This window comes from Anomaloglossus baeobatrachus, chromosome 5 (assembly GCF_048569485.1).
Source record: "Anomaloglossus baeobatrachus isolate aAnoBae1 chromosome 5, aAnoBae1.hap1, whole genome shotgun sequence".
In the NCBI taxonomy this organism is placed as follows: domain Eukaryota; kingdom Metazoa; phylum Chordata; class Amphibia; order Anura; family Aromobatidae; genus Anomaloglossus; species Anomaloglossus baeobatrachus.
Genome location: NC_134357.1, coordinates 450,292,921 through 450,364,195, shown reverse-complemented (window position 1 = coordinate 450,364,195; position 71,275 = coordinate 450,292,921). Strand labels below are relative to the sequence as shown.

Genomic DNA, 71,275 nt, shown 5'->3' with positions numbered 1-71,275 from the left:
TACGCCTAAGCAACGGTAGTCCGCTCCCCGGCTGCCTGATTGTCGGAAGAGCCCTGTTTGCCCGCAGACGATGGCCCTTTGGGTCTCTATGCCTTGGCGGTGGATTTACCCTGTATGGTTGGGCTGTTGTCTTCTAACGGGTCTTTTGTGGGATAGGTCCTTAAGTCCAGTCCTCAATCAGTTGATTTGACTCGGCCCTGTCGGTTCGGGGCTTTGTACTGGGTCTGAGTACCCCTCCTGGTGCTCCGGTTTCCAATCGGTTCTCCAGTTCGGTACTGGCGAGCCACCGTCCGATCCCGGTCCCTACGGTTCCTCCGGCTGTAATCCCAGCTCTTGCAGGCGGCCACCACCGCCTGCCTCCTTGCCAGGAGTGACTGGGCTCCGACCCAGCCACTTAAGTAGACTATTGGCAGGCCTGGTCACAGGTCTGCTCTTGAACTCAACCTCTCTCCTTCACTGTCAAGACTCATCTCCTTGTGTACTAGAACTAGAACTTGTGTCTTTCCCGCCTCAAGGCCTGTGAACTCCTCGGTGAGCAGAGCCAACCGCCGGCTCCGCCCCCCTGGTGTAGACATCAAACCTGGAGGGTTTTGACAAGGGTTTCTTGGTTGGCTGCTGTCACCTTTCCAGGGAGGGGGTGTGTGTGCATGGGACTACCTGGGACGACCTGACTAGTCCAGAGCGTCACAGATCCGCATTGTGACATGGCAGTGTTGCATCTACTGACACTGACTGCCCAATTAATTTATTTTTTTTTTTGGGGGGGGGTTAGATTTTTTTCCCTAATCTTTTTTCACCGGCATCCCAAAACCCCAAACCTCAAACAGCCAGCTAGACAACCAGTGACCTAGCTAGCAAGCCAGCCAGGTAACTAGCTAGCCAGCCATACACCTAGCTAGCCAGCCAGCCAGCTAGGTAGCTAGCCATACAGTTAGCCAGCCAGGTAGGTAGCCTGCCAAACAGCTAGCCATTCAACCAGCTAGCCAGCTAGCTAGCCAGCCAGTCAGCCAGCTAGTTAGCCAGCCAACCAGCTAGTTAGCCAGCCTGCTGGAATGCCAGGCAGATAGCTAGCCACTCAGCTAGACAACTGGCACAGCTACTGCCAGGCAGGCAGATTTATAGGCAGAGGTCACATTGTGAGGTCAGCGGGGTTTGTGAGGTCAGCGGATGATGACTCACTAGTGTTCTGTGATGCCAGGTGGATCCACATTGTGACATACCTGTGTTCCATACAAGAGATGGCCGCATTGGTGACACGCTAGTGTTCCATGATGCCAACTGGATCCACATTGTGACATGGCAGTATTCCGTCTACTGACACTGACTGACCAATGAAAATAATAATTACTTTTTTTGGGGGGGAGGGCAGTGGGAGAGTTTCTTTCACCAAATTTTTTTTTTCATCTGTATCCCAACCCCCCACCCTCCCTCTTTTCCTCCCACGCCCCCTCGCAAACTCACTGCTTCCCAACCCCATCTATTTGCCCCACCATTCCTCCCTCCCTCTGTTCCATTCCTCTTCTCTCCCACCCTTTCCCCCCCCTCTCTCCTTCCGTACCTCCTTCTCTCACACCCACCCTCCCCCCTGCCAGCCAGCTAACTAAACAACTAACCAGCCAGTCAGCTTTGCAGTCAACTAGCCAACTAGCTAGTCAGAGAGCTAGCCAGACAGTCAACTAGCCAGCCAGCTAATTAGACAGGTAGCTTGCCAGCCTACAAACCTGTCAAATACCTAGCTGGCCAGCCAGGTAGCTAGCCATGCAGTCAGCCAGCCAGCTAGCTAGACAGCCTGCTAGCGAACCAGCCAGCTAACTGGCACAGCTACTGCCAGGCAGGCATTTTTATAGGTTAAGGTCATATTGTGACACATAAGTCTCCCTTGCAAGGCATAGTGGCATGATGAAATCCCGGTGTTCTGTGATGCCAGGTGGATACGCATTGTGACATACTAGTGTTCCGTGCAAGACATGGCCACATTGGTGACACGCTGGTGTTCTATGATGCCAGCTGGATCCGCATTGTGACACGGCAGTGTTCTGTCTACAGACACTGACTGCCCAATGTAAATAATAATTTATTTTTTTGGGGGGGGGGGAATTAGGAGATTTTCTTCATCCAAATCTTTTTTGCACCAACATCCCAACCGCCCGCCCCCATTTTTTCCTCCCACACCCCCTCACAAACCCACTCCTTCCCACTCTCCATTTCTCTCTCTATTTCTATTTTCCCCACCATTCCTCCCTACCTCCTTCCCATTCCTCCTCTCTCCCACCCTTCCTCCCCCCTCTCTCCTTCCCTACCTCCTTCTCTCACAAACACTCCCTCCCCTGCCAGCCAACCAAACAACTAGCTAGCTAGCCAGCCAACCTGATAGCTAACCATCCAGACAGCTAGCCAGCCAGCTGGCCAATCAGAAATTTGGTCAGCCATCTAGCTTGCCAGCCAGCTAGCCACCTAGTCACCTAGATAGCTAGCCAGCCAGCTAGCTACCAGCCAGCCATGTAGCTAGCCATCCAGCTAGGTAGAACCAGCCAGCCAACTGGCACAGCTACTGATAGGCAGGCAAACTTATAGGCAGAGGTTACATTGTGAGGTCAGCGGGCATTGTGACATAACAGTGTCCCTTGCAAGGCGAGGCAGCTTGATGTCATGCGGGTGTTCTGTGATGCCAGCTGGATCCGTATTGTGACATGTAGCGCCCTTGAGACCCTCACTACAAGGAACTGCATCCTCTAGGGGATGCAGGACCTACCCCCTGGGACCTGGAGTACCAGTGCCGATACCACCAAAGCACAACTAAAATCCTAGTTCTCCACTCCACACCGTGCATAGAGGGTTAATCATGTAAAGGGATGGTCGCCATGGAAAGGAACGAGTCCCTGGGATTAGCCAACCTAGTGGGAGGGGCAGCAGTCAGTAGAGAGTAGAGAGAAGTGTGGCACACAGGAGAGGTGTGCGGAGCTGTGTCCGTGCAGCGGTGACCCGGGGGCACAGAAGAGAGGTCGCCAGGTCGGATACCGGAGATACCGCTGGGACCGGAGCACGCACGCACGAGACACAGGGCCCTAGATCAAGCGCCAGTTCTACACGGCTTGATAAATTTTGTAAACAAGGAGGACAAAGAAATGAAAAGGCACAAGATTGTATGCAAGAAATATTATGAATTTTATTAAATAATAAATATACAATATATCAAAAAAGTTAATATCAATATCAGGGAAATATTTCAAGAAGGTGAAAAATTTAGGTCACATTGATATAGATGGACTAGAAGGTAAAATTGGGACATAGTATAACATAACAATACTCATGCCACCACTGTACAGTACATAGAAATATATATGACATGGATCAGAATGATAATTTTATGTTCTGTATGTTTTTATATTTTTATAATATCAAAGAAAAGATCAATGAAGTAATAAAATGTATGAATGACACAATTTATAGACAAGGTGCCCAAAAATGTTATTTCCCCACATTAGTGGTAAAGCTTCAATATCATAATTTAACACCAGGTTTGAGTAAGATACATCAAATCAATGAAGCTAAAGAAACAGGTTAATAAAAATATCAATTTTTATTCAACAAAATTTATATATAAAAAAATGTATAAAAAATTCATTTTAGGTAATACCACATTATAACAACCAGGAATGTAGACTGAATATAATTAAATGTAAATATAAAGCATGGTGGTTTAAGAAAATAGTGATCCACAATATGGCAAGATAATGAATTATAACTGTATAAAAAATATATATTTAAGACTATGGATAGTTGCTCAATGCAAATAGCAATAAGTAGCAACATACATATACATATACATATATATATACATATATACATATATATATACACGTTGTAAAGTGCACCGTACCAACAGCCCAAAATAATCGGTAATAAAGTGAGTAGTGCTTTAAATATTAGCAGTGTGCTTTAAATAACAGCAATGTGCATTTATTAAATTGCTAGGGCATAAAAAAGTGCTATGTGCCATGTATAGATCACTGGAAATCAAACCACCCTGTTTTTACTAGCAAGGTATGCCGATAATCATGTTCAACCCTGCTCAGGGTAAGGCTAGATTCGCACACTGCGTCTTTTTGACGCTGCGTTTTTGTGCGTTTTTGGCCGCTAAAAACGCACAAAAACGCACCTGCGTCGAAAAAACGCATAAAAAAACGCATGCGTTTTTGCCGCGATTTGGTGCGTTTTTGGCTGCGTTTTGCTGCGTTTTTGATTTCTGCGTTTTGCTGCGTTTTTCAAATGCATTGCATGGGCGGAAAACGCAGAAAAACGCAGGAAAGAACTGACATGTCCATTTTTTTTTAACTCAAAAACGCAGGTAAAAAAAACAGACGTGTGCGGACAGCAAAAATGAAAACTCATAGACTTTGCTGGGGAAGCAAAGTCCTGCAGTTTTGAGGCCAAAAACGCACCCGAAAAACGCGCAAAAACGCACTGTGCGCACATAGCCTAAAACAACCACAGTGCTAAATGATCAAATAGCATAGGAGATGCAAAGTAAGGCAAATACCTGTTCAGAGTTTAAGTGCAGTCCACGTCCCATCACCCCAACATGTTTCGCCACTGCTTCTTCGGGAGGCGTGTCAGGGTGAGAGGCTGTGATGCTTTTATAGTGTGTTTTACTGATGCCTGGATTGCCGACACCAGTATCTGCTGGCACATAGTACGAGTCGCGAGGCTGCTCATAAAGGTGATCTCCGCACAGTGAAAGTGAACCATACGTTGCAATACATTAGTCACAGACAATGGAAGGTCCGTGGTGTCACTGAATATCACTGGTTGGAGATCGCAGCGTCGCGATCACAGATATGCGCGCTATTCAGAGAGGGCAATACAGGCATACACCCAAAAACATTAAATTATGTGAAAAAATCGTATGAACACCAAACCCTCATGGATTATAGTGTACATGGAATAGTTAGGCTATGTGCGCACTAGGCGTTTTTGCCGCGTTTTTAGCGGCGTTTTTTACCGCGTTTTTGTGCTGAAAACGCAGTGACATTGCTTCCCCAGCAATGTCAATGGGTTTTCAGAAGTGCTGTCCTCACACAGCGTTTTTTTTTAGCTGCGTTTTTGTGGTGACCACAAAAACGCAGCATGTCAATTATTTCTGCGTTTTCCACTGCGTTTTTCACTCATTGAATTCAATGAGATGTTAAAAACGCAATGAATAACGCATATAGCCGCGTTTCTATGACTAAAAACGCAGCTATAAACGCAAGGGGTGGGCACTACAGTGACGTGTACAGGAAGAGGATTCCTTCTGTTGGTAAACACAGAAGCATGAATCCTCCCGGTACCGTCACCGCTGCGTCCACCTCCCGTCCTGTGCATGTCAGCTCCGTGCGGCGCCATGTCTGGGCGGGAGGTGGAGGCAGCGGCGAAAACCAAAGTGAACAGTAGAAAAAAAAAAATGTCATATACTCACCTGTCCGCAGGGTCCCGGTGCCATGCCCGCTCCCATCTCCTCCCGGTCCCGCCGCTCTGGCTGTGTGCAGTCTCCCCGGCCGGCAGGACCTTGCTTGCAGGACCTGGCGCTGATCACCTGATGCAGTCACCTGACGCATCAGCTGATCGCGGTGTCGCCGGCTTTTTCGCGCCCGGCCGGCTATCAGCTGATCCTGCCGTCAGGGGACTTCATCAGGTGATTACCGGCAGCTCCGGCAGCGATCGTATAGGATCAGACTCCTGTCCAATCGATCGCTCCAGGAGCTGCCGGTAATCACCACAGCACATAAGTGAGTATTATTTTTTTTTTTTTTTTCTACTGATGCATCAGCTGATTGTATAATCGGCTTTTATACAATCAGCTGATGTGTGATGCGATTCAGGCACTTGATCCTGACACATCATTTGATCGCTTTGCCTTCCAGCAAACCGATCAGATGATATTGGATCCGGATTGGACGGCGCGGGACCCTGACCCAGGATTACTGCGGAGGGGGGTTTATTTCAATAAAGATGGAGTCACTAATTGTGTTGTGTTTTATTTCTAATAAAAATATTTTTCTGTGTGTTGTGTTTTTTTTTTATCATTACTAGAAATTCATGGTGGCCATGTCTAATACTGGCGTGACACCATGAATTTCGGGCTTAGGGCTAGCTGATAATATACAGCTAGCCCTAACTCCATTATTACCTGGCTAGCCACCCGGCTTCAGGGCAGCTGGAAGAGTTGGATACAGCGCCAGAAGATGGCGCTTCTATGAAAGCGCCATTTTCTGGGGTGGCTGCGGACTGCAATTCGCAGTGGGGGTGCCCAGAAAGCATGGGCACCCTGCACTGTGGATTCCAATCCCCAGCTGCCTAGTTGTACCCGGCTGGACTCAAAAATTAGGCGAAGCTCACGTCATTTTTTTTTTTTAATTATTTCATGAAATAATTAAAAAAAAGGGCTTCTCTATATTTTTGGCTCCCAGCCGGGTACAAATAGGCAGCTGGGGGTTGGGGGCAGCCCGTACCTGCCTGCTGTACCCGGCTAGCATACAAAAATATGGCGAAGCCCATGTCATTTTTTTTTTCTTTTTGGGCAAAAAACTGCATACAGTCCTGGATGGAGGATGCTGAGCCTTGTAGTTCTGCAGCTGCTGCCTGCTCTCCTGCATACACTAGTGAATGGAGGATGCTGAGACTTGTAGTTCTGCAGCTGCTGTCTGCTCTCCTGCATACACTAGTGAATGGAGGATGCTGAGACTTGTAGTTCTGCAGCTGCTGTCTGCTCTCCTGCATACACTAGTGAATGGAGGATGCTGAGACTTGTAGTTCTGCAGCTGCTGTCTGCTCTCCTGCATACACTAGTGAATGGAGGATGCTGAGACTTGTAGTTCTGCAGCTGCTGTCTGCTCTCCTGCATACACTAGTGAATGGAGGATGCTGAGACTTGTAGTTCTGCAGCTGCTGTCTGCTCTCCTGCATACACTAGTGAATGGAGGATGCTGAGCCTTGTAGTTCTGCAGCTGCTGTCTGCTCTCCTGCATACACTACTGAATGGAGGATGCTGAGACTTGTAGTTCTGCAGCTGCTGTCTGCTCTCCTGCATACACTAGTGAATGGAGGATGCTGAGACTTGTAGTTCTGCAGCTGCTGTCTGCTCTCCTGCATACACTAGTGAATGGAGGATGCTGAGACTTGTAGTTCTGCAGCTGCTGTCTGCTCTCCTGCATACACTAGTGAATGGAGGATGCTGAGACTTGTAGTTCTGCAGCTGCTGTCTGCTCTCCTGCATACACTAGTGAATGGAGGATGCTGAGACTTGTAGTTCTGCAGCTGCTGTCTGCTCTCCTGCATACACTAGTGAATGGAGGATGCTGAGACTTGTAGTTCTGCAGCTGCTGTCTGCTCTCCTGCATACACTAGTGAATGGAGGATGCTGAGCCTTGTAGTTCTGCAGCTGCTGTCTGCTCTCCTGCATACACTACTGAATGGAGGATGCTGAGACTTGTAGTTCTGCAGCTGCTGTCTGCTCTCCTGCATACACTAGTGAATGGAGGATGCTGAGACTTGTAGTTCTGCAGCTGCTGTCTGCTCTCCTGCATACACTAGTGAATGGAGGATGCTGAGACTTGTAGTTCTGCAGCTGCTGTCTGCTCTCCTGCATACACTAGTGAATGGAGGATGCTGAGACTTGTAGTTCTGCAGCTGCTGTCTGCTCTCCTGCATACACTAGTGAATGGAGGATGCTGAGACTTGTAGTTCTGCAGCTGCTGTCTGCTCTCCTGCATACACTAGTGAATGGAGGATGCTGAGACTTGTAGTTCTGCAGCTGCTGTCTGCTCTCCTGCATACACTAGTGAATGGAGGATGCTGAGACTTGTAGTTCTGCAGCTGCTGTCTGCTCTCCTGCATACACTAGTGAATGGAGGATGCTGAGACTTGTAGTTCTGCAGCTGCTGCCTGCTCTCCTGCATACACTACTGAATGGAGGATGCTGAGACTTGTAGTTCTGCAGCTGCTGTCTGCTCTCCTCCATACACTAGTGAATGGAGGATGCTGAGACTTGTAGTTCTGCAGCTGCTGTCTGCTCTCCTGCATACACTAGTGAATGGAGGATGCTGAGACTTGTAGTTCTGCAGCTGCTGTCTGCTCTCCTGCTTACACTAGTGAATGGAGGATGCTGAGACTTGTAGTTCTGCAGCTGCTGTCTGCTCTCCTGCATACTCTAGTTCTGCAGCTGTCTGCTCTCCTGCATACAATGAACATTTTGAAGAAGGAAATGACATCAGACCTTTTTTTTTTTTTTTTTTCATCAACAATCTTTAATGGCATTGTGCACTGATTAAAAACGCAGTGAGTAAAAACGCAGCAAAAAACGCACCAAATCGCGGCAAAAACGCATGCGTTTTTGCCGCGTTTTTTTAGCCGCGGGTGCGTTTTTTAGACAAAAACGCACATAAAAACGCAGCGTGAAAAAAACGCCTAGTGCGCACATAGCCTTATTGCTATTTGTTAATACATGTTGCTACTTATTGCTATTTGCATTGAGCAACTATCCATAGTCTTAAGCCCACTATACACGCTTCAATATATCTCACAATCCGTCGTTGGGGTCAATTTGTAAGTGACGCACATCCGGCATCGTTTGTGAGGTATCTGCGTGTGACAGCTACGTGCGATCAGGATTGAACGCAAAACCGTTGATCGCAAACACATCGTATCTTTGTCTAGAATTGAGCGTTTTGTTGCACGAACCTAGTCAATTTTAACGTGTGACATCCCTCATACGATTTTGATGTCTGAGGCTATGTGCGCAGGTGTGCGCTCTGCACCGCAGCTTAAAAAAGGTCCGTTTCAGAGCGCAGCTGAAAAGCTGCGTTCTGAAGCGCCTCACAATGTCTGTCATTTAGTAATCTCTGTCAGTCGGTCACTATCTCTGTCCCTCACTCTCTGTCCATGTCAGTCTATCCTCCTCTCTCATATACTCACCGATCCCCGATCTCCGGCGCAGCGCTGCACGGCATTCACACTGCTCCGGCGGCTTTTACTGTTTTGAAAAAGCCGGCCGCCCATTAATCAATCTCGTATTCCCTGCTTTCCCCGCCCACCAGCGCCTATGATTGGTTACAGTGAGACACGCCCCCACGCTGAGTGACTGGTGTCATACTGCACCCAATCACAGCAGCCGGTGGGCGTGTCTATACTGTGCAGTGAAATAAATAATTAAATAATTAAAAAAAACGGCGTGCGGTCCCCCCCAATTTTAAAACCAGCCAGATAAAGCCATACGGCTGAAGGCTGGTATTCTCAGGATGGGGAGCTCCACGTTATGGGGAGCCCCCCAGCCTAACAATATCAGCCAACAGCCGCCCAGACTTGCCGCATACATTAGATGCGACAGTTCTGGGACTGTACCCGGCTCTTCCCGATTTGCCCTGGTGCGTTGGCAAATCGGGGTAATAAGGAGTTAATGGCAGCCCATAGCTGCCAATAAGTCCTAGATTAATCATGTCAGGCGTCTATGAGACACCCTCCATGATTAATCTGTAAATTACAGTAAATAAACACACACACCCGAAAAATCCTTTATTAGAAATAAAAAACACAAACATATACCCTGGTTAACCACTTTAATCAGCCCAAAAAAGCCCTCCATGTCCGCCGGAATCCAGGATGATCCAGCGTCGCTTCCAGCGCTGCTGCATGGAGATGACCGGAGCTGCAGCAGACACCGCCGAGCCTGTCACCTCCACACAGCAAATGAAGACAGCCGCGCGATCGGCTGAGCTGTCACTGAGGTTACCCGCTGTCACTGGATACAGCGGTGGCCGCGAGTAACCTCAATGACAGCTCAGCTGATCGCGCGGCTCTCTTCAGTAGCTGCGTGGAGGTGACAGGAGCGGCGGTGTGTGCTGCAGCTCCGGTCACCTCCATGCAGCAGCGCTGGAAGCGACACTGGATCATCCTGGATTCCGGCGGACATGGAGGGCTTTTTTGGGCTGATTAAAGTGGTGAACCAGGGTATATGTTTGTGTTTTTTATTTCTAATAAAGGATTTTTCGTGTGTGTGTGTTTTTTTACTGTAATTTACAGATTAATCATGGAAGGTATCTCGGGGAGACGCCTGACATGATTAATCTAGGATTTATTGGCAGCTATGGGCTGCCAATAACTCCTTATTATCCCGATTTGCCAACGCACCAGGGCAAATCGGGAAGAGCCGGGTACAGTCCTAGAACTGTCGCATATAATGTATGCGGCAATTCTGGGCGGCTGTTGGCTGATATTGTTAGGCTGGGGGGCTCCCCATAACGTGGAGCTCCCCATCCTGAGAATACCAGCCTTCAGCAGTATGGCTTTATCTGGCTGGTTTTAAAATTGGGGGGGGACCGCACGCCGTTTTTTTTAATTAATTATTTATTTCACTGCACAGTATAGACACGCCCACCGGCTGCTGTGATTGGGTGCAGTGTGACACCTGTCACACAGCGTGGGGGCGTGTCTCACTGTAACCAATCATAGGCGCCGGTGGGTGGGGAAAGCAGGGAATACGAGATTGTTTATTGGGCGGCCGGCATTTTCAAAATAGTAAAAGCCGCCGGAGCAGTGTGAATGCCGTGCAGTGCCGCGCCGGAGATCGGGGATCGGTGAGTATATGAGAGAGGGCTGCTAACTTCAGTCACTCAGGAGTTTAGCGGTCACCGGTGAGCCCTTCACTGGTGACCGCTAATCAGGGCGCGACACAGACAGAGCCGCAGCATGACAATGAAGTCGGGTGAAGTTCAGCCGAGTTCATTCTGACAGTGTGGCTCTTTCTGTGTCTGCTGTCATCTGCCATTCAGCTCTGCTACATGGCTGTCTTTGTCTGCTGTCAGCGGCCATGTAGCAGAGCTGAATGGCAGATGACATAGTAAAAACGCATCCCTACACATTACACACGCTTGGCAAGTCAAGAAATAAAAAAAAAAAAAAGTGTGCCCAATGCATACGTCACAGAACACATGATCTAAAGGAGCGCACACAAAATTGATCAATTTAACATAGACTACTAACGCACGTGTGACAGCAAATGAACGACCTATGTGCAATCTCATAAGATCCCGTATGCAACCTGGGCGTGTCACATCGCAAATGCGATTGTACAACTAATTGCAACGTGTAAAGCAGGCTTTAGATATATATTTTTTATACAGTTATAATTCATTATCTTGCCATATTGTGGATCACTGTTTTCTTAAACCACCATGCTTTATATTTACATTTAATTATATTCAGTCTACGTTCCTGGTTGTTATAATGTGGTATTACCTAAAATGTATTTTTTATACATTTTTTTATATATAAATTTTGTTGAATTAAAAATTGATATTTTTATTGATATAGAAGGGTTAATAGTTTCTCTATTTCTTCATTAAAGATTTATTGTTATTAGTAAGTATATCTGATGGTAGTTCATAGTCATTATGGAGCCTACGGAATAAGAGACAGACTCAAGGATTATTATGGTTTCTAAATGTTCTTCTTATCTCATATGCATGACTCTACATTTTTGTTTTGCTAAAACTTAAAGGTCATATGAACAATTAGTAAAGTTCAGCTCGAAGTTTTTTTCTTTTTCTTTTGCAATATCACATTGATCTGTAAATGGTATAAATAAACTGTACTTTGATGAAATAAACAGAAGAAATTGATCATGCCCACATGGATGCTGGTCTTTTCTCTCCGAGCGCTCGATCTTGATTAGGTCTGAAGAGGCCTAACTCAAGAGAACCTCACTGGTGATCCCATAAGCTGACTTGTGACAAAACAGAACAGCTACAACAGTTTGGTGCCCAACGTGGAGCCGTGGCCAACCGGCCTATTCGGAAGAAGTTTTGGGGACTCTTGAGACAGTGAAATTTCAGCTGCAGCAAGGTGAGAAGCTTTATTCTTACACTTCATTTCACTCTCTCTGATTTCCCGAATATTCTGGGTAAGGCTGTACACACGGTTCAAGAACTCTGGCATCACCAGTGAGTATTGTTTTTTTCATGCATGTCTGAATGAGAGTTGAAATATAGAGTAATAAGATAATCTGTTGTCCGTCCATTAACTGATTGCATAGAGTGCATAGCACGGAATTTGGGACAGTCTCTGTATAATTGCATTTGCTGTGTTGCTGTGTTTTGTGTTTTTGTGGCAATACTCTGGTCTAGGGATATGTGTTCATAAGTGGTTTCATATTAATGCCTAGATAAAGTAGGGAGGCAATAGGTTGTTGTATATTGATGAGAAGCCTCTGAATAACAAAGTGACAAGTAATTGTGATAAGAGACTTGGTGAAATAATATGTATGTATAAGTCTAATGGTTATATGTCATACTGTGGACTGTGAAAAGATGTTCCGGTTGTGAAATGTCACAGGGCATAGCCATATAGAGTATTTGAGTGGATACCAGACATATGTATTTTTTCCCATCAGTATCAAGAGCGGTTTAGATAATTTTATTTGCATGTGAGGTTAACTGATCCTTGGAAGGTGTATTGTTACCTATGCTTCTGGAATCAATGAATGAGTAAGACAAGTGGTCCTGGGATCTGTCCTTATAGTGAGATATTGTGTGTTTCTTCCCCTCAAAATGGGGATGAAGGTTTTATAGTAAAGTAGAATATTAGTGCTGTGAAGGTATATAAGTGGTCTCAATTTTCTGCAGGGATTGTGTATTATACCAGTGGGTATTAGGATTGTGTTTTGGAAGCTGAATCTGAACGAGATAAGACTCTTGCTAAACAAACTGTGCGCTGGCTGACATTCTTTTGGGAGGGGGTCAAGTGAACAGCTGCGCGATTTTCTGCCCTCTGTGAGAAGTCAGCTCTGTTAATTGTTTTGGTTTAACTCTTACGTTTGTTGCTGAAATACTTTGTAAAGGACCAGCATGGAGTAGCCAAACTGCACACATCAGGTCAGGTGGGTTAGAGAGCCGTGTGGCCTTCCCACTTACATGGAGGTGGTCTAGCAGGTGAGAGGACTATCACACCTGGTCCTTCCTGCTTTAGTCATCTGGTCTATTGGGTGAGAGGTGTTTTTTAACCCTTCCCAATACGCCCTACAGGTGTAGCAGGTGAGAGTGAATGCTGATTGAGCCTTCTTGCTACCACTTGAGAGCCCATTCTGACTTGCCAGGAGACGTGTGGCCTGTTAACAAGGTTCAGGGACACTGAGAGGGCATTTGCAGAAAGGTGGGCTGTGTGGGAATAAGTTGAAGCCATGGGCAACTTGTTCAGTGTGCAGCGTGGGGCTCCAGCAGGATCCAAAACAGCCAAACAGATAGTGCAAGAAAGAGAAGGCAAAGAAGCAGTGAAAAATGTCAGACCGATACTCAAAAAGGCAGACATGCCAGAGTACGGATGTTTGGATGTTGAGAAATGGCACAGATTCAGGGAAGAAAAGAGAGGTTGGATAAAAGACAAGAGGGTAGAGCAACAAGTAAATAAATGGTGTCGTGTGGCTGAAGAGGTGCAGCATTGTGGATATAAAGAGACCACAGCGGGAGATAAGGTGTATTATGAATGTTTTAATGCACCAAAAGCAGGAATTGTGACTGCTACCGCCCCCCCCTTCTCATAAGCAGAAACCCAGACCAGATGAATGGACTTGTAAACATTGTAGTCAGAAAAACCCAGACTGGAGAGGTACTTGTGCTACATGTAATGTTACTCGCCCTAAGCGGATTGCACTAAATCCTGTTCGAACCAGATCACATGTGATGACAGAGGACGCTGACACTGAGACAGAGGTAGTGAAGGAATTGAGTTTTGCGGAGGAAGCTGACGGTGAGGAAAGGAAAGAACGCGCTGGGACCAGTACAAAAAAATCAGATACATCCCGACCGAGGAAGGTCACAAGAATCAGACAGACACAGGAATATTACCCCTGGAGCCCCTCTGACCAGCTAGCTATGTTGAAACAGTTACCTGACCCTGAAAACCAACCTTTCCCATTTTACAGGCAAATACAGACAATACAGGTGACTTATAAATGCACTTGGGCAGACCTCGAGAGTTTGGTGACTGCAAAAGCAGGTGACGTGCTGGGACACATAATTAAGACGCAAACTGATATGATGAAGGAGCAATCATGGGTCATGGACGTTGAGTCTGAGAGGTCTGGAATGACGTACTGTGAGGCATTGAAAGGATGGGCTACAAAGAAACAAACAGAGCAGTCTGTACTGATGACTGACGTGACACAGCAAAAAGGGGAGAGTATAGAGACGTACTTTGGGAGGTTACAGCTGAAGTGGACAGACATGGGGTACAGTGCAAGAAACGACCTTGATATCAAAATATTGGTGAATGCATTCATTGACGGTATGAATAAGTTTTTACGAGAAGCAGTACAGACAGCCAGACCTGAGTGGAGAAACATGGACCCAACAGACCTTCTGCAAGTAGCTAAGGGGGTTGAACTGACAAAATGCAAGCGACCAGTTATGTATGCTAGAGCACAAGGAAGACAGTGGAAACAGAGGGGGGGGGGCACCAGGTGACCGAGCGACCGTACAGTGCTGGAATTGTGGACAGAATGGACATTATGCCAGACAGTGCAAAAACTCCAAAAAGGAGAGTGAGCAGACTGATTTCCCTCCTCCCTTGCCTCTGACCTAGGAAACTGGCAACCCAGTGACAAATGTGTACCCTGTTTTCGTTCCCTCAGGACCTGGTCCCACCTTACTTACGACCATAACCATGCCAGGGGGGAAAGAGGCAGAATTTTTAATTGACACTGGGGCAGCCGGCACTGTGGTACATAAAGACCTGATAAAGCCAGATATGATCACTGACGAGACTGTGGAGTGTGTTGGGGTGGAGGGATTGGTGTCTGAAACTCCCTTGACAAAACAGATGAAGCTGAGATTACAAGATAGCCAGGAAATTCTCACAAAGCTTATTGTTAGTGAAAACACTCCTATGAATTTGCTGGGGGCTGATGTGTTAAGTGCTATCCAGGCTACCATACAATACACCCCAGAAGGTATTACAGTCACAAGTCCCCTCTCTGACAAACACTTGTGCAAGATTGCAGCAATGGTGTACATGTCCAAATCTGCGAGAGTGTCCGATACCAGAACTAGTGAAGACATAGCAATGCAACAAGTTCCAGACATTGTATGGGCAAAGGGAAAAACTGATGTTGGTCGGCTTCCTATTCCCCCAGTCATGATAAAATTAAAAGAAGGCTCCACTCCTCCTTGTTTAAAACAGTATCCCTTAAGTCCAGCCAAATCAATGGCCCTGACCAGAGATATAAGAGAATATGTGGAAGCAGGGGCTCTAGTACAAAGGTCCTCCCCGTGTAACACTCCCTTGTATCCAATCAAGAAAAAAGGGCCCAAAGGTTCCCCTGACACGTACAGAATGGTGCATGATTTGAGAGCTGTCAATGCTGTCACTGAGAGTGTAACACCAATTGTTCCAAACCCACATACCTTACTGTCACAAATCCCAGGGACCTCCAAATGTTTTACAGTAATTGATTTGGCAAATGCCTTTTTCTCAGTGCCTCTACACCCTGACTGTCAGTATCTTTTTGCCTTCACACATGAGGGGAAACAGTACATGTGGACAGTCCTCCCGCAAGGAGGAATGAATTCACCTACCATTTATTCTACAGCTATGGCAGGAATTCTGGAGCAGTGGCAACCGCCTCATCCACAGGTTACGCTATTGCAGTACGTGGATGACCTTTTGCTCTGCTGTCCAGACCAGACGTCCTGCAAGGAAGCCACAATTTCTTTGTTGTGTTTTCTGGCAGAGAATGGTTGCAAAGTTTCACGTGAAAAATTACAGTACTGTAAGCAAAAGGTAACATTTTTGGGTCACTGTATCTCTGAAGGTACGAGACACCTGACTGAGGAGAGAAAACAAGCAGTCCAAAATCTCTCCTTACCCAGGTCCCACCGGCAACTGCGCACCTTTTTGGGCTTAGTGTCATACTGCAGGCCTTGGATAAGGTCTGCCTCGCAAATGATGCAACCCCTCTATGATTGTCTGGCATCTGACCCCTTTGACCTCACTCAGGAAGCTATTGACTCCTTTCATTCCCTTAAACTACTCATTGTATCTGCCCCGGCCCTGGGTATTCCAAATTACGATCAACCATTTTTCTTGTTTTGCACAGAACAGGGAGGGCATGCGACAGCCGTCCTCACACAGCAACATGGTGACAAACAAAGACCAATAGCTTACTACTCAGCGCGATTGGACCCAGTTGTCAGAGGGTCACCCACGTGTGTCCGTGCTGTAGCGGCTGCTGCAGTACTGCTAGGGAAAGCTTGCGAGATCACATTGACATTTCCCTTAACAATTTACTCCCCGCATGACATTCATGCTATACTTGTGCAAGTCCAACCAAAACACCTGTCTATGGCCAGACAGCTCAGACTTGAATGTGCCCTTCTGATTCCTGAGTATGTCACCCTCAAGAGGTGTAATGTTCTGAATCCAGCCACCCTTTTGCCAGTAGATTCAGAAAAGGGGGAATTGGTGACAATGGTAGCAAGTGAGGATGAATACTTTGACATGACGCACGAGCATGACTGCATAGAGCTGATGAGTCAGGAGACAGCAGGTTTTCCACATGTCTATGATACACCTATTACTAATGCAGATTTTGAGTTTTTTGTAGATGGCTCCAGATACCACCTGGATGGGAGATTCTACACTGGATATGCAGTAGTATCCTCGCATGAGGTAATCCGAGCTGAACCACTCCCGCCGCACATGTCCGCGCAGGAGGCGGAGCTAACAGCGCTCATTGAGGCGTGTAGAGCGGGGTCAGGTAGGAAAATTAATGTTTATTCAGACTCAAAGTATGGATTTGGGATCTGTCATGATTTTGGCCCTATCTGGAGAAGTAGAGCTTTTCTTACGTCAGCTGGTAAGCCTATTAAAAATGCAGAATTGGTAAAACAGTTAATGGAGGCACTAATGTTACCAGTCCAGGTTGGCATCATTAAGGTGAAAGCACACACAAAAGGTGACTCACTGGAGGTAGCGGGCAATAGAAGGGCGGATGCGGCTGCGAAAGCAGCAGCAAAGAGGCCTAGGGATCAGAGGATAGTGGCAGGGAGCCAGCAAGTCCCAGCCACAGTGAGTCTGGATGTCCTGAAATCCCTCCAGCATCAGGCTGCCCAAACAGAGAAGGAACACTGGGGGAAAATGGGAGCTGGGCTGAATTCGAATGGAGTATGGGAAAGTAAGGACAGGTTGTGTTTACCAAGGTCCCTGTTCCCTATGATGGCACAAGCAACACATGGCCCCACTCACGCCTCAAAAAGTCACATGTGTAACCAGGTGAATGCCTTCTGGATCGCTCCTGGCTTCAGTTACGTAGCCTCCAAACACGTACAATCCTGCATTATCTGCGCACAACACAACCCAGGTAAAACAGTAAAAGTCCCTAAGAAAGCAACACCCAAACCGCTCTATCCGTTTCAACGACTGCAGATAGACTACATACAACTACCCAAGGTAGGAGTGTATGAATACGTCCTGGTATGTGTAGATCTCTTCTCAGGATGGGTTGAGGCCTATCCAGTAAAATGTGCAAATGCTAAAACAACTGCAGAAAAACTGATGAAGGAACTAGTCTGTCGGTATGGCATCCCAGAAGCCATAGAAAGTGACAGGGGTACACACTTCACTGGAGAAATAATGAGGGACATTATGCAGGCCCTGGGAATAGAGCAGGCATTCCATACCCCTTATCATCCACAGAGCAGTGGAAAAGTAGAGAGATTAAACGGGACACTTAAACTAAAAATTCAAAAGGCCATGGCAGAGACAGGAAAGAATTGGGTAGAGTGCTTATCCCTGGCACTCTTTTCAGTCAGACACACTCCAAATAGGAAGACAGGCTTGTCTCCTTTTGAAGTCCTTTTTGGTAGTGCCCCAAAAACAGGTCTCTACTTTCCACAAGTGTTACAGATGCAACACGGCACTATGACAGCCTACGTCCAGGCCTTACAGGAAAGACTTAATGTGGTGCATAAACATGTCTTTTCATCCATTCCAGATCCCAATGCAAGTGCAGATGTGCATCAGCTGAATCCAGGTGATTGGGTGGTCGTGCGCAGACACGTGAGAAGGAGCCTAGATCCACGCTTTGATGGCCCATTCCAAGTCCAGCTGACCACATCCACCTCAGTGAAACTTGAGGGAAAACCCACCTGGATCCACGCCAGTCACTGTAAAAAGGTCACTCCACCGGCAGAATGACAGTCTTGCTAATTATCCTGCTAGGTGTAGCAGGGTTGCTGCAACAAACAAAGACACTGAGCGAACTTTTTAATACGGACTGGGATAATAAACTCATTCGCCACCATATTTCTCTTACTGAGGACATGGAGGGAGAAAAGCCAAAAGACTGTTGGATCTGCACACACAGTCCTATTTCTTCAAAGACTATGCCTTATTTAGCCTTACCTCTGGAACCACAGGAGGTATTGGTACCAGACTGTATACACAATGAAACCTGGACTCAATCTAGATTTTTGGGAGAAGATGTACCTCGTGATGTATCTGCTACATTGACTATAGTTGGATGGGTCACTAAACCCTGGTTCCAGCTAAATATCACTCGACCCGATGGATACTCGTGGTGGATGGAATACGATTCAGACATGGGCATAATTGCCAAAATAAAGACTAAGATTCCTCATTCGGGCCCCATTCCCCATGATGGATTATGGTTCAGTCTTCAATACAATGGTGTTGGAAATTGTGGAGAAGACAATAACTGTTTCTATATACATACACATGACTCAACCAAGGACAATGAGACAGTATATCAGAAGGGTATTGAGGGCTGTACATCATCATTTATTAGACGGACTTTTAGGAGGGAGCGGGGTAGCTGTATCTCGGGTATGACCGGAAAACAAATGAACAATACGTGGTGTGCTCATAAAGTCATGAAGGGGCTTCTGAATCTGCTTTATTGTGTACAAAGTCAAACTCACTTTTGTATTTTCCCAGAGGGAGTGTTTTTGGTTTGTGGGAATCGTGCTCACAAGTGGGTGAGCCCTGACATGAGAGGGGTCTGCACACTTGCCAGACTTACACCAGCCACTTTCATAGTTCCTCATAGTGAAGTAGATGTAGCAGCTGTCCCAATTCATACCTTGTATAAACGAGCAGCAGATAATAAACCCCGGCCAAATGGTAGGCCTCATGTAGTAGAATTGGGAAAAGCAAATAAGGTATTTAGTGCTATTTTCATACACCCTTTCTTAATGCAAATGTGGGACAAGCTAGTAGAGTCCACTGACTACCTGGATGATCAAATTTTTCGGGTTCTTGAGATTCTAAATGCTACCAATGCTATACAAAAACAATTAATTGTAGTCACTAACCAGCATACTATAGTGCTAGACTTTGTGACAGCAAAAGACGGCGGAATGTGTCAAATAATTGGTCCTGCCTGTTGCCATTACATTGACCCTGCAGGCAACCTCCAGGTTAGAGCAGATATACAGAAAACAAGTGAACTTAGGGATAAATGGTTAAAAGAGCACGATGCCAACAAGGACTCCTGGTGGGGAAATACATTTTCTTTTATGAATCCAGCCAATTGGTTTAAAGGCATAGCAGGTTGGGTTTCTGGCATTATACAAACCTGTATGCAAATATTGTTGTTCTGTCTACTGCTTTATATAGCTGTAAAAACATTGATATATGCATTACCTAAACTATTGAATAATGTATGTTCTAAGAGTCCCAGCATTGAACCCTCTGTAGTTTACTACGGACCCCAAATGGCCTCTGCTGACCGGGAGTAGGTGTCCACACTGAGGGTGGATGGGTGAAGTGGTAGGAAGACCCCTCATGGGTACTAGGCCCATGAGCCAGCAGCTCCTGTTTGGACGCCTACTGACCGTGTAGTGAAGGTTATACCATTTACAAAAGGGGGAAATTGATATAGAAGGGTTAATAGTTTCTCTATTTCTTCATTAAAGATTTATTGTTATTAGTAAGTATATCTGATGGTAGTTCATAGTCATTATGGAGCCTACGGAATAAGAGACAGACTCAAGGATTATTATGGTTTCTAAATGTTCTTCTTATCTCATATGCATGACTCTACATTTTTGTTTTGCTAAAACTTAAAGGTCATATGAACAATTAGTAAAGTTCAGCTCGAAGTTTTTTTTCTTTTTCTTTTGCAATATCACATTGATCTGTAAATGGTATAAATAAACTGTACTTTGATGAAATAAACAGAAGAAATTGATCATGCCCACATGGATGCTGGTCTTTTCTCTCCGAGCGCTCGATCTTGATTAGGTCTGAAGAGGCCTAACTCAAGAGAACCTCACTGGTGATCCCATAAGCTGACTTGTGACAAAACAGAACAGCTACAACATTATTAACCTGTTTCTTTAGCTTCATTGGTTTGATGTATCTTACTCAAACCTGGTGTTAAATTATGAATGACACAATGTATATAAATATACAAGATGTATAACCAAGGTACTGGCCAAAGTGAAAAGACCCCTAGGAAGCGATATGATGAATATAATAATTATTGAGAGGCTCACAAGTTCAGAAAATGTATGTATGGTTAATTGTAAGGGCCTGTGTAACAGGGGAAAAAAAACAGAGGTGTTGCTAAATCTTATACAAAATGTATAAAACCACAATAGGTTAAATTTGTAACAGGGGATACCTCAGGTTAATAATTGTTATAAAACCAGTCAGAAAGCCCCTGTAACAGGGGAAACCCAAATGGAAAGTCTCAAGGTCAAGAACGTATATATAAAGCTCAGTTATATATATATAACAAGGAAAACCTGAAGGAGAGACAATTAGACCAGTAATAGAACAAGTGGCCTACAATAAACAAAAATAAAGCCCAGATGTATAAACCTGTGTGAAACAGGGGATACCAAAGGGAAGAAGTAAAGGAAGGAATGGTGTAACATGAATGAACAGTGATTCATAAGTACCTGTGCAGAGTCAGTAAGACCACGTAGATCAAAGATGTATTAAGTATGGAACAATTTTCACATTAAAGAATTAAAAATCTACACAGAAAGATAGAACACTGTCTAGGTAGTGAAGGTACTGTGACAGCGTAGGATCAGCACGTGTGGAGTGCAAGATCCATCGCTGTCACAGACAATCAATGTGAGGACAAAAATTGGCCAATTACCTGGTGGAGTGGCAGAGAGAGGTGGCGGGTGGAGGCCCCGACGTCCGTTTCACAAGGCGCTTTTTCGAGGGGAAGATAAATACCTGCCCGGTGAGGACACCTTCACGGACTTCACCGAACCAAATAATCCGGGGGCATCAGCAGTAAACTAGGATCGGGGTTTGGGCACTTACATAGCCACAGGGTCTGCACTACCCGCCGTACGAAGAAGGAGACTGTACCCCAAAAGGGACAGTCGGGCCTCAAACGCTCCACGCTACGAGGACCCAACAAACAGACAGTGTCGGGGACAGAGCAACCTGGGTCACTACATTGGCACTGATACTCCAAGGGACCTGAACTAGCAACTCCTGGGTCCAAGTGAGTAGAGACTGTTAAAGACAACCTAGTGTGGTTTCCGTTATTATTCCTCATCATCTCCCAGGCACGGCCCTACCTGCGGAGGGACTAACACCATTGCTGTAATCCAATCACCACCAGCTCTGGCAGTACCCACATTTAGCAGCGGCAGTTCTCTATCCTTCACTGCAATCCGCAGGTGGCGTCACAGGACATTAACTCTATTCACCCCTGTAAATACCCCCCTTTTACAAAAAGAAGCCCCAGGGCACGGGACCGGGCAATGGCCACCAGAGAGACAATCCCCTTTGTAACTGCCCGGGACCGAGTACCCCCCCTTCCCTGGGTGCGACAGCTTCTTTTTCCTGGTGTCACGAACAAGATACGGACAAGGCCCATTAACACGAGTGAGGTGTGCCTTAAGGAACTGTGTTTAATAGACTTTTTGTGCAAAGACTGTTGCCATTTTTAATTCTGAAAAATTGGCTGCGCCATCACTGTGCCCAAAAGAGCGTGAAAAGCAGACCCTGCTCCTTGGGAGTGGCAACATGCAGAAACGAAACTAACTAACAGGAAGCCGGAAGGGCGCCGGCAGAATGCACCCTGGCATGCGGAAGCGACACCAGCCCTGCAGCACTGAGGCAGCCAACCTGCAAAAGAAAGGATGTCTGTTCCTCCAGCCTGCGGAAGCATGCCCTGGCTTGAAGTGGAACTGGATCGGCTTTGTCTCCGGATGTGGCTGCAAATGATTCAGCAGATCAAGTACTGGCGCAGGGAGATGACGGGGATGGTGGTGCAGACCAAAGCAGAACAGGCTCTGTACGAGGAGCGGCACCAGGAGCCGGTAAGCGAGGCAACATCCTCAGCCCCACTAATCCCCACGGTCACGGAACCAGCAACACCCATGCCCGAAGACCCGCCGGTAACATCGGATCCTCCCACCGTGGCCAGACCAGACCAGGCTGCGCCTCCGTCCATGGCCAGACCAGACCAGGCCGCAACGCCACCGTCCACGACCAGACCTGACCCAGCTAGGCTGCGGGACGCAGCCCTGGAAGACCCGACGACCACGAGAGAAGGCGCCGGTGACCAGCCTGACGTGAAACCCGCTAACGTTGATCCGGATGCGGGTTATTCGGGTTCGGGGAGCGTATGGTTTGAGAGAGAGTCCAGTAGGGTTGCTGCGGCACAGAGGGCTACCGTGGATGAGGAGGCCTGCCAAGCCACCATCCGGAAGCTGAACCAGGAACGATAGGCTCAGGCTGCCAAGAAAAGGCAAGTGGTCGCCCGTGATTTGCAGGTGAAACAAAGCCTGCGCAGAGGTACCTGGAGTGCCCGCGGGGTCCGGTACCAGGGCAACATTGATAAGTTCGACCCGCAGAAAGGTTGGGGGTTTATAAAGGAGCCCGGTATGCACGCTGGCATCTTTGTGTCCCGCAGAGATGTGCTGGACCATCGGAAACAGGGACATCCCGACCGTGACCTTCACCTGGGTGATGTTGTCACGTGTACCAGGCACCACGGAGAGAGGGTATGCTCTTGATGTGCAGAAGATCCATAGTCTGTCCCTGCCACCTCCTCCTACTCCTCCACGATTTTCAAAGTCCTCTACGCTGTGGTAGCGGAACCAGGCTTCCCCAGCAGTTCAAAAGGTTAAAATGTTATGTATACATTTGTTATGTTCTTTAAGAATCTGCATAAATCTGGAACATTTTTTGCAAAAAAAAAAGTTGAATAATGCTTGGAACAGTAACCTGATTAACCTGTTTGAAAAATTATTTTAAATATGGCAACGGCTGCAGGACTGGCAGCAGCCAACACAATCTTGTGTCTTGTAAATAGTTGCACCACATGTGCCTTCCAGAGTAATCTTTTCACCATCAGGACATTGATACCACCACCAAGGAGAGGAAGGTTGGAGGAAAGGTCTGGGATAGAGAAGGCCCAGACATGGTCACACCTGGGACCGGTGACCTGCCTCCTCAGAGGGTTTTGGGGATACTTAATGTTAGTAACATTTAAGTGAATTGCCTCCCCTGTGCAGGAAGAATGTTATGTTTGAACTAATTATCCTTTTCTATTCCGGTTACAATAAAAACTCTATTTCACTTACAGCCCGATGACGTGCTGTGTTTAACTAAGGGGGAATGTAGTTTAAGTTTAAGTGAATTGCCTCCCCTGTGCGGGAAGAATGTTATGTTTGAACTAATTACCCTTTTCTATTCTGGTTACAATAAAAACTCTATTTCACTTACAGCCCGAGGGCGTGCTGTGTTTAACTAAGGGGGAATGTAGTGCCCCTGAGACCCTCAGGGCACAACAAGGAACTGCATCCTCTAGGGGATGCAGGACCTACTCCCTGGGACCTGGAGTACCAGTGCCGATACCACCAAAGCACAACTAAAATCCTAGTTCTCCACTCCACACCGGGCATAAAGGGTTAACCATGTAAGGGGATGATCGCTATGGAAAGGAACGAGTCCCCTGGATTAGCCAGCCTAGTGGGAGGAGTCAGCAGAGAGTAGAGAGAAGTGTGGCACACAGGAGAGGTGTTCGGACGTGCCTGAGCTTGGTCCGTGCAGCGGTGACCCGGGGGCACAGGAGAGAGGTCGCCAGGTCAGGTACTGGAGATACTGCTGGGACCGGAGCATGCACAGGACACAGGGCTCAAGATCAGGCGCCAGTTCTACATGACTTGATAAATACCTGCCTGGTGAGGACACCTTCACGGACTTCACTGAACCAAATAATCCGGGTGCATCAGCAGTAAACTAGGATCGGGGTTTGGACACTTACCTCCCCACAGGGTCTGCACTGCCCGCCTTACAGAGAAGGAGACTGTACTCCAAAAGGCACAGTCGGGCCCCAAACGCTCCACACTACGGGGACCCAACCAACAGAGAGCGCCGGGGACAGAGCAACCTGGGTCACTACATTGGCACTGATACTCCAAGGGACCTGAACCGGCAACTCCTAGGTCCAAATCAGTAGAGACTGTTAAAGACAACCTAGTGTGGTCTCCATTATTATCCCTCATCATCTCCCAGGCATGGCTCTACCTGCGGAGGGCCTAACACCATTGCTTCAATCACCACCAGCTCTGGGAGTACCCACATTTAGCAGCGGCGGTTCTCTATCCTTCACCGCAATCCACAGGTGGCGTCACTTGACATTAACTCTATTCACTCCTGAAAATACCCCCCTTTTACAAAAAGAAGCCCCAGGGCACGGGACCGGGCAACGGCCATCAGAGTGACATTCCCTGGGACCGAGTACTCCCCTTCCCTGGGCTCGACAGACATACTAGTTTTCCGCGGAAGACATGGCCGCATTGGTGACACACTAGTGTTCCGTGATGCCAGCTGGATCCGAATTATGACATGGTCGTGTCACTGACAGTGATTGCCCAATGAAAATAATATATATATTTTTTTTTGGGTCGGGGGGGATTGGGAGATTTACTTCCTACAAACCTTTTTTGTCACCCGCATCCCAACCGCCCACCCCTAATTTTTTCCTCCCACACCCCCCCCGCAAACCCACTCCTTCCCAACCCTATCTCTCCCTCCCTCTTTTCATTTTCCCTGCCATTCCTCCCTCTTTCCCTCCCATTCCTCTTCTTCCCCACCCTTCCTCCCCCACCTCCTTCTCTCACACCCACCCTCCCCCCTGCCAGTCAGCTAACTAAACAGCTACCCAGCCAGTCAGCTTTCCAGTCAACTAGCCAACCAGCCATCTGGCCAGCCACCTAGCCAGCAAGCCAGCTAAGTAACTAGCTACCCAGCCAGTCACCGAGCCATCCAGCTAACTAAACAGGTAGCTAGCCAGCCTACAAGCTTGTCAACTACCTACCTGGCCAGCCAGGTAAGCTAGCTAGCCAGCTACTTGGCTAGCTAGCCATCCAGTCAGCTAGCCAGCCAACCAGCTAGACAGCCAGCTAGCTAGACAACCTGCTAGCATGCCAGCCAAGTAGCTAACGAACCAGCCAGCCAACTGGCACAGCTGCTGTCAGGCAGACAGATTTATAGGCAGAGGTCACATTGTGAGGTCAACGGGTATTGTCACATAAGTGTCCCTTGCAAGGCGTGGGGTCATGATGACCCGCTGGTGTTCTGTGATGGCAGGTGGATCCTATGTATAGCTGCGGATTCCGGGGACGTGCTGCGGGAAACCTGCGGCCGTACCTGCGGATACATCCCCAGGTACGAGCTCCCGTGGGCACATAGCCTTAGGAGGATATCTGTTTTTGCAGGTATCTATTACTGTGCAGAATTATTAGGCAACTTAACAAAAACCAAATATATTCCCATCTCACTTGTTTATTTTCACCAGGTAAACCAATATAACTGCACAAAATTTAGAAATAAATATTTCTGACATGCATAAACCAAAACCAAAAAAAATTAGTGACCAATATACCCACCTTTCTTTATGATGACACTCAGCAGCCGACCATCCATAGATTCTGTCAGTTGCTTGATCTGTTTACAATCAACATTACGTGCAGCAGCCACCACAGCGTCCCAGACACTGTTCCGAGAAGTGTACTGTTTTCCTTCCCTGTAGATCTCACATTTTATGAGGGACCACATGTTCTCTATGGGGTTCAGATCAGGTGAACAAGGGGGCCATGTCATTATTTTTTCGTCTTTTAGACCTTTACTGGCCAGCCACGCTGTGGAGTAGTTGGATGCATGTGATGGAGCATTGCCTGCATGAAAATCATGTTTTTCTTGAACAATACCAACTTCTTCCTGTACCACTGCTTGAAGAAGTTGTCTTCCAGAAACTGGCAATAGGTCTGGGAGTTGAGCTTCACTCCATCCTCAACCCAATAAGGTCCCACAAGTTCATCATTCATGATACCAGCCCATAACAGTACCCCACCTGCACCTTACTGGCGTCTGAGTCGCAGTGGAGCTCTCTGCCCTTTACTGATCCAGCCTCTGGCCCATCCATCTGGCCCATCAAGAGTCACTCTCCTTTCATCAGTCCATAAAACCTTTCAAAAATCAGTCTTAAGATATTTCTTGGCCCAGTCTTGATGTTTTATCTTATGTTTCTTGTTCAAAGGTGGTTGTTTTTCAGCCTTCCTTAGGCTAATTTCACACATCAGTTTTTGGCATCAGGCACAATCCGGCGTGTGCCTGAAGCAACGGATCCGGCGCAGAATATGCAAAAACTGATGTGCCTGATCCTTTTTTTGACGGTTCCAATATACCTGATCCTTGAAAAAAACGGATCCGGCGCATCCGTTTTTGCATCCTTTTCATCTGTTTTTTTTGCTGGATCCATTTTTTTCAATACATTGGAGCATGCTCAGTTTACAAAAACGGATCCGGCGGCCGCATCCGTTTTTTACCGCATTACGCCGGATCCGGCGTCCATAGGCTTCCATTGTAAAACACATCGTATCGCGCCGGATCCGGCGCAATGCGGTTTTTTTGCCGGCCAAAAAAATGTTACAAGATACGTTCCCTCCGGCCGCCGCTTTAGGCAATTATACAAAAAAAGACAGTTTGCGCTCTGATAATGCTAAAGTATGGAAACCATGAATGTGTGAACATGGACCTGCATTACTGCTAAGGAAAATCTAAAAAAAATGAGATATTTAGCATATAGAAATGGCCATTTGTATATCTGCCCAGTTGCCCCTTCACGGCATATCTCGTAACTGGGTACCTAACTATTCTGAAGCCTCTCTCTGGGTTAAAAACCTCCTGTGTATGGGCACGTAGGAACCTGCTATATAGAATGAGATTACCTGTGGCAACTGGGGGAGGGGTGCACGGTCAGAAGGTATGCCGTGAAGGGGCAACTGGGCAGATATACAAATGGCGCTTGATTGTTCGGTGATCACGCTTCAAAAGTTTGGCAATTTCAAGACTGCTGCATCCCTCTGCAAGACATCTCACATTTTTGGACTTTTCAGAGCCCGTCAAATCTCTCTTCTGACCCATTTTGCCAAAGGAAAGGAAGTTGCCTAATAATTAAGCACACCTTATATAGGGTGTTGATGTCATTACACCACACCCCTCCTCATTACAGAGATGCTCATCACCTGATTTACTTAATTGGTAGTTGACTCTCAAGCCTATACAGCTTGGAGTAGGACAACATGTATAAAAAGTATCATGTGACAAAATACTCATTTGCCTAATAATTCTGCACACAGTGTATATATACAGTGGGTACGAAAACTTCAGAGCCCTTTAAATTTTTCACTGTTTCATTTCAGAAATTTGGTAAAGTAAAAAAAACAAAACATTTTTTCTCATTAATATACACTCTGCACCCCATCTGGACAGAAAAAACCCCAGAAATGTAGAAATTTTTGCAAATCTATTAAACAAGAAAAACTGAAATATCATACGGTCATAAGTATTCAGACCCTTTGCTCATTATTGAGTAGAAGCACCCTTGAGCTAGTACAGCCATGAGTCTTTTTGGGAATGATGCAACAAGTTTTTCACACCTGGATATGGGGCTCCTCTGCCATTCTTCCTTGCAGATCCTCTCCAGTTCCGTCACGTTGGATGGTGAACGTTGGTGGACAGCCATTTTCAGGTCTCTGCAGAGATGCTCAATTGGGTTTAGGTCAGGGCTCTGGCTGGGCCAGTCCAGAATGGTCAAAGAGTTGTTCTGAAGCCAATCCTTTGTTATTTTAGCTGTGTGCTTAGGGTCAATTTTCTTGTTGGAAGGTGAACATTCGGCCAAGTATCAGGTCGAGAGCACTCTGAAAGAGTTTTTCTTCCAGGATATCTCTGTACTTGGTCATATTCATTTTTCCTTCAATTGCAACCAGTCGTCCTGTCCCTGCAGCTGAAAAACACCCCATAGCATGATGTTGCCACCACCATCTTTCACTGTTGGGATTGTATTGGGCAGGTGATGAGCACTGCCTGGTTTTCTCTACACATATTGCTTAGAATTATTACCAAAAAGTTCTATGTTCTTCTCATCAGACCAGAGAATCTTATTTCTCATAGTCTGGGAGTCCTTCATGTTTTTTTTTTTGCAAACTCTATGTGGGCTTTCATAAGTTTTGTACTGAGGAAAGGCTTCCGTCAGACCACTCTGCCATAAAGGCCCGACTGGTGGAGGGCTGCAGTGATAGTTGACTTGTGGAGTTTTCTCCCATCTCCCTACTGCATCTCTGGAGCTCAGCCACAGTGATCTTGGGGTTCTTCTTTAACTCTCGTACCTAGGCTCTTCTCCCACGATTGCTCAGTTTGGCTGGACGGCCAGGTCTAGGAAGAGTTCTGGTGGTCCCAAACTTCTTCCATTTAAAGATTATGGAGGCAACTGTGATCTTAGGAACCTTAAGTACTGCAGAAAATATTTTGTAACCATGGCCAGATCTGTGCCTTGCCACAATTCTGTCTCTGAGCTCCTTGGGCAGTTCCTTTGAAGTCATGATTCTCATTTGGTCTGACGTGCACTGTGAGCGGTGAGGTCTTATATAGACAGGTGTGTGCCTTTCCAAATCAAGTCCTATCAGTTTAATAAAACACAGCTGGACTCCAATGAAGGAGTAGAACCATCTCAAGGAGATTCACAAAGAAATGGACAGCATGTGACTTATATATGAGTGTCTGAGCAAAGGGTCTGAATACTTATGACCATGTGATATTTCACTTTTTTTGTTTAATAAATTTGCAAAAATGTAAACTTTTTTTTTGTCAAAATTGGGTGCATAGTGTACCTATCTGTTGGTGTCCCCCAAGGTTCAGTTCTTGGACCCCTGCTGTTCTCCATCTACACCTTCGGCCTGGGACAGCTCATAGAGTCCCACGGCTTTCAGTATCATCACTATGCCGATGATACACAGATCTACCTCTATGGACCTGACATTACCTCTCTACTAACCAAAATTCCACAATGTCTGTCTGCTATTTCATCCTTCTTCTCTGTGCGATTCCTAAAGCTTAACATGGACAAAACAGAATTAAATGTCTTTCCTCCTCCTCACTCAACTCCTCTAACAAGCCCTTCCATCAAACTTGATGGTTGCTCACTCTCCCCAGTCTCACAAGCTCATTGCCTTGGAGTAACCCTCGACTCTGCTCTATCCTTCAAGCCACACATCCAAGCCCTCTTCACCTCATGCAGACTACAACTCAAAAATATCTCCCGGATCCGTGCTTTCCTTAACCAAAAATCAGCAAAAACATTAGTGCATGCCCTCATCATCTCCCGCCTCGACTTCTGCAACCTCCTGCTCTCTGGCCTCCCTTCCAACACTCTTGCACCCCTGCAATCTATCCTAAACTCTGCAGCCCGCTTAATGCACCTCTCCCCTCGCTATTCCCCAGCCTCACCACTCTGCCAATCCCTTCACTGGCTTACCATCGCCCAGTGACTCCAACTCAAAATATTAACCATGACATAGAAAGCCATACACAACCTGTCTCCTCCTTACATCTGTGACCTAGTCTCCCGGTACCTACCTGCACGCAACCTCAGATCCTCACAAGATCTCCTTCTCTACTCCTCTCTTATCTCCTCTTCCCACAATCGGGTACAAGATTTCTCCCGTGCCTCCCCCATACTCTGGAACGCTCTACCTAGCATATCAGACCCCTACCGTGGAAAGCTTTAAGAAGAACCTGACGACCCATCTCATCCAACAAGCCTACAACCTACAATAACCCTCAGTCTAGTACACCACTGCGCAACCAGCTCTGTCCTCACCTATTGTACCATCACCCATTCCCTGAGGACTGTGAGCCCTCGCGGGCAGGGTCCACTCTCCTCCTATACCAGTCTGTTTTGTAACGTTAATGATTGTTGTACGTATACCCTCTTTCACTTGTAAAGCGCCATGGAATAAATGGCGCTATAATAATAAATAATAATAATAATGAGAAAAAAATTGAACTTTTTTGAATTTACAAAATGGCTGCAATGAAACAAAGATTGAAAAATTTAAAGGGGTCTGAATACTTTCCGTACCCACTGAGATTTTTTCCAAGAGAGGCGGTGATACTGTGGAAGGTTTGCGGGGTGGAGGCGGAGCCGAGGTGGAGCCTGGGCGGAGTGTCAAGGTGGCTTGAAAATTTTGACAGTATGGGGCCCCGAAATTCCTAGAGGCGGCCCTGCCAGAACCCATTTGGGCCAGGTTTAGTGACCGGAGTTCGATGTGGGGCGCCGCTATCTGTATAATGGTGGTGTGAGATCAGTAGCAGTCATTTATCACTTTCAGTAACATACTTCAGTGCCAACTTTCATATGAATTCTTGTGCCAGTTTTATCATATTTGTAGCTACTTTTAGGTGTATTCACATCAGGGTGCCTCCCTGCATTGTATTTCATTGTTGTGATTTTGTAAAAAAACAGAAAATAACTAAATCGCAGAATAAGAAACCAGCTTCAATATGGTACTAAGTTATCACTTTGCAGTGCTCTGATCACATCTGCGCCATAGTGGTGCCCAATGGTCTTGCCCACGCGACTGGTAAAAGGAGGTGGCACTCAACTGCGGTCTGTTTCCATTAGTAGACTTCTGAAGAAAAAACGACCGAATACTGAACATGGGAAATGTATGTAATATATAAAGCTGAGTGTGTGTATGTATGAGTGTTTGTGTGTGTGTGTGTATGAGTGTGTGTATGAGAATGTGTGTATGTATGTATGTGTGTATGTATGTGTGTGTGTGTGTATGTGTGTGTATGTATGTGTGTGTATGTATGTGTGTGTGTGTGTGTGTGTATGTATGTGTGTGTATGTATGTATGTGTATATGTGTGTGTGTATGTATATGTGTGTGTGTATGTATGTATGTATGTATGTATGTATGTATGTATGTGTGTGTGTGTGTGTGTGTGTGTATGTATGTCCGCTAAAGGGATCTGCACTGTCGCATTTACAATCATGACATTTTGCATCAATACCTCTCATTTGACTCAGGGATACAGATAGCTATAGTGAGAGACAGAGGTAGACAGGGAGAAAGACAGACAGAAAGAAATAGAGAGAGAAACAGACAGGGAGAAAGACAGACAGAAAGAAATAGAGAGAGAAACAGACAGGGAGAAAGACAGACAGAAAGAAATAGAGAGAGAAACAGACAGGGAGAAAGACAGATAGAAAGAAATAGAGAGAGAAACAGACAGGGAGAAAGACAGACAGAAAGAAATAGAGAGAGAAACAGACAGGGAGAGAGACAGAGAATGAGGCAGACTGGGAGAGTGACAGAGACTGATAGTAAATGTCTCTCTTTGTCTCTATCTCGGGCAACACCGGGTATTACAGCTAGTTTTGTTTTTTTCTTTTCGATAAAAACGAACCTCAGTATGTTAATACAAGTGCAGAACAGCCAAAGAGCATGAAAATAGCGGGCTCCCCTGTGTTGTACTTCAGAGAGTTTCTTTCAATGTCTGAAGTGTGCACAGTCAGGTACTCACCGCCCACCAACACAATGTCGGCCACTGCCAGCGACATATTTCTGAACACTCAGAGCACGCACTTCCTGTACCGTGAGCACCTAACGTCACATGTTCTGCTTCAGTTGTCATGGGAACGGCTAAACCTCAGCCGAACTCTGCATCTGTTTACAAGTCCGTGGTTGCGGTCAGCGCCGGCAGCAATGTCCAGAGGAAAGGTCAGTGCGCGCATGCGGAGGAGCGCTGATTATTGCGGGGGAGCGCTGTATACCGCGGGGAGAGCGCTGTATACCGCGGGGGAGCGCTGTATACCGCGGGGAGAGCGCTGTATACCGCGGGGAGAGCGCTGTATACCGCGGGGGAGCGCTGTATACCGCGGGGAGAGCGCTGTATACCGCGGGGAGAGCGCTGTATACCGCGGGGAGAGCGCTGTATACCGCGGGGAGAGCGCTGTATACCGCGGGGAGAGCGCTGTATACCGCGGGGAGAGCGCTGTATACCGCGGGGAGAGCGCTGTATACCGCTGGGAGAGCGCTGTATACCGCGGGGAGAGCGCTGTATACCGCGGGGAGAGCGCTGTATACCGCGGGGAGAGCGCTGTATACCGCGGGGAGAGCGCTGTATACCGCGGGGAGCGCTGTATACCGCGGGGAGAGTGCTGTATACCGCGGGGGAGCGCTGAATACTGCAGGAGAGCGCTTAATACCGCTGGGGAGTGCCGCATCCTGCGGGATAGTGCTGTATACCACAGGCGAGCGCTGAATATTGCGGGGGAGCTCTGCATACTGCGGTTTAGTGCTGTATACCGCAGGAGAGTGCTGCATCTAGTCGGGGAGCGCTGAATACTGCGGAGGAGCACTGCATACTGCAGGGAATTGCTGCATTTTGTGAGGGAGTGCTGAATGACGCGGGAGAGTGCTGCATACCATGGGGGAGCACTGTATATCACAAAGGGGCATATAACAAGGCGCAGTATACTGCGGAGGAGTGCCGCATCCCACAGAGGAGTGCTGCCGCTTCCTGTGGAGGAGTGCCGCATACTGGCTGTGGGGAAGTGCTGCATATCGTGGGGGAGCGCTGTATATTGTAGCCTGCAGTATCCTTCGGAGCAGTGCTACATACTGCAGAGGAGGGCTGCTCTAGGATAACATTGCAGCCTGGTGTGTGTCCATCACTTTCGCGTCACCTGACCAAATATTGGTTCTGAGAAGCAAACACTAAGATCAGCTATAAAACCCCCCATAACAATGACAGCCACAGTTCCTCCCTAAGTGACAGCCACAGTGCCCCAATATCAGTGACAGCCACAGCACCCCAATATCAGTGACTGCCACAGCACCCCAATATCAGTGACTGCCACAGCACCCCAATATCAGTGACTGCCACAGCACCCCAATATCAGTGACTGCCACAGCACCCCAATATCAGTGACTGCCACAGCACCCCAATATCAGTGACTGCCACAGCACCCCAATATATCAGTTACTGCCACAGCACCCCAATATCAGGGACAGCCATAGTGCCCCCATAAGGGACAGTCATAATGCCCCCATAACAGTGACAGCCACAAGGGCCCCCATAACAGTGACAGCCACAGTGGCTCCATAACACAGATAGAAACAGTACCCCCATATAAGTGACAGCCACAGCACCCCATAATAGTGACAGCCACAGTGCCCCCATAACACACACAGAAACAGTACCTCCATAAGTGACAGCCACAGAACCCCATAATAGTGACAGTCATAGTGCCCCATTAACAGTGACAGCCACAGAACCCCATAAGTGACAGCCACAGTGCCCCCATAATAGTGACAGCCATAGTGGCCCCATAACACACAAAGAAACACTACCCCCATAAGTGACAGCCACAGCGCCCTATAATAGTGACAGTGATAGTGCCCCAATAACAGTAACAGCCACAGCTTCCCCATAAGTGACAGCCAGAGTGCAGTGCCCCCATAATAGGGACAGCTTATGCTGCGTGTGTGCCCGCACTGACACATTGTATAACCCCACAGCTGTGGTACAGCACTGTACAGTACAGCCTCTGGATGTAAAGAACATCCCTGTACACTGACAGCGCAGTGATCCTGAAAACCCTGAGGAATTGATGCATTAACCCTCAGAATGTTTCATTGTACAATGATGAGACCGGACCGGTTCTTCGTGACCTGTAAGTTTTACTTTTCTGCTTTTCTTTTTCACCAGGTCACTACAAACAAGAGTCAATATGGCTACCAGCGGCAGAAGGAAAGGTAAGGACAGAAAAATGCCGAAATCCTGTATCTATGGGGGCAGAACTCACCATCACATCAGTTTGCATTTGTGACAATGTCCTAGAGCGGCAGAGATTCATCTCCATCTTCCCCTGTGATGCATCATTTCTACATCTTCACCCTCAGGCACGATGTACGGGAAGACTAGATTCACATATCCTTATTTATGATCCGTGTTTCGTCCAGCTGCGGGACTCCCTACCTACAAGGCTATAGGAGGCCGGCGGTCGGGATGGGAAGTGTGGCCCAAGCACCTTATATTGTGAATCTATTTGGTGGCATTATGACTGCTACATGTGCCACCGTACTCAGATGTATGGAGGGGGACAGGTTACGGACTGAAGATTACATGGAGAGGGTCCAAGGGAAGAGGTGGCTCAGCCAGGCAGCAGGTCAGAATGTGGAATGGAGGGGTGCAAAAGTGTTAGGTCAGTCAGCATCCCATAGAGGAGGATGTTGCAGTAATCTAGGTGGGAGATGATGAGGGACTTTTACAGGCATTTTAATTGTGGATTTGAGAAACTGTGTTCGAGTTTGAGGCGGCAGCGGGTGGTAAAGGGCTTGGTTCTGCAGTAAGACTGCCATAGGTCACCATGAAACATCAGACTTGTGAGACTCGGAAAGTGTGAAGCCAGTAACACTTGAAGTCCCAGAGAGGGGTCATTTAACATTTCTACCATTGGAACCCTATGGAGCTCGAAATTCCTGGGACTTCTAGTGTTAAAGGGGTTGTTCCGTTTCAGAAAATCCTTGTCCTCGGGTGTAGCGTGTTGTACAAAAAAACCCCCCAAAAAAACCCCACCCATGAGAATCTCTACCGCTGCTCTCGGTGTCTGGTATTGGCTGCAGCCCTTGACATCTCATCCATAGTGCTGCAGCCAACAACTGAGCCCAGCGCAGACAGAATGCCCCGCTCAGAACCACTGATTGGCTGATATGTTATCGATGAGACGTCAGCACTGCAGACAATAAAAGTCACTGTGAGCAGTGGTGGAGGCTCAGTGCAGAACCCGGGGAGGGTGAGGAAAGCACACTTGGTTTTTATAATTACCTTCGTTTGAGGTCCAGGATTTTCTGAAAGGAGACAACTCCTATAATTGTGATAGATACCTGGTGATGATTGAGGTAGATAGGAGAGAGATACATTGTAACAAACCATCAGCAGTGATCCAGCTTGGTTTCTAATCTCTAGATAGAAGTAAGACTGTTCCCTTTGAGTGACAGCAAGCAGAGATCTTGAAAACTGGGAACAATTGATAAACATAGTATAGTTGCAAAACCTCCATTTTACACTGATGTCACTTTATTTACAGAAAACTGGATCAGCCCTTTAAGGTTTAAGAATGTTTATCTTTTTTTGTGCAGAGAGCCCAGATCCTGCATCCGGTACCGGTGCGGCCTCATTAACACCATCGCGGATGTGCTGAGACAGCGGCCTGGCTGGACGGAGGTGAAGGAGTAAGGTTTGGGTGCACTGCTGTAGTCGCTCATTGCCCCCATGCTTGTGCGAAGCCTTCACATGGTTCAGAAAAGCTCCATGTAGAATGGATAGTCTGACGGAATTAACCCTTTCCTGACGTAGGATCAGTATGGGCTGCGATGGCACCCTAGGGCCTGCGGCTGGGCTTATATAGAACCATGGAAAAATAAAAATGTTATGGCTTTTGGATGAAGAGGAGGAAAAAAACTAAAAGCACAAAAATAAAAATTTGCTCCAATAGGAAGGGGTTAAGGGGATTTTCCAGTATATTAGATTTGCTTCGAGGTCTCACTCCTACTGCTCTGCATTGTACCAGGATCACTTTGCAGTCTCTAATTTTGCTACTCTTCAATCCCATTTTACAGAGATGGAGAGTGGGATTTCTACTGGTGTGAAGTCGGGTGGCTGCGTGAGAACTTCGACCACATTTACATGGAGGAACACGTGCGCATCTGCCACTTCCGCAATCACTACGAGGTGACTCTTATCTCTGCACTATCCAGATATTAACCATGAACACGGCAGCCGCCATATTCATTCTCCCATCTCTTCTATTAGCTGACTAGGAAGAACTTTATGGTGAAAAATCTCAAGCGCTTCCGGAAGCAGCTGGAAAGAGAATCCGGTCGTCTCGAGGCCTTAAAATGCGACTTCTTTCCCAAGACTTTTGAGCTTCCAGCAGAATATCACCTGTTTGTAGAAGAGTTCCGCAGAAACCCTGGAATCACCTGGATTATGAAGCCTGTAAGTTGGGCAGTAGTGTAAAGGGGTCCAGACACGCAAAGCCTCATCCATTCAGATGCATGAGGCAGTCTCAGAAATTTCTGCAATTACTCAGCTGCCTGTGTATACCATGTTTTTCAAAAATAAGACCTCCCCCAAAAATAAGCCTAGCAAGTTTTTTCAGAGCAAGGTTTATATATAAGCCTGGTCGCAGTTCAATAATGAAGTGTCCGTGCAGCTACAAAAAGTTTACGAATACTGCAGGACACTACGTTATAGAAAGGAGACATCCCGCAATCATATTCACCAGACGCCGAGCGGGAGGACCTGCTGCAGAACACACACATCAGATTGTGCACACATCAGATCGCGCGCGCGCACACACACACACACACACACACTCACATAGAGCGATACCGATTGCTTCAGGCCGGCAGAGAATCCTGGGACAGGAACGCATAGAGGACCTGCTGTGGAATGTATCGATGACTTCTAATGCCGAGTCCTCCATGCGTTCCATAGCAGGTCTTCGCACTCCATTGTCCTGTGTCCCATCTTCCCCTGCTGGCTGGAAGCAATCCATATTGCCGGATGTGTGTGTGTGTGTGGGGGTGTGAGCGACCTGATGTGTGTATCAGTGTGTGCATGTGATCTGATGTATGCAAGTGTCGGCCAGAAGCAGGGGAGGACCGCTGTGGAGCATACCTGCTGGGAGCGCCCGCAGAAGATTGCAGGAGGACCTGGGAGCCATGCAGACGTCCAGGGTCTGGTAAGTAGGATTCTCCTGGGAGGGGAGGTGTGCACTTTGAGGGGGGGGGTGTAAACTTACCCCAACCGTGTTTCCCCAAAAATAAGACCTACCCGAAAGCCCTAGTGCTTTTTTCAGGGCAAAAAAAAAGTATAAGGCCCTGTGCGCACTAGAAAATTGAATTTTCTGAAGAAAATTCCGGACCTTCTGAAAGATTACCGCACCCGTGGTAAAAAAACGCAGCAAACCGCACCCGAAAACCGCATGCGGTTTTACCACGATTTGCCACGGTTTTTCCACGGGTTGTTCCCTGTGGTTTTTGACCATTATCTATGGCAAAAACCGCAGGTACCTGCAGAAAAGAAGTGACATGCAATTCTTTTTGCTGCAGAAAACATGCAGCAAAACCTGTTGGTGAAAAGAGAAAAAAAAAAACACAATGTGCACACAGCATTTTTTTCTTACCATAGGTTTTCCTGGGGAAAGACTGCAGCAAGGTTATAAACATTTTCTGCAGCAAAACCACGGTAAAAACCGCAGCGTGCGCACAGGGCCTAAGATAGTGTCTTATTCTTGGAAAAACACAGTATATCCTTAAATGGAATCTCACTGTGATTTTATCAAAACTGCAGCAAGCAGCCAGTAGGTGACACATTGTTGAAATCGGGGTCTCTGCCCCTATATCATGCTGCTCTCGGATTACATAGCAAAACATCTAGTGATAGATTCTCTTTAAGGTAAATTCACATGAAATGTTAGATTTTATCTGTGGGGACTTACGCAGATAAATACCATAGTAATTTTACAGTATGGGGCATTTTAATCTACATGCTGCAGCATTTTTATTGTGGACTTTATGCTATTAAATGTGAATTTGCATTAAAAGTCGCTGAAAATCTACAGTCCCTGACAGACGTTCTGTCTCTTATCCATGTTATGTAAATATAAGCTTATAACCTGACTTTAAATTCATCCATTGGTTTCATAAATTACTCTTTTGAAATTTGAAACCCTCCCAATTTTGTCAACACAAAAGTTTTGTCACCCACAGAAAGTAATGTGAAATTCAAACAAATAATTAACTTCTAATACAAAGATATGTTGCATAACATTGGTGAATGAAGTTGTGGTGCTATTAGAGCCATCTAATATAAAGCTGAATGTGTGTGTGTATGTATGTCTGGGATTGATATCTGCAAATTTTGCACACTCACACGTTTGGACCCCGAGAGCGTCATAGGCTATGTTGTGAGGTGAAATTTTAACCCCGCGCGTTCCAATTTACCAATCAATTTTGCACCTATCTACATAATGGGGAAAAAGTGAAACGAAAAGTGTATCCGCACCGTCGCATTTACAATCACAAAATTTTGCACAGACACCTCATGTGACCCAGGGAATGTCGTAGACTATGTTTTGACAGGAAAACGTAACCCCGCGCTTTACAGTTACTCTCCAAAAAACGTGCCTTCATTAAAGTAAATGGAGCCTGGAACTACAGGTTATTAGTAGGAGCTGTGAGTGGTTGCTATCGGAACAAAAGACATTCATAGTATAAGAAGCTTACATGTGAGGTAAAAAGAGGTCGGTGGGGAGACGGATAGAGAGAGACAGACAGACAGGGAAAGAGACAGATGGGGATAGAGACAGACATACATGCAGACAGGGACAGAGATAGGCAGACAGGGAAGGAGGAGACAGCCAGAGAGACAGACAAAGATAGATGGGGAAAGACACAGACCTTGATAGAGACAGACGGGGAAAGAGACAGAGAAATAAAGACAGACAAAGACAGGCAGACAGGGAAAGAGACAGACAGGAAGAGACACAGACAAAGAGGCGGGGAGACAGACTGGGAAAGTGACAGATGGGGAAAGAAACAGAGATAGAGACAGACAAAGAAAGAGACAGACAGGCAGACGACGAAAGAGACAGACAGGGAAAGAGACAGACTGAGCACATTACTTGGCCAATTTAGTTAAATCTGTGTGGAATATCTGTGGTGTTGAAATATATGTTTTGAAATGCTTCCATTAACTTAGTTTTTGCCTTTTAATAATTACATTTCTATTTGTTTTGTGGTTTTTGTGTGCAGAATACATTTTTGTTAATGCATTCTATTTTGTTAACAGCAGTTATTAACCCGGGCGAAGCCAGGTAGTACAGCTAGTATTCCATAAACTCGGTTAAAAGGTGTTGTAAAATCAGCGGGTGGAGGAGATGAATTGATTTTTTTGTGAATATTATAATGTCTCATACCTCTGTAATATTGTCCGATTTTTGTATTTTTCACAATGATTGTTTTTAATTTTTTGGTACGTGAAATATGCACACAAAGTACCTTTTAATTGTATTATACACTTCATGCACACTTTTTGTATATGTGGGGAGGTCACCTGGATGCATGACCCTATTTAGGGAGGGCTGATCTTACCCCACATGTGGACCCGTGGAAGCCTAATCACAGGCGAAACGGCCGTCGTCCATAGTGAGGGGCCGCATCCAGGTCTCCTCCACCCGCTGATTTTACAACACCTTTTAACCGAGTTTATGGAATAAAGATTATCCGGAAAAAGACATCAGCATTGGTGCGGTCTTATTCTTCTTTTGTATTGATGAACTGAACTGACTTTTGCTGTTTGGACCTGCACGCTGATCCGGCTTCCAACAAGGACGTCTGGTGCTATATTCCTTACCCTCCAGTGATCCCAGGTGTGATAGGCGTGTATGGGTGGTGCAGGACTGTGTTCTCTTGGATCCAGTACAGCTAGTATTTAATATTTTGTGTGACTTCCATGAGCTTGAAGGACTGCATCCATGCGGTTCAACAATGATTCATACAATTTATTGATGAAGTCATCAGGAATAGCAAAGAATGCAGTCTTACATGCCTCCCAGAGTTCATCTAGATTCTTTGGTTTTGTCTTCCAAGCTTCCTCTTTCATCCTACCCCAAACATGCTCAATGATGTTCATGTCTAGTAACTGGGCTGGCCAGTCATTGAGCACCTTGATCTTCTTTGCCAGGAGGAACTTTGTTGTAGAGATGGATGTATGAGATGGAGCACCATCCTGCTGCAGAATTTGACCCCTTTTATGATTGGGAATGTAAGCGGTAGCTAATAGTTCTTGATATTTTAGGCTATTGATATTGCCTTCCACCTTGTTTTGCACACCCCCATACTGAATTTAACCCAAGACCAAGATCTTTCCACTACCAAACTTAACTGTTTTCTGAATCCATACGGGCTCCAGTAGGTCTCCTGCAGTATTTGCGGCGGCTGTAGTGTAATTCAACTGGAGATTCATCAGAGAAATCCACCTGTTGCCACTTTTCCAGCGTCCATCTGTTTAGCAGGCTGTGGGACTTTGCATATGCCACACGTTTTTTTAATTGCCTTTTGTTTAGTGCTGGCTTCTGGGCACTGATTCGACCATAGAGGCCATTTTGAGACAGAATCCGACAAACTGTTCTAGTTGACACAGGGACTTGAGGTGACCAGGTCTTTTGGAGCTCTGCTGCAGTGGAAGAGGGTCTGGCTTTGGATTTTCTAACCAACAAATGTTCCTCCTGAGCAGTTGCCTTGTGGGGTCTGCCTTGACCTGCGCTTGTCAAAAAGATCTCCAGTCTCTTCAAATCTTTTTTTTAAATTTTTTGTACTTGACGCTGAGACACATTAAAGGTGCCAGCAACTTCTGCAGTATATCTGGTCTTCAGCCTCTTGATAATCAAGGCTTTGGTTACAGGGTGGATTTTTGGCTTGTGGTCAGAGGTCAAGTTGCAATTGAAGTGAAGGTCTGTGGTGCTGGGTTTCTTTTTATACACACCCACTAATTAACCGATCATTTAGTGAGCACAGGTGAGCAAGTAAACTAGGATTGGGTGCATTATATGACAAGGCGACAAAACTTTTGTCTTGCATTGCTAAAATCTGACCTGTGTTCATTAAATGATCAATATTTCAGCTTTGCAGCAACTTTATTTTCATAACCTAAACAAAATTTGGGAGGGTTTCAGCTTTCCAAAGAGTAAATTCATCCATTGGTTTCATAAATTAAAGTGAGGTTATAGCTTTTCATTTACATAACACGGCTAAGCGACAACTTCTGTCAGGGACTTTACACCAAAATGACACGTGGATCTTATCACAAGTTTTTCAATCTATTAATCCCTGTTGCTAATTAGAAGAATTATAGGGATAGTCTTACAATAGCAAAAGCACGGTATTTGCATGAGTAATGCCTGCTTTACACGCTTCAATAAATCTTTCAATCCGTCGTCGGGGTCAAGTTGTAAGTGACGCACATCCGGCATCGTTCGTGACGTATTTGCGTGTGACACCTACGTGCGATCAGGATTGAACGCAAATACGGTGATCGCATACACGTCGTTTATTCCTCATACATTGGACGTTTTGTTGTACGAACCTAGTCAATTGAAACGTGTGACATCCCTCATACGATTTTGATGTCTGAGGCTATGTGCGCAGGTGTGCGCTCTGCACCGCAGCTTAAAAAAGGTCCGCTTCAGAGCGCAGCTGAAAAGCTGCGTTCTGAAGCACCTCACAATGTCTGTCATTCACTAATCTCTGTCAGTCGGTCACTATCTCTGTCCATGTCAGTCTATCCCTCTTACCCCCTCTCTCATACTCACCGATCCCCGGCGCGGCGCTGCACGGCATTTAACACTGCTCCGGCGGCTTTTACTATTTTGAAAAAGCCGGCCGCCCATTAAACAATCTCGTATTCCCTGCTTTCCCCGCCCACCGGCGCCTATGATTGGTTGCAGTGAGACACGCCCCCACACTGAGTGACAGGTGTCTCACTGCACCCAATCACAGCAGCCAGTGGGCGTGTCTATACTGTGCAGTGAAATAAATAATTAAATAATTAAAAAAAACGGCGTGCGGTCCCCCCCAATTTTAATACCAGCCAGATAAAGCCATACGGCTGAAGGCTGGTATTCTCAGGATGGGGAGCTCCACGTTATGGGGAGTCCCCCAGCCTAACAATATCAGCCAGCAGCCGCCCAGAATTGCTGCATACATTAGATGCGACAGTTCTGGGACTGTACCCGGCTCTTCCCGATTTGCCCTGGTGCATTGGCAATCGGGGTAATAAGGAGTTAATAGCAGCCCATAGCTGCCAATAACTCCTAGATTAATCATGTCAGGCGTCTCCCCGAGATACCTTCCATGATTAATCTATAAGTGACAGTAAATAAACACACACACCCGAAAAAAAGAGAATTTTGTTTACTTACCGTAAATTCTTTTTCTTATAGTTCCGACATGGGAGACCCAAACCATGGGTGTATAGCTTCTGCCTCCGGAGGACACACAAAGAACTACACTCAAACGTGTAGCTCCTCCCTCCCAGCATATACACCCCCTGGTAGCCAGTCCTAGCCAGTTTAGTGCAAAAGCTGAAGGAGGACATCCACCCACAAGTAGAGATAGAGCAAAACCCGGAACAACCGGAACCTCTGTCTACAACAACAGCCGGTGAAAATACACGGAACAAGAAAACTGCCAACAGGCAACAGGGAGGGTGCTGGGTCTCCCATGTCGGAACTATAAGAAAAAGAATTTACGGTAAGTAAACAAAATTCTCTTTTTCTTTATCGTTCCTTATGGGAGACCCAAACCATGGGACGTCTCAAAGCAGTCCATGGGTGGGAAATAAACAGACACTGAGAAGTAGGCGAAACCTAACTTCACAAATGGGCGACAGCCGACCGAAGGATGCGTCCGCCTAAGCTCGCATCTGCCGAAGCATGAGCATGCACTTGGTAGTGCTTCGAAAAAAAAGTGCAGACTAGACCACGTGGCAGCCTGACAGACCTGCTGAGCCGTAGCCCAAGAGGCACCGACGGCTCTGGTCGAGTGCGCCTTAATCCCCAGCGGGGGAGGCATCTGAGAACATTGGTAGGCCTCGGATATGGCCGACCTATTCAATGAGCTAGGGTCGGTTGAGTAACCGAGAGACCCTTGCGCTGACGTATGGTCAGCACACAAGAGAGGTGCACCGCCTAAGAAACAGCGGTGCGTGACACATAGATCCGGAGCGTCCGCACCAAATCTAAAGCATGCAACGCTTTCTCAAAGCGATGCACAGGGGCCGAACAAAGGGAAGACAAAGAAATGTCCTGGTTAAGGTGGAAAGGGGACACCACCTTAGGGAGAAGGCCCAGAGTTGGACGGAGAACCACCTTGTCTTGGCGAAAAACAAAAAGGGTGACTCCGAAGAGAGCACAGTCAAATAAAAGACTCTCTTGAGATAAATTATGGCCACCAGAAAGACCACTTTATGTGAAGGACTAAACAACGAAACCTCCCTAAGAGTCTCAAAGGGGGGTTTCTGTAAGGCCATGAGGACCCGAGTAAGGTCTCAGGGATCCAGAGACCGCCGGTAAGGCGGAATGATGTAAGATGCGCCCTGCATGAAGGAACGCACCTGGGCCAGTCGGGCGATATGCCGCTGGAACAATGCTGACAGAGCCGAGACCTGTCCCTTGAGGGAATGAAGGACAGACCTAGCTGCAGGACAGGATGGTCGGCAAGGAAAAAACGGCCAAGGAGCATGGCCGGAAGAACGACACCAGGACAGGAAAATTCTCCAAGTCCTGAGGTAAATCCTGGCCGAGGAAGACTTCCGAGCCTGAGTCATAGTGAAGATGACCTCGGAAGGAATGCCTGAAGCCGTAAGGATTCAGGGCTCAAGAGCCACGCCGTCAATCTGAGAGCCGCAGAATTGTTGTGGAAAACGGACCCTCTGAGAGAACGTCTGGCCGGTCCGGGAGATGCCACAGCACCTCTACGAACAGACGGAGCAGGTCTGGAAACCAAGCTCGCCTGGGCCTGGGGCGATAAGTACGACCCGACGGCCCTCCATTTTGATCTTGCGCAGGACTCTGGGCAAGAGAGCTAGAGGGGGAAACACGTAGGCCAGACGGAACTGGGACCAATCTGGAACCAGCGCGTGCCAAGGCCTGAGGATCGTGGGAGCGAGCCACGTAAACCGGGACCTTGTTGTTGTGCCGGGATGCCATTAGATGCACTACCGGAGTGCCCCACTTGCGGCAGATTGATCGGAACACTGCCGGATGCAGGGCGCACTCGCCGCTGTCCACAGTTTGACGGCTGAGATAATCTGCCTCCCAGTTTTCTACGCCTGGGATGTGGACTGCGGATATGGTGGACTTGGAGTCCTCTGTCCACTGAAGGATGCGTTGTACCTCCAACATCGCCAGGCGGCTGCGAGTCCCGCCCTGGTGATTGATGTAGGCAACAGCTGTCGCGTTGTCCGACTGGACTCGAATGTGCTTGCCCGCCAACAGGTGGTGAAAGGCTACGAGAGCTAGAAGTACAGCCCTGATTTCCAGCACATTGATCGAGAGAGCTGATTCGGACGGAGTCCAAGTGCCCTGTGCTCGGTGGTGGAGAAATACTGCTCCCCAGCCGGAGAGACTGGCGTCCGTGGTGAGGATCACCCAGGACGGAGTCAGGAAGGAGCGTCCCTGAGACAGGGAGAGGGGCCGAAGCCACCACTGAAGAGAGCTCCTGGTCTGTGGCGACAGAGCCACTAGCCTGTGCAAGGAGGAAGTCCGCTTGTCCCAACAGCGGAGAATGTCCAGCTGCAGAGGACGCAGATGGAACTGGGCAAAGGGAACCGCCTCTATTGACGCCATCATCTGACCCAGCACCTGCATGAGGTGCCTGATGGAATGACGGCGGAGCCTCAGCAGAGAGCGAACCGCCAGATGAAGAGACTGCTGTATGACTAAGGGCAGCTTCACAAGCGCCAGCAGAGTCTCGAATTGCATACCTAGGTACGTAAGTTCCTGGGTCGGGGTCAGAGTGGACTTGCAAGCGTGGCGAGAGTGAGCGAGACACTCCGCTGACAGTCTGCACTGGATGAAGCCCTGACTAGAAGGGCGTCCAGGAAGGAATCACTACCAACCCCTGGAGGAGCAGCACCGCAATTGGTGAATACACAAAGGGCCGTGGCTAGCCCAAGGGGAGAGCCACGATTGGAAATGTTCCTCTCTGATTACAAAACGTAGCCAACGCTGGTGGGAACCTGCGAATGGCACATGCAGAGAGACATCTCTGATGTCGATGGATGCTAAGAAATCTCCTTGGGTCATTGACTGATCGCAGAGATTTCTGCAAAATTGCCGCACCTGAACATGCTTGTTGAGAAGCTTGAGATCCAGGTCGGAAGCACCGTCCTTTTCGGGGACTAGGAAGAGATTTGAGTAGAAATCTCAGAACCGTTCCCAGTCGGGAACTGGTACAATTACTCCATTGGCCTGCAAGAATGCCACGGCCTGTGAGAAGGCGGCTGCCTTGGAGCAGGGGGGAGTTGTCAGAAAAAATCTGTTTTGTAGCCGTGGGAGAGGGTAACCCACACCCACTGATCGAAGACGTGTTGCAACCACACGTCGCCCAAGAGGGAGAGCCTGCCACCGACCAAGGACGTTACTGGCGTGGCCAGATAATCAAGAGGAGGCTGCCCTGGTGGCAGCAGCTCCTGCCGACTTAGGACACGGCTTCATGCGCCAGTTGGTTTACGGACCTTGGCTGAGATAGTGGACGAGGCCGAGGGCTTAGAGGACGACCAGTTAGAGGAAACGAAAGGAACGAAACCTCGACTGGTTCCTGCCCTGGAAGGTTTCCTGGGATGTGGCATGGAAGTACTCTTCCTGCCAAAAGCTTCTTTAATAATTTCATCCAGTTGTTCACCGAATAGACTGGTCCCAGCAAAAGGGAGTCCAGCAAGGAACCTTTTAAGAAGCATCTGCCTTCCACTCTCGAAGCCACAGGAACCTGCGGATAGCGAGGGAAGTGGCCGAGGCCACCGCAGTGCGGTGACAGTCTCCAGCTATAGGATGAAAAGACTGAAGCCTGGAAGTTAAGGCAACCCATTCGGGCAAAAAGGCCCTGGTGAGGGAATGCATCTCCTCCCAAGAAGCAGAGATGGCTTGAGAGCTCGCACTGCTGCAAAGATGGGGAGAACGAGGCCTCTGCCGCCTCATATATAGATTTGGCCAGAAGGACAACCTGGCGGACAGTGGGATCCTCAGAGAGGAGCCGACAACTGTCCGGGCTGAAAATCTAGACCCCGGAGGGTCCACCCTTGGTGAATGAGCCCACTCCTTGACCACCATTGGTGGAAGGGGGAAACAGTCATCAGAACCACGCTCTGGGAAGCGTCTGTCAGGACAAGCTCTGGGCTTGGTCACAGTGACCTGAATGGTGGAGTGGATAAGGAACACACTCCTTGTTCTCTTAACTGATGCTTTACTGCCAAAGAGGGGTGCTCCCCTGATACAGGCGGATTGAGGTCCAGTATAAATATAATGGACGCAATCAAATCATTAGCATCTGCGTCACTTTCGGACAGATCAATAGGGTACATGGAGAGCGTCCGAGCCCCCAGTAAGTCAGAAGTACGCTTAAGAAAGCGTTTGTCAGGACAGGCCCTGGGTTTAGTCACAGTGGCCTGCTCTCTTAGGTGAGATAAACTGATGTTTTCCTACTCTGACACTGGAGGGTTAAGGTCCAGAACGGAGTTAATGGACGCTATCAAATCGTTAACATCTGCATCACCATCGGTATCAATGGGGTACAGAGACGAAGCGTCTGAACCCACAGTAAGGGTATCCTCCTCGCCATGTGACTCGGCCCGTGAGGCAGAGCCGTGGGGCGAGGAAGGAGAGGAGTCCCTGCGTCTCCGTTTAGGAGGACGGGGTCTGGGATTAGATGAAACAGACTCTGTGAGCTCTGCAGAGCGAGCCGGAGCATCAGAGGCACCCTGAGAAGGGGGCTGATGCATGCCTAGCAGCGTCCGAGACAACTGTCCAATGGAGTCTGCAAAGGACTGGGAAATAGCATTGGAAAAAGATGCTACCCAAGACAGGGGTTCAGCCTGGGGAGACTCCAGGCTGAGGCACCACCACATGAGACCATTGCAGTGTGTGGTCTGTGCCGGTTCAGGCAATATGAGCTTACATGCAGAGCATGTAGTGTACAGCCTTGGAGCCTTGCTCCTAGTGTGAGCCATGCTGCTGAGGAGGGGGTTCTATAATAAAGAATTAACTCCTTCAGAATGCCCTGAGAGTGCATAAAAGTGCACAACCAAAGGTTGTGACTTATCAGGCTGCTATTATGAGTGCCCTCCGGATTCCAAGCCTGGACCCCCAGCCAGATATTCACTCCCTCTGCACTGCAGAGCAGCCAGCGCCGACCAGTGTACTAAGGACGCTGAGAAAATGGCGCCAGAGTGAGGGGGGGGGGGGAGGTTAACCCAGGAGCGGGAATCGGAGGGCTAAGGAGATGTACAGGGGAGGGAATCATCTCCTCAGATAGGAGTGTCCTCCCCTGTGCAGAGCGGCCGGCGGGCGGCGCTGTAGTGTCCCCCTGCATGACTGACATGCAGGGGAACGAAACGAAACTAGGCCGCGGCTGAAGCCGGGGCCTAGAGTTATGCATGCGGCCGACAATCAGGCATCATCGGCGCGGTTCTCAGTAAAAACCGTGGAACCGGCCGGAAACACAGTAAAAAAGCAGCATTATCAAAGTAAATCACTGTCCCCCCCAATAAAAGTGCCCCACATTGCAGAAGGACCCTCTGAATAACGTCTCTATACTTAGCTTTGAGACGCAGGGCCCAGTCCCTGGTGGGGTGGGGGTTCAGTGCTCCTTCCAGCAGGGTCCTGCACAAGGGCTGCGGATGGAAGCCGGTCTCCTGCAAGGCAGTGAGAACCGTGTTGGCTCCAACTTCAAGCCAGAGCCCCTAAGGGATGGTGAAGGAGCGCGGCATGAAGGGCTCCTGCCCTGAAGTCAACCTTAACAGCACCGCCGCCAGGGGGGTGAGAAGGGACATGCCGGGAGTCCAGTGGACCCGCTTTTCTTCCAAATCTTTAGAAAAAATGAAAAATCAAAAGAGAATGCATGTGTGTGTGTGATCCTCCTGACACACAAAGCAAAACTGGCTAGGACTGGCTACCAGGGGGTGTATATGCTGGGAGGGAGGAGCTACACGTTTGAGTGTAGTTCTTTGTGTGTCCTCCGGAGGCAGAAGCTATACACCCATGGTTTGGGTCTCCCATAAGGAACGATAAAGAAAATCCTTTATTAGAAATAAAAAACACAAACATATACCCTGGTTCACCACTTTAATAAGCCCGAAAAAGCCCTCCATGTCTGGCGTAATCCACGGACCTCCAGCGTCGCTTCCAGCTCTGCTGCATGAAGGTGACAGGAGCTGCTGAAGACACCGCCGCTCCTGTCACCTCCACGCAGCTAATGAAGGGAATAGCGCGATCAGCTGAGCTGTCACTGAGGTTACCCGCTGTCACTGGATACAGTGGTGGCCGCGGGTAACCTCAGTGACAGCTCAGCTGATCGCGCGGCTGTCTTCAGTTGCTGCGTGGAGCTGACAGGAGCGGCTGTGTCTTCTGCAGCTCTGGTCACCTTCATGCAGCAGAGCTGGAAGCGACGCTGGACCATCCTGGATTACGCCGGACATGGAGGGCTTTTTCAGTCTTATTAAAGTGGTGAACCAGGGTATATGTTTGTGTTTTTTATTTCTAATAAAGGATTTTTTCAGGTGTGTGCGTTTATTTACTGTCACTTACAGATTAATCATGGAAGGTATCTCGGGGAGACGCCTGACATGATTAATCAAGGATTTAGTGGCAGCTATGGGCTGCTATTAACTCCTTATTACCCCGATTGCCAATGCACCAGGGCTAATCGGGAAGAGCCGGGTACAGTCCCAGAACTGTCGCATCTAATGTATGCGGCAATTCTGGGCGGCTGCTGGCTGATATTGTTAGGCTGGGGGACTCCCCATAACGTGGAGCTCCCCATCCTGAGAATACCAGCCTTCAGCCGTATGGCTTTATCTGGCTGGTATTAAAATTGGGGGGGACCGCACGCCGTTTTTTTTTAATTATTTAATTATTTATTTCACTGCACAGTATAGACACGCCCACTGGCTGCTGTGATTGGGTGCAGTGAGACACCTGTCACTCAGCGTGGGGGCGTTTCTCACTGCAACCAATCATAGGTGCCGGTGGGTGGGGAAAGCAGGGAATACGAGATTGTTTAATGAGCGGCCGGCTTTTTCAAAATAGTAAAAGCCGCCGGAGCAGTGTGAATGCCGTGCAGCGCCGCGCCGGGGATCGAGGATCGGTAAGCATATGAGAGAGGGCTGCTCAATTCAGTTACTCAGGAGTTTAGCGGTCACCGGTGAGACCTTCACAGGTGACCGCTAATCAGGACGCGACACAGACAGAGCCGCAGCATGACAATGAAGTCGGGTGAAGTTCACCCGAGTTCATTCTGACAGTGCGGCTGTCTGTGTCTGCTGTCATCTGCCATTCAGCTCTGCTACATGGCTGTCTGTGTCTGCTGTTAGCGGCCATGTAGCAGAGCTGAATGGCAGATGACATAGTAAAAACGCATCCCTACACATTACACACGCTTGGCAAGTCAATAAATAAAAAAAAAAAGGGTGCCCAATGCATACGTCACAGAACACATGATCTAAAGGATCGCACACAAAATTGATCAATTTAACATAGACTACTAACGCACGTGTGACAGCAAATGAACGACCTACGTGCAATCTCATTAAATTGCATATGCGACCTGGGCGTGTCACATCGCATACGAGATCGCACACCTAATTGTAAGGTGTAAAGCTGGCTTTAGAGTGATTAAGAGTACAAGTCTAACAAAGATCTGATTATTTTGGGAATTGTAGGTAATTTGCGGTGCTGGTGTTGTAGCCAATAAAGGCGCCAATTCAAGAGAGGGAAACAAGTGCAGTTTAAATCAACGCGTTTCCAAAGTATTTTTACTTCTTCAGGAAAACCACAGCGCTTCTATCTTTTGTGTCTTTTTTTTTTCCTTCAATCTTCTGCTCCTGGATGCATCTAGTTTAACATAGCTTTATGGGTGGGTCTATTCTTATCTGCTAAAACTACAATTCCCAGCAGCACCCTGTTTCTCGTAAGTGCTGCAGACCCCTCTTTTGCTTTTTTCTTTGCTGATAGAGCTAGATAGATCTTAATATGGAAATTTTTTATTTATGTGGATGAAGTGGCTATTTAATAGATTGATCTGTAAATGGAAATACTACAGCGTTAGTATCCCTCTAGCTATGGGCATATTTAAAGGGATTCTTCCCTTTACACAATTCCTACTTGTTAGAAAGGATAAACTTAGCTTCTTGGTAAAATATATGAAAACTTGTCTATAATGGTAATTTCGCGGATATAATCACTGCCCTATTCTTTGGTGTTTGGCTTCACCTGCTGCTTCCAGTAGTATCTATGCCCTTTGGTTTGGCCTGTGCTTAATCGTGTACAGAGAAGCATCAGACCGTCAGGATTGGATAAGGGACTGGATTTGTATCCAGGAATAAACCATAGTTTGCCAGACCATTGGAATTCTTGAATCAGAATGCCCATGAAATCATATAGTTCAGTGGCATGTTAGCCTCATTGCCAGGTTCCTGTACATTGCTGTCATTGTCATACTGACATATGAGACCTGTATATAATTGTCCTTTCCCATAGGTCGCCAGATCACAGGGGAAGGGGATTTTCCTTTTCCGGAAGCTGAAGGATATCATAGACTGGAGGAAGGTGATTTTGGGATTTCGCAGGCGGGGAAATAAGATGACATCGTATCTCGGAAACTGGAAATCTAACGGCTCATATGTGTATTTTTCAGGATGGCAGTCGCTCAGATGAGCAGAAAGATGAGCTGCCTGTAGAAAATTATGTGGCTCAGCGCTATATAGAGAATCCATATTTAATAGGAGGTGAGAAAAGTTTCTGCTGCCGGTAATGTGGACCCCGCACCGCACCACCACCATAGCCGATGTGCCCGTTTACCATAGGAGACTGGAGGGGGCTCCTGCTCATACAGGAGATCTGTTGGAATATACTTCGGTCGTTGCATGCACTACATATGTGTCTGCTTCACTTACAGGGAGAAAATTTGACCTGCGGGTATACGTCTTAGTCACATCGGTGAGATTTGTTCCTTGGCGTAACATTTCACCTACCTATTTTACGGCATGATCTGTTCTCTGTACATTACCGTCCATCCTTATCCTGACCATAGATGAAGCAATTCTTCTGCAGACCCACCGCTTATCCATGAAAGAGCACTACTGCTGTCCATGGCCATGTCTGGTACTGCAGCTGATCTCCAGCCAGAGGGATAGGATTGGCAGACCACTAGTTATGAATCTTGTGACAATTTTGCTGCATCCTGAACCCGTCCACCCTCTGTAACACGGAGTCATTTCTGTCTTTCTCTGCAGTACATACCTCTCCGGGCCTGGCTTTACCGAGATGGTTTTGCTCGATTCTCAAACACACGCTTTACGCTCAGCAGCATCGACGATCAGTGTATCCTTATACTCAGTGTATCCCACCAGATTAATGCACTATACCATTAATAAAAGGCACCAGCTAACTAACTCTTTAACTACCTGATACAGATATTCACTTGACCAATGTGGCAATCCAGAAAACTGCGCCAGATTATGATCCAGAGAAAGTAAGAAATGTTTTATTTATGTACTTAAGAGTATTCAGAGTTACTTAAAGGGGTTTTAAAAAAACGCTTCCCCAGATGTAGTTTGTTTCTTATGTAATAAAAAAAATGCTTTATTCATCCTCCCTGGGTCCAGCGGTGAGTCTACACCACTGCTCCTGGTGTTAGTTATTGACTGCAGCGCTGACATTACAATAACAGCACTGCAGCCCATATAGATGACACCAGCTGCTGAGATCAATGATTGACTGCAACATCAGGGCTGCAGAGGATATCAGACATTGGAAACAGCAACGGAGACTCGGGGCTGCACCCAGGGAGGGCGAGTAAAACATCAATATCAGATTGTTGGGGTTCAACTTATCAGCCGTTATTTGCCGCTAGATAAAAACACTTTAAATGGAGCAGGTCCTGTTCAAAAGATGATCTATGGTACCCGGCAGCTGCTTTCAAAGTGTTTACATCTGGTCGGAGCAAAGAACAGCTGATTGGTGGGGGTGCCATGTCCCAGCATGCAACTTAAAGGGGTTGTCTGGACTAAAACAACAAGTCTGCAGCTATTCTGTGTAAAGGCCGCTTTACACGCTGTGACATCGCTAGCGACGTCGCTAGCGATCGCACCTGCCCTCGCCGTTTGTGCGTCACGGGCAAATCGCTGCCCGTGGCAAACAATATCGCTAGGACGCGTCAAACGGACTTACCTTCCTAGCGACGTCGCTGTGGGTGGCAAACAACCTCTTTTTTAAGGGGGCTATTCGTGCGGCGTCACAGCGACGTCAATCAGCGGGCCACCAATAGAAGCGGAGGGCGGAGAGCAGCCGCATTCACGTCACTCCCACCTCGTTGCCGGAGGACGCAGGAACGCTGTTGTTCGCCGTTCCCGGGGTGCCTCAGGAACGACTAACAACCTTCGTCCAGCACGAGCAACGATATTTTGAAAATGAACAACGTGTCAACGATTTGGTGAGTATTTCTGATCGTTAGTGGTTGCTCGTAGATGTCACACGCAACGACGTCCCTAATGAGGCCGGATGTGCGTCACGAATTCCGTGACCCCAACGATATCTCGTTAGCTATGTCGTTGCGTGTAAAGTGGCCTTAACTCTATGTGACTGCAGACTTGTGAATTCTCACATCGCTCGCACTGTGCACTGTGAGGATTCTCCAGTTTCAGAGTCAGGAATGGTGATCATGGGGCTGAGAGTATACGATATACATGTTCCCAGCCAGAATACGACTAGATGGGCTCGGCCTCGCTCAATACTAGTGTATTGCACAAGGCCGGAAAGAGTCTAGTTGAATTCTGTCCGGCAGTATGTATATTGTTTACTTGCAGTCACGTGACCGCTGTTCCTGGCACCAACACCCGAGAATCTTCGCAGCGCATGATATGAGGATTCACATTGAATGACTGCAGAACTGTCATTTTAGACCAGACAAGCCCTCAAAGTTGCACTTAGTATGTGGCATGCTGGGACCTGAAGTTTTACAATAGAGAGTGGGGAGATGATTGATCCATTACAGAATCCAGTACATATCCCTCTTAGGGCTGCAAATGGATGATACAGCAGCTGCGGCAGTACCTGACAGCAAAACACGGCCCTACAGCAGTGGAGACCCTCTTTCAGAACATGGACAATATATTCATCAAAAGCCTACAGAGCGTCCAGAAAATCATCATCAATGACAAGCACTGCTTTGAATTGTATGGATACGACATTCTGCTGGATGAGGACCTAAAACCGTGAGCAACAGCGGCGGCTTCTATAATATATATATATATACACACACGTATACACACACACACACACACGTTGGGTTCAAGGCTGAGCTCAGTCTATATCTATATATAAGTAGGTGCCAGTTGTGTTATCCAGTCGACGCCTGCCTCTAACAGCAGCAACTGGAGCAAGCGCTGGTCGCTGTTGTTTAATCATTTACATCCTGTTTTCTCTCAGCAAAATTTAAACAATTGTTTTACAAACAAAAATAACTTTAAAAAGGTTAAATTAACCCTCGCTTTCAAACCGAAAATATCTAAATAAAAATGAGCATATTTGGAATTGCTGCATTGATAAAAAGTCCAAATTGCAGTTTTTCAGTCACCTCAGTAGTGCTCAATACTCCATCAGGGTGCTCGAGACACAATTTCTCGGCCGGCATATTCTCTCTCTCATTTTTCCGGAATTCGAAAAATTTTGTCCCCAGCTTTCCTGTTGATCATTTTTCCAGAAACGCCCGAGTCTCCCATTGACTTCCATTATACTTGTTACTCTACTCGAACCTCTGAGCGTCCAACCTGCTCGATTTGAGCATTTTAGTGCTCGCTCTTCACTAGTCTCCACATTTCCCCAAAAGATGCAATGAAATCAATCAAAATGTCATATTTGGCCCAACATTTCACAAATAAAAGCTATAGTGTGGCATGCAAATAAACCCTGATACAGGTCCATTGACAAAAAAATAACACTATAAAAAAGGTCTCAAAAATTGCAAAAAAAAGCATGGAGTTAAAAACTACAGCATAGAGATGAAAAAATGTCTGTGTCCTTAAGGTAGAAGCAGCCATTATGTAAGGAAAGAAACAGGCAGGACCCTCCCCACCCACCCCGATATAGTACAAGAAAGGGCAGAAAACACTTTATATGAGAAAACATATACAGATTTACTGTTACATACATTATATTACATATAAACATCAGTTGTGCGGTTACCATACCGCACATACTGCTCATGTATAGTGCCGCCATCAGATCCTGCTTCCCGCCATCTTGTCATGTTCTTCCTGTTCTTTCCAGGTGGCTGCTGGAGGTTAACGCTTCTCCCTCCCTGACCGCCAGCAGTCAAGAAGATTATGACCTCAAATGTCGTCTCTTGGAGGACACCCTGCATGTGGTAGACATGGAAGGCAGGTGAGACAAGTTGGTGCTGGTAAGGAAACAAATTACAATATACTCTAACTGGAAAGATCTCCGCTTATTGTCAGTAAATTAAAAGAACTTTACGGGCCCAAAATCCAGCCCGATTATGTCCTGCTCACATAGCTGCACTTTCTTAGGCCTGCGCCACACATCCGTGCCTCCGGCACGTGTTTGTCATTTTTTACACGTACCGGCGGCACGGAGACATGTACAGCAATGCTACCCTATGGTAGCAGGCACACACACGTAAAACCACACGGAACGTGTGTCCGTGTGCGTTTGTACATGTGTGCGATTTTCAAAGCGCTGACATGTCAGTGTTTTCTCCGGCAGCACGGGTGTTACACGGCCCGCACCCGTACCACACGGGTGTAGTGTGGATGCGGTCCCGTGTGACACGCGCCGGAGTAAACACACATGTCAGGGAAAAAAATAAAAAACATTAACTCACCTTCTCCAGCCCTCCTGTCTCTGCCGCTGCTGCCTCTTGCTGCCGACCGCCGCTCATTATTCTCATTGAATATTCACTTCACTGCCTGGCAGCAGCAGCAGCGGGGAGACGGGAGGGCTGGAGACCGAGGATCAGCACCACGGACAGCAGCGCGGACAGCAGGAAGGACCAGGTGAGTATAATAATTACCGGTTCTACGTGTGCTATCGCGGATAGCACACGTAGAACACACGTGTCACGCACGTACCAGAGACACGTACTTACCTGCACGCAACACGCAGGGGAAATACGTGTCTCTCGGCACGTGCGTGAAATTCACGTGAGTGTGGCAGAGGCCTTACAATGTATCAGTATAGAGGAGAACCTGGGATTCAGGACAGGAGAGAAATGTGTTGTCTCACTGTTTAGCTGCAATGTTAGGATATGTGCCCACGGGAAATTAAACCTGCGGAAAATCCGGAGATTTTCGGGATTTTCCAGATAAATCCGCAGATTTCAGCATGTACAGACACTCCCCATGTTATCCTATGGGACATGGGGAGTGCGGTGTCCATGCTGCAGATACATGTGGCTGCGGATGTCCCACAGCCGCACATAATTGCATGTCAATTATTTCTGCGGAATTACCTGCGGAAATCCCGGCCCTCCACTATGGAGATAAAGGCCGAGACTTCCGCAGTTAAGTCGCACGAATGCCCGCAGGTTTGCTGCAGCTATTTCCGGCGAGCAGCTGCGGGAAACCTGCGGATGTACCTGCGGATATATCCGCAGGTACAAACTCCCATGAGCACATAGCCTTACACTGCAACAAACCCTCAGCTCTGTAAAATGTAATAGCACAGGGAAAGTTTTCAGCCTCAGGGTCTTAAGTGTTTTCCACAAATTGAGAAATTCCCTACAATGCTGTGAAATGAGTGTGCTTGAGAAAGGTATAACATTCACTTTTGCGCTGTTAATACTTTAAAGGGAACTTGTCAGAAACCTCTAAACCCCCAAACCAGGTCTATGAAATCCTTTAAAAGAGAAACATGTTGATCTCTCTAGGATCCCAAAGCAAAAAATCGTTCAAAATCTTTGCATATGTATCTGTGTGGAAGTGCATTGGAGAGCGACGATGCACTTACAGCTTCTCACTAGTGATGAGCAAGCACTACCATGCTCGGGTGCTCGCTAAGAGCAGTTGGATGCTCGGATGACCACGACTTGAGCGCCTGAACATAATAGAAGTCAATGGGGAACTCAAACATTTTTCTAGGAAATCTTCTGCAAAACGGCTCAAGTCCCCCATTGACTTCCATTATATGCGGGTGCTCGAGGTGTGCCCATCCAAGCATACAACTGCTGTTAACGAGCACCCGAGCATGGCAGTTCTCACTCATCACTACTCCTCACCCTCATGCTGTATACCCTCCCAAGCGCCATTCTCCTCCGGTTTCATTGACAGGTGATTGGTTCTGATGCACTACAGGGAATACAGCAATAGGCCAAGGAGCTGTAAGTGCATCGTCACACCTCAATGCACTTGCAGGCAGATGTAACAGACAGAGCTTGAAATTGTAATTTCTTCACTGCTGGATCATTGCTTTTGGGTCATAAAGGGATCAACTAATCCTTTAAAGAGCTACATAGTCATATAAATGGGACGGAGGTATGGAGCTACTCCATGTACGTCAGATGCCGTTAGCTCAATATCTGGCAGCAGCATTTAAATGGTGTATAAGACAGTGGAGTCCATGTGGGTGAGGATTGTCTCTGTCTCCTGGTGATGTAATTGTGGCGTGCCAGTGGGTTATCACGGCAGATGGGTGCAGTCTTGCCGCAGTCATTCCTCGGCTTCAGAGGACATAGTAAAATTAACAATGTTGTGCAATTTGAAGCACTGCAATATATGGCACTAGTGATCAAACGAGTATAGGTTTAAGTTCCCTATAATGACTAAAAAACATAAAATGCATTAAAAAAACCCAAATAATAAGTAAAAAAAAGTTGGTATCACCAAAACCATAAAAGTCTGATCTATCAAAATATTATATGGTAAAATGAATAGCACTGCTCAAAACTGACTCGTCCCACGAAAAAAAACAAGCCGGGGGAAGGGAAAAACAAACTAAAAATGTCAAAATGCAAAATGTCTGCACCATTATGGAGTCCCAATGACTTTGGGACATGCCCACCTAGTGCCCTACTAGCTGTGAGATGTACCCACCCAGTATAGCCCGGTCACTGCACCCCCGATCATTACCTTTTTCCCTACCTACGGTAGTAGGTGACTTATCCAGTGATGGCATGTATATGGCCCAGTACACAATGCGTGGAGACAAAACAATAGGTACACGGAGGAACAAAGGGGCAGATTGAGGTCCTGCGCTGGATGTACGGCACACTATTTAGTATCCAGGCAGAAATGGGGAGAACCAGTCACGTAATCTATATTGGAATCCACAAATCTGGGAGTTGTAAAGAATATCATACATACATATATATATATATATATATATATATATATATATATATATATATATATAAAATCCCAGAAAATCCATTTTGTAAGAAAGCTCCCATTGGTCGGGGAATGAAACACAATATTTCAATATAAAATGGTGACCCCAATTTGCACAGAGTCGGAAGAACATGTTCTCTCTTTTATATAGATTATCGGGGAAGGAGAAGAGGGTCGGGGGCTTCGACCTCATGTGGAACGATGGCCCTGTGTCCCGAGACGACGGCCAGCTGGACTGCACCGGCAATGGAAACTTTATTGCAAACACTCACTTGGGTAAGAGGTGCGGAGGTGTCGTTCATACTCGCCCGCTATCCTGCCCGCCGGGTTTGACTATTCCTCTCCCCCTCAGGCTGCATCAACAACAGAAAGAAGAACCTGAGGCAACTGATGAAATCCGCCAACAAGAAGTCATCCGCCGCTCAATAAACTGAAAAACTAGCCGCCCTGTGGTCTGTTGTATTTATGGCAGCTGCCATCATCGGGTTGCCCTACATTTTTTGTATACAGCGATGTAAACTTGTAAAAATGGTTGTCATTTTTCTGGTGCTATAATTACAAGCAATTTAATGTGGCGATTACAGGTCCCGTCAAAGTGACGCTTTTATTAATCCTCCACCACTTACAAGATCGGGCCGTTCTTTTCTTACACTCATCCGTTCAAGACTTTACCGATCGCCTTCAGTTCATCCGGATCCAGAGGGGTCAGGTTAAAGCCTTTGAGCTCCGGTTTACCTGCGAGTACAAAAAGCGACCCATAAATGGCAGGATGGAAGGTGGGGAGGTGACTACTGAAATCAGGCGTTAATCTACATATAAGGAAAGGCAGGGAAGACACAGATTCTGTCTTCCCTGCACCTTCGCCCCCCATTTACCTTGCGCCTCGTATAACTCATTCACTTTCACTTTTAGCTGCGAGCGAAGATTTTGGATTTCGGCGTCCAGCTGTTCCTGATCTGTAAGACAAGTAACAATAGTCCGAGTTCAGGTGTCTATGTACAATCTGGCCGAGGGTCTCCTGACCCCAACTCATCAGCCACATATACACACATTGTGGACCATGCCCCGTCACACTCACCTCGCTCAATCATTTCCTTGGTTTTGTCTTTCGGAAGGTTAATAAACATGTTACCGAAACACACAGTCACCGGCCCTGCGGATACACAACATCGGAGAAGATGGTTGTGCCAGTTCACCAAGGAGCCATGAGGCACGTGGTTCCTCATTTATAGCAGCGCCACAAAATCTTACAATCTAGCATCTGATGGTTGGACCTTCTACTTATGAAGCAATATGCACCCACCTGAATTCGAGGGGTCTCTGCTGAGCGCTCGTAAGGCCTCTCTATTCTGATTCCTTTTATGGTCAAGATCTACAATCTGAAATGTGAAGGGTTAGACAGTGATGTCTTGTCCCCACCTCCACCCCAGACCTCCTGCGCTGCCCCCAAAGGGCCTAACAGAAGATCATCCAGTCACCAAGGACAAACCATTAGAAGACTAGGGGATCACTTCGGCTGGATCTTTGGGGTTGTCACAATGGCTTGTGGGGGTCAGAACCGCGACAGTAAAGCTCAAGGTTCCATTATTTACTGTTCTGGGTGCAATATATCAAGAGCTGCCATAACAAGGGACTGTTAGCCGCGATGGTCACTAAATTCTGGATATCTATGGGATGCTACAATGTTCTGCAGTAGCGGTCCTGTGCAACCATGGTGCCCAGCTACTGACCCTACGCTGTACCACAGGCACACACCGCCGCTGACATTAGGGCACCATAACACATGAATTAATATATGGGACAGTATCACTATGCAGTCTGCAGTTGGTTATTTGAACACTTTGGTACTATGGGCAGCATTATTATTCAGGGCCACTCAGCTGGCACCAGTAGGATTATGAGCGAACGCCACTGCTGGGTTTGGTATTCAGGGGCCCCCTGCCGGCCCCCAGTTATTAGGGGGCCAATCTGCCGGCCCCCAGTTATTAGGGGGCCAATCTGCCGGCCCCCAGTTATTAGGGGGCCAATCTGCCGGCCCCCAGTTATTAGGGGGCCAATCTGCCGGCCCCCAGTTATTAGGGGGCCAATCTGCCGGCCCCCAGTTATTAGGGGGCCAATCTGCCGGCCCCCAGTTATTAGGGGGCCAATCTGCCGGCCCCCAGTTATTAGGGGGCCAATCTGCCGGCCCCCAGTTATTAGGGGGCCAATCTGCCGGCCCCCAGTTATTAGGGGGCCAATCTGCCGGCCCCCAGTTATTAGGGGGCCAATCTGCCTGCCCCCAGTTATTAGGAGGCCAATCTGCCGGCCCCCAGTTATTAGGAGGCCAATCTGCCGGCCCCCAGTTATTAGGAGGCCAATCTGCCGGCCCCCAGTTATTAGGAGGCCAATCTGCCGGCCCCCAGTTATTAGGAGGCCAATCTGCCGGCCCCCAGTTATTAGGAGGCCAATCTGCCGGCCCCCAGTTATTAGGAGGCCAATCTGCCGGCCCCCAGTTATTAGGCGGCCAATCTGCCGGCCCTAGTTATTAGGCGGCCAATCTGCCGGCCCCCAGTTATTAGGTGGCCAATCTACCGGCCCCCAGTTATTAGGGGGCTAATCTGCCGGCCCCCAGTTATTAGGGGGCTAATCTGCCGGCCCCCAGTTATTAGGAGGCCAATCTGCCGGCCCCCAGTTATTAGGAGGCCAATCTGCCGGCCCCCAGTTATTAGGAGGCCAATCTGCCGGCCCCCAGTTATTAGGAGGCCAATCTGCCGGCCCCCAGTTATTAGGAGGCCAATCTGCCGGCCCCCAGTTATTAGGAGGCCAATCTGCCGGCCCCCAGTTATTAGGAGGCCAATCTGCCGGCCCCCAGTTATTAGGAGGCCAATCTGCCGGCCCGTTATTAGGAGGCCAATCTGCCGGCCACCAGTTATTAGGCGGCCAATCTGCCGGCCCCCAGTTATTAGGCGGCCAATCTGTCGGCCCCCAGTTATTAGGCGGCCAATCTGCCGGCCCTAGTTATTAGGGGCCAATCTGCCGGCCTCTAGTTATTGGGGGAGGGGGCAATCAGCTGGAGCGAGTTATTAGGGAGGCAATCTGCTAGCACAAATTAATAGGGGGCCCTCTGCTGGCCCTAGTTATTAGGGGCCCCTCTGCTGGCGCTGCTTATTAGGGGGCTCTCTGCAGCCAGCAGTGTTCTCAGTAAGGGGCCACGCTGCATGCAGACACTTGGACTGTGTCAGGGAATCCCCTCTCCTGACGTCCTCCTCAGTCCGTGCTGTCATGGCTACCTGCCGCCTGTCCACCAGCACATCCTCGGCTTTCTTCTCCACCTCTTGCAGATAAGACAGCACTACCTCCGGCCCCCCATACTTCTCCATGTTTTCACCCGGTCTCGAGTCGACAAATAACAGCGCAAAATATTTACGTCACATTCCAACTGCGTCTGTATTTCAATCTCACTCAAAACTTCAAGAAAATGGCGACGGAGACAGCATCATAATGATTACTTACGCCTCTTGTGACAAAAAATGACTTGATTTTCGGAGGACTTGCGCCCTCTAGCGGTCACGTGACACAGTCACTGCTCCACGAGGGAGAATGTTGATATTTAATGAGACGTGCGCCCTCTGGTGGGGAAACGCTATAATGACATACAGTTAATTTCCAGGCAGTATACTGTACACCAGTATTTCATGTGCTGAATTCCTGAGCTGCATTTATTTGTTCTTGCGGGGTTATTGGTATACACATGGTTCATAACATCCAGTGTGCATATTTGCTTGGAAGTTTGCAACGCCCTCTTCAAGGGAATGCATTGATATTTGTTTTTTATTAATAATACGTCTTTATGATTAATATTTCTTCATTCTTTTAAAATTTTAAGGGGTTATTCCCAGAAGTACATTAGCTTTCACAAAGCATAGTAAATGTAGACTTACTGTTAATATATAGACTATGACCAACATAAAATGCCCTTCTTGTGCCCTTGTGTTTTATTTTAATTTCTATCTGCCGCTCTGTGTATTCAGCTTCACAGCTCTGAATGGGAGGTTCTATTCTATCTGCAAAAACTACATTTCCCAGGAGCACCCTGCTTCTCCTCAGTGCTTTTGAGAAGCCCCACCTCACAGAGTTATCATCAATCTCATCTAAGTGTAGAGGTCATCTTATTCTTCTATGCAGTGTATGCTCCTGTACAGCATCTGCATGGCTAATTATATCCTCTGTCTTCAGTTGGCTGTCTGGTTTTATATAATTGTTAGCTGTTTTTTGCAGAGCTCAACTCTTCTGCACTCCTCCACAATGTAGCTTGTTATAATTAAGCAATCCAGAGCTAAAATACAAGCTGAGCTCTGTTTGTTGCCTGCTGCAGACAAATCAGTGATGTGAAACAGCAAATGCTGCTCTGTTGATACATATGGCAGAGGATTATCTTCTGCTACATGCATCAACAAAGCAGCAATTGCAGTTTCTCATCACTGATCTGTCACAGCAGGCAACAAATGCAACTCATAGAGACACTGAGGCTGGTGTATATACATCATATAGGAGACACTGGGGCTGGTGTATATACATCACTTAAGAGACACTGGGCTGGCGAATAAACATCACATAGGAGGGATTGAGACTGGTGTATATACAACACATAGGAAATAATGGAGCATATACATCACATAAGGCGACACTGGGGGTGGTGTATATGCGACGCCCCTGGACTATCAGGTCGTCAAAGGGTACTGCACAAGCTGCCCTTCCGTGCAGTATTCCGCCTCCCTTTTGGTTCTGGGTTCCTAACTAAATGGTGTTGCCTCAAACCGCAAATCAAATCCTAGATACACTCTGAACCACACCCACCAGACACACCAGTGGACGGCTTGAGTGGAATACAGTTGCCCACCTGGGGAGTCAGGGAGGGGAGGTGAGGAGTGTAGTCAGTGAGGAGTAGAGTCTGAGAGTTGAAGGAGAGTGGTTGGGAAGTAGCCCTCGAGCTGCAAGGAGCTCAGAGGACGTCAGGAGCGGTGACTCCTGAAGGAACTGTCTAGGTTGCAGATGGTGGTCTGGGCCTAGAGTAGTCGGACCCCCGGTCATAGGGGATTGAGGCGAGGTGCTTGGACCTGTCGAGGAGGACAGCCGGCAGCCTAGCACTATCACCGGTCCAGGACCGAAGGCACGACGGGGTACACGGACCCTAAAGTCAGGGAGTAGCTTCAGGCAACCCGACAATTCACCTGAGGAAAACGGAGACTTTATGATCTGTTCCCCCCCGCTCCAGAATCAGGGCATTAGCGCAACGAGGGGGATATGACTTTCCAATCCAAAACGGTCCAGAAAATCCCAAGCGTGAGCCCTGAGAGCAAGCTCCCATACATAACCATAGTAGGGAGCGGGGCCTGGCTAGTTCCATACTACCGGGCCACCAAGTTGAAGTCAAACTAAGTGCCAGGAGGCAGGTCACGGATCACCAGGCAACACTATTGGGAACGGAACCCGGACGAGCTCCCCTCAGCGGCGGCGGTAACCGGAGACTTGGTTTACCCGGTTGTCAGTGTCTGCTTATGAATTGAGTGAATACCAGAGTGACCCCTGCACCCCACGGCACCCCTCACCGAGTCCCGGGGCATCCCCCCCACCCGTGGAGGGCTACGACATCTTGCTGCCACACTTCATCACCCCGCGTACTCCCAGCGGCAGCGGCGGTACTCCCCAAATTACTGTACACCACAGGTGGCATCACGAACTACATATCAACTCCCCTGTAAATACCCCATTACATTTGAGTTGCCGCACGACCCCTGGGTCTGGAAACCCTTGAGCCACAACGAACCCAGATCCGAACAGCTCGGCTGCTTCCACGGGGGCGGCACATATATACATCACATACAAGACACTGGGGCTGGTGTATATACATCACATACGAGACACGGGCTAGTGTATATACATCCCATACAAGATACTGGGGCTTGTGTATATATCAGGTACTATACACAGGCTGGATTATACTGTATATCACATACAAGACACGGGGCTGTTGTCTATACATCACATTGGAGACACTGGGGTAGGTGTATATAAATCACATACAAGATACAGGGGCTATAGCATATACAACACATTGGATACATATAGTGCCTTGAAAAAAGTATTCATACTAATTTTTCCACATGATTTTACTTTACACCCAGAAACTTTAATATATTTTATTGGGATTTTATGTGATGAACCAGAGGAGGCATGGGAGAAGGTCACGTGGTCAGATGAAACCAAAATAGAACTTCTTGATATCAACTCCACTCGCCGTGTTTGGAGGAAGAACAAGGATGAGTACAACCCCAAGAACCATCATACTTAGGGGGAGCTTTTCTGCTAAGGGGACAAGATGACTGCACCATATTGAAGGGACGATGATTGAGGTCATGTATCACGAGATTTTGGCCAACAACCTCTTTAGTAAGAGGATTGAAGATGCGTGGTGGCTGGGTCATCCAGCATGATAATGACCTGAAATACACAGCCAGGGCAACTATGGAGTGGCTCCATAAGAAGCATCGCAAGGTCCTGGAGTGGCCTAGCCAGCCTCCAGACCTGAACCCAATAGAAAACTTTTGGAGGGAGCTGAAACTCAATGTTGCCCAGTGACAGCCCTGAAACCTGACAGATCTGGAGAAGATCTGTATGGAGGAGTGGGCCAAAATGCCTGCTACAGTTTGTGCAATCCTGGTCAAGAACTACAGGAAACGTCTGACCTCTGCAATTGCAAACAAAGGTTTCTGTACCAAATATTAAGTTCTGTTTTTCTATTGTATCAAATACTTATTTCATGCAATAAAATGCAAATTATTTAGAAATCAAACAATGTGATTTTCTGGATTTTTTTATTGTCACACTTGAAGTGTACCTACGATAAAAATTACAGACATCTACATTCATTGTAGGTGGGGACACTTGCAAAATTAGCAGTGTATCAAATACTTATTTTCCCCACTGTATGTGCAAGGCTCACACGGCTCTGAAGCTTGCGCATGTACCATGCCTGGCCCACGTGCTCAACTTAGTGGTTCAGCGGTTTCTGAAAACCTACCCAGATTTGTCTGAGCTATTTGTGCAGGTACACCATGTGTGTGCCCATTTCCACAATTCAGCTACAGCTGCCGCCGGTCTGGCAGTGCTACTGTGGCGCCCTGGACAAGCCAGGACGTCACAGGTACTGCAACAACACACCCTACACCCCGGTTAGGAACAACAAGGTCAGACACAAAACCTTGTTGCCTTCCTCCAGGGGCTGATGCATACCTCCCAACCGTCCCGGATTCTGCGGGCTGTCCCGCACTCCCGCGGCTCACAGCTGATGTCCCGGCTCCTGCCCTCAGTGGAGTGAATAAATTAAATTAAATTATCATCAGCTCTGGATTTTTGGGGCGGCCGGGACTCGAACTCGTGGAGCTGTGAGTTCATTGTTTCAAAGGCAGCAGCTCTAACCACTGAGCTACTGCCTGTATTGAAAGCAATGGGAAGATTTTGTTATCTTGACCTCTATACTGCAGGTGAGACACCAGAAGCAGATTATTCAGCTGCAAAGATGGATGGAGGGATGAATGGAGGGATAGAGGGAGGGATGGATGGATGATAGAGGGATGAATGGAGGGATAGAGGGAGGCATGAATGGAGGGATAGAGGCAAGGATGGATGGATGATAGAGGGATGAATGGAGGGATGAATGGAAGGATAGAGGGAGGGATGGATGGATGATAGAGGGATGAATGGAGGGATAGAAGGAGGGATGAATGGAGGGATAGAGGGATGAAAGGAGGGATAGAGGGAGGGATGGATGGATGATAGAGGGATGAATGGAGGGATAGAGGGAGGGATAGAGGGAGGGATGAATGGAGGGATAGAAGGAGGGATGAATGGAGGGATGAATGGAGGGATAGAGGGATGAATGGAGGGATGAATGGAGGGATAGAGGGAGGGATAGATGATAGAGGGATGAATGGAGGGATGAATGGAGGGATAGAGGGAGGGATGAATGGAGGGATAGAGGGATGAATGGAGGGATAGAGGCAGGGATGGATGGATGGATGGATGGATAATAGAGGGATGAATGGAGGGATGAATGGAGGGATAGAGGGAGGGATGGATGGATGATAGAGGGATGAATGGAGGGATGAATGGAGGGATAGAGGGATGAATGGAGGGGTGAATGGAGGGATGAATGGAGAGATAGAGGGAGGGATGGATGGATGATAGAGGGATGAATGGAGGGATGAATGGAGGGATAGAGGGATGAATGGAGGGATGAATGGAGGGATGAATGGAGGGATGAATGGAGGGATAGAGGGATGGATGAATGGAGGGATGAATGGAGGGATGAATGGAGGGCTAGAGGCAGGGATAGAGGGAGGGATGGATGGATGATAGAGGGATGAATGGAGGGATAGAGGGATGAATGGAGGGATAGAGGGAGGGATGGATGGATGATAGAGGGATGAATGGAGGGATAGAGGGAGGCATGAATGGAGAGATAGAGGGAGGGATGGATGGATGATAGAGGGATGAATGGAGGGATGAATGGAGGGATAGAAGGAGGGATGAATGGAGGGATAGAGGGATGAAAGGAGGGATAGAGGGAGGGATGGATGGATGATAGAGGGATGAATGGAGGGATAGAGGGAGGAATAGAGGGAGGGATGAATGGAGGGATAGAAGGAGGGATGAATGGAGGAATAGATGGATGAATGGAGGGATGAATGGAGGGATAGAGGGAGGGATGGATGATAGAGGGAGGGATGAATGGAGGGATAGAGGGAGGGATGAATGGAGGGATGAATGGAGGGATAGAGGCAGGGATGGATGGATAATAGAGGGATGAATGGAGGGATGAATGGAGAGATAGAGGGAGAGATGGATGATAGAGGGATGAATGGAGGGATGAATGGAAGGATAGAGGGATGGATGGATGATAGAGGGATGAATGGAGGAATGAATAGAGGGATAGAAGGAGGGATGAATGGAGGGATAGAGGGATGAAAGGAGGGATAGAGGGAGGGATGGATGGATGATAGAGGGATGAATGGAGGGATAGAGGGAGGGATAGATGGAGGGATGAATGGAGGGATAGAAGGAGGGATGAATGGAGGGATGAATGGAGGGATAGAGGGATGAATGGAGGGATGAATGGAGGGATAGAGGGAGGGATAAATGATAGAGGGATGAATGGAGGGATGAATGTAGGGATAGAGGGAGGGATGAATGGAGGGATAGAGGGATGAATGGAGGGATAGAGGCAGGGATGGATGGATGGATAATAGAGGGATGAATGGAGGGATGAATGGAGGGATAGAGGGAGGGATGGATGGATGATAGAGGGATGAATGGAGGGATGAATGGAGGGATAGAGGGATGAATGGAGGGATGAATGGAGGGATGAATGGAGAGATAGAGGGAGGGATGGATGGATGATAGAGGGATGAATGGAGGGATGAATGGAGGGATAGAGGGATGAATGGAGGGATGAATGGAGGGATAGAGGGAGGGATGGATGAATGGAGGGATGAATGGAGGGATGAATGGAGGGATAGAGGGAGGGATAGAGGGAGGGATGGATGGATGATAGAGGGATGAATGGAGGGATAGAGGGATGAATGGAGGGATAGAGGCAGGGATGGATGGATGATAGAGGGATGAATGGAGGGATGAATGGAGGGATAGAGGGATGAATGGAGGGATAGAGGCAGGGATGGATGGATGATAGAGGGATGAATTGAGGGATGAATGGAGGGATAGAGGGAGGGATGGATGGATGATAGAGGGATGAATGGAGGGATGAATGGAGGGATAGAGGGAGGGATGGATGCATGGATGATAGAGGGATGAATGGAGGGATAGAGGGATGGATGGATGGATGGATGATAGAGGGATGAATGGAGGGATGAATGGAGAGATGGAGGGATGGATGGATGATAGTGGGATGGATGGATGATAGAGGGATGGATGATAGAGGGATATATAGATACACGACAGATAATAGATAGCGATAGAATCATAGATAGATAGAATCATAGATAGATAGAATCATATAAAGAATCATAGATAGAATCATAGATAGAGAGATAGAATCATAGTTAGATAGAATCATAGATAGATAGAATCATAGATAGATAGATAGATAGAGAGAGAGATAGAATCATAGATAGATAGAATCATAGATAGATAGATAGATAGAGGAATAGAGATAGATAGATAGATAGATAGATAGATAGATAGAGGGATAGATAGATAGATAGATAAATACTGTATCTCAATGTTGGTGAAAGAGTCAGATTCATTTGTTCCCATAAAACTACTATAAAGAAATGAGGAAAAAAATACAAATACAATTTTTTTATTTTTTTTTTATCTTCACCACCTTGGATTCAAACCAGCAACGTTCAAAACTTGTGTCCAGCAACCTCCTGGCTTTCCTAACTGCTCTAGCTGTTGAGCCACTAGGATTGATGATGTCAGAGGGAGGATTTCACATAAATGAATCTACAATGCAGCGTCTTACACAGCAGATTACACAGGACACAGCTCCATTGTACAGAGCAGCATCTCTATGTCCTGTATTCTAGAGGGAGAGGAAAAGAGGATTTTTTTTTCTTCTAATAAAGTTACTAAAAATAATTAAAAAAAATAGAATAATGTAATTTTATTGCACTTTTTTTTATAAAATAAACATTACAAATCAGCAAATAACATGGACATATTTGGTGTCCCTGTAATTGTAATGACCTGAACAACACAGCGATCAGATTATTTATGGGGATCGGTAAATGGCGGGAAAAAAAAGGCGCAATTTATTATTTTTCTTTATTAAAACCCATAAAAAATGTAATAAAAATGGATCACTGAGGCCGTGTTCACACATAGCGTAAATGCTGCATTTTTTCTGCAGGTGTCCGTGCCACGAGTGCAATAACAATGTTCTCTGATTATTGCGTGTTTGCGGTATTTTTTATGCATTGTCCCCCTTATTTGATACATGTTTGTTGCTGATGTGAATCCTGAAGCTTATAAAGAAAGAAACACCAAATACGCACCGTTCAGCGGCGTCTTTCCACGCACCAGGGGTGGAGATTTCAGGACGTCTCATCCACTTTGCTTGGACAATTAGTCCATATTCACATGTAGTGTAAATGCTGCATTTTTTTCTGCTGTTTCTTTGCACATTTATTCTGCTGTGTTTAATTGTCCAAGTAAAGTGGATGTGATTCCATGAAAAGACGCCGCTGAATTCTGCGGTTTTCGGGGGGGGCTTCTCTGGAGGTTTCTATGTGGAGCTTAAAAAAATGCAGGAAAAAGCTTCTCTGTACATAAAAAGACTTAAAAACGCAGATTCACATCTGAACCAAAAACACATTAAATAATGGAGAAAAGGCAGAAAAAATGCAGCAAAAATGGAAAAACAGAGAAGATAGTTATTGTGTAGTTTGGTGCAGACAGAAACAAAAAGAAACAGAATTTATGCAACGTGTGAACACGGATTGATAGGCACAAATAAGCAACATGTCATATAGTGACACGGAAATATAAAAAAATTCTGACTGCTATAAATATGAATGAACAGTCCGGGGCATCTGCTGAATGACCCTTACTGCCAAATGGGTGTGGCTAGGGGTGTGGCTAGGGGCGTGGTCAAAATTTGCCGCGGCGCGCTGCGCGCCCCGCATACTTTCTCCCTCTTTCCTTTCTTGAAAAGTTGGGAGGTATGGCTGATGTCCACACCAGGTGGGGCGGAGCCAGGCGGTTGGCTCCACCCACCGAGGAGTTCACAGTCCTGGAGGCGGGAAAAAGGAAGACAGTTGAGTTTAGGAGTTGTAGAGTGAGGAAGTAGTAGTGGAGGAACTGACTGACCGTGTCCGGGTACGTGGCTCGGGCACCTGACAGCAAGGTTGGCAGACGGTGGTGACCGTCTGCAGGAGAGGCCGATTGACGCACAACCGTGAGGACCGGGGACGGGCGGTGGCCCGCTGGTACCGAACCGGGGAGCAAAGAGAAGCCAGCACCATCCGGCAGGGCCTACGGACCCCGACCAGGTTAGGAGTCGCCGTAAAACCGGTCAAATCCATCAGCAACAGGAACCTCCGGGGTTTCCCAGCAGTAAAGACCCGACTGAAGGCAACCGTCCAAACCGTGAGGGAGATAAAGCTACCGCCAGAGCTAGAGCTCCCAGGGCCAGAGCCTGTGGGCAAAGGAAGGGCTCCTTTAGCCAACATACCGCTGGGGAGTGGGCTATCAGTGGGAAGCCAATGGGGCCGAGAACAGAACACCGGTGCAGGGAGAGACAGTTACCGCCAACCTATCGGGGGTGACCGCCGCAGCCGTCTGTGGGACTCGTCCATCCAGCCGTTTGTTTTACCAGAGACTCCGTGTGCGTTACTGGCTGAGTAAGTACCACCGTGCCGTCTGGCACTGCGCTGCCCCGCGACCCTGCACCCGGCCAGGCCCCGCAACCCACCTTCCGACCTCCACCACCGGGCCCCCCGGGACCACCAAAACCCTCCTACCCACGGAGAGCAGAAAACATCTCAGCTGCTCCCTGCCAACGCTCCCGGGATCCCCGTACAGAGCAGTGGTGGTGTCCCAATCTCACCACGAACCGTGGGTGGCGTCACGGACAATATCCCTACACCCAAACCATCCCTTTCACTCACGGCCGAGGAGCGCCGCTCGAGTCCCCGGGATCCGGCCCACCGCTTGAGCCACCGACCGAGCGAGCAGCAGCCGGACCCGAGCAGTGGGTGAGCGCAGCGTCCCCTCCCCGCCCACGACACTACAGCAACACTTTCAAATGCCAGCTCACCGAGATGTGTGCGACATGACCATGCGCCGAAACTGAACAATTTTGAAAGCCCATCAGGCGGCCCTCACTCATAAATTTTTGAGGGCAATCAGGCGGCAATCAGGCGGCCCTCACTCTTAGGGGTACTTTACACGCTGCGACATCGCATTTGAAATATCGTCTGGGTCACGCCGTTAGTGACACACATCCGGCACCGGTAACGACATCGCAACGTGTAAATCCTTTGTGCGACGATAAACGATCGCAAATGCGTCGAAAAACGGTGATCTGTGTAGCGTCGGTCATTTTCATAATGTTGGGTCGACCGCAGGTACGATATTGTTTGTTGTTCCTGCAGCTCCACACATCGCTGTGTGTAAACCCGCAGAAGCGACAAACATCTCCTTACCTGCGTCCCGACGGCAATGCGGAAGGGAGAAGGTGGGCGGGATGTTATGTCCCGCTCATCTCCGCTCCTCCGCTTCTATTGGCCGACCAATTAGTGACGTCGCTGTGACGCCGAACGCACCTCCCCCTTGAAGAAGGGATATTTCGGCAGTCACAGCGACGTCGCCGAGCAGGTATGTGCGTGTGAAGCTGCCGTAGCGATAATGTTCGCTATGGCAGGAATCACCACATATCGCATGTGCGACGGGGGCGAGTACTATCACGCTCGGCATCGCTAGCTAATGCTAGCGATGTCGCAACGTGTAAAGTACCCCTTAAATTTTGGAGGGCCAACTGGCAGTCCTCATTCATAAATTTTCAAGGGCCATAAGGCAGCCCCTACTCATAAATTTTGGAAGGCCATCAGACGACCCTCACTCTATCAGTCGTCCCTATGCGGGCGTCACACGATACGATCTATCGTGCGATCGCACGAGCGATCGTACCCGCCCCCGTCGTTTGT

General features: G+C 47.6%; 2 protein-coding genes across 3 annotated transcripts; one reads left to right on the top strand and one right to left on the bottom strand.

The window, feature by feature from the left end:
* The first annotated feature begins 31,985 nt into the window (after positions 1–31,985).
* Positions 31,986–58,009, top strand: TTLL9 (tubulin tyrosine ligase like 9). 2 transcript variants are annotated; one of them, XM_075350528.1, is made up of 14 exons: positions 31,986–32,098; positions 34,092–34,138; positions 35,525–35,617; positions 36,005–36,116; positions 36,198–36,383; positions 50,704–50,772; positions 50,861–50,951; positions 51,122–51,162; positions 51,459–51,546; positions 51,639–51,697; positions 53,242–53,438; positions 54,493–54,606; positions 57,718–57,842; positions 57,919–58,009. In XM_075350528.1, exons 1-14 carry the CDS (start codon positions 32,084–32,086, stop codon positions 57,993–57,995), a joined length of 1,314 nt encoding a protein of 437 aa, XP_075206643.1. In that variant the 5' UTR covers positions 31,986–32,083; the 3' UTR covers positions 57,996–58,009. The 2 variants fall into 2 exon arrangements, with proteins under 2 accessions (XP_075206643.1, XP_075206644.1); XM_075350529.1 differs by lacking the exons at positions 31,986–32,098; positions 34,092–34,138 and having other exon boundaries at positions 35,538–35,622.
* PDRG1 (p53 and DNA damage regulated 1) lies at positions 54,350–61,027 on the bottom strand. The gene is made up of 6 exons (XM_075350530.1): positions 60,836–61,027; positions 58,870–58,945; positions 58,645–58,719; positions 58,442–58,522; positions 58,193–58,301; positions 54,350–54,580 (listed from the first exon to the last, which is right to left on the bottom strand). The coding sequence occupies exons 1-5, from the start codon at positions 60,923–60,925 to the stop codon at positions 58,219–58,221; spliced, it is 405 nt and encodes a 134-aa protein (XP_075206645.1). The 5' UTR covers positions 60,926–61,027; the 3' UTR covers positions 54,350–54,580; positions 58,193–58,218.
* Between the last annotated feature and the right edge of the window lie 10,248 nt (positions 61,028–71,275).

Bases quoted from the DNA above. Each gene is read 5' to 3' on its own strand.
- PDRG1 (XM_075350530.1), bottom strand. From the start codon at position 60,925: ATGGAGAAGTATGGGGGGCCGGAGGTAGTGCTGTCTTATCTGCAAGAG. The intron at 58,720-58,869 runs GTGGGTGCATAT...GTGTATCCGCAG, and splicing joins CAGAGACCCCTCGAATTCAG to GGCCGGTGACTGTGTGTTTC. The intron at 58,302-58,441 runs GTAAATGGGGGG...TTGTACTCGCAG, and splicing joins TGAGTTATACGAGGCGCAAG to GTAAACCGGAGCTCAAAGGC.
- TTLL9 (XM_075350528.1), top strand. The intron at 34,139-35,524 runs GTAAGGACAGAA...TTTTTTGTGCAG, and splicing joins TACCAGCGGCAGAAGGAAAG to AGAGCCCAGATCCTGCATCC. The intron at 51,698-53,241 runs GTAAGAAATGTT...TATCCCTCTTAG, and splicing joins CAGATTATGATCCAGAGAAA to GGCTGCAAATGGATGATACA.